At 37.8% G+C, this 72,089-nt stretch overlaps 2 protein-coding genes, 1 long non-coding RNA gene and 1 other non-coding gene across 4 annotated transcripts; 2 read left to right on the top strand and 2 right to left on the bottom strand.

Annotated features, from left to right (window-relative positions):
* The first annotated feature begins 22,976 nt into the window (after positions 1–22,976).
* On the top strand, positions 22,977–23,058 carry Trnal-aag. Its single transcript has one exon. It is a non-coding gene; the product is annotated as a tRNA-Leu (tRNA).
* A 5,943-nt stretch (positions 23,059–29,001) lies between these two features.
* On the bottom strand, positions 29,002–29,541 carry LOC117316226 (ATP-dependent DNA helicase RRM3-like). The gene has a single exon (XM_033870765.1). The coding sequence runs from the start codon at positions 29,539–29,541 to the stop codon at positions 29,002–29,004; it is 540 nt and encodes a 179-aa protein (XP_033726656.1).
* A 10,722-nt stretch (positions 29,542–40,263) lies between these two features.
* LOC117316921 (putative nuclease HARBI1) lies at positions 40,264–43,446 on the top strand. The gene is made up of 2 exons (XM_033871698.1): positions 40,264–40,401; positions 42,312–43,446. The coding sequence occupies exons 1-2, from the start codon at positions 40,292–40,294 to the stop codon at positions 43,351–43,353; spliced, it is 1,152 nt and encodes a 383-aa protein (XP_033727589.1). The 5' UTR covers positions 40,264–40,291; the 3' UTR covers positions 43,354–43,446.
* Positions 40,992–42,056, bottom strand: LOC117316922. The gene is made up of 2 exons (XR_004530068.1): positions 41,717–42,056; positions 40,992–41,561 (listed from the first exon to the last, which is right to left on the bottom strand). It is a non-coding gene; the product is annotated as an uncharacterized LOC117316922 (long non-coding RNA).
* Positions 43,447–72,089: the final 28,643 nt, after the last annotated feature.

Consider the following 72,089-nt stretch of genomic DNA (forward strand, 5'->3'; position numbering starts at 1 on the left):
ATATCTGATATTAAAGTTGCCTTTGTCAATCAAATGTGACCATTGGTAGTATAATATATGGCAGTTCAGTATGATGACACTGTAAAAAATGTCGATCGGTCTCAAAATGGCAACATACCCATTGATCGAAGCATACACAATGGTATAACCTGTTGGTTAGGATTCAGGGAGATATTGAGTGAAAGGTAGACACTGAACTTAAGTAGATACTGGGAGTAAGCTAAGGTCAAAATTGGGAGTCAGCATATTTTACGACATGAGAGAACGAACACTACAACCTATTCAACAAAAAATGTAAACATAATTTGTATGTCTTTTAAAGTAAAAGGCAGTCTTCATGGGCACATAAATGTTCCGGAGTGTTTGTTTGATCACCATCCTGACGCCGAAAAGCAATTAGCATCCCGAAATTTGTCCGAAAGGTCAACAACTTGGCCGATTTTCAAAACTTGTAATGACCTTCAGAAGTTTGAAGAACTGCCACACAAGACTATTCATGATCAAATGATTGTATGCATTGTTTGTTTGATGGGTATACTACCCGTCAACAGCAAGGGTCATTTTATTGAGAAATAGTTTGTAGTTGCTGAAGAGTACATGTACATTGGAAAACATGAGGCAGAAAAAATATAATTATTTTTGGGTTTTGTAAAGTCAATATAGGTCAAGGACACTAACGGGCTCAAAGACACTAACGCGAAATCGCAGGACGCTTTCTTATAAACACTAGCCGTCCAGGGTACTGTAAACTATGAATTTTTATTTATTTTAAAAACGATTGAAATCAAGATATATTATCTTATATTTCCATTTACTCAGTATTGTTAATATATACATGTAACTTCATAAAACAAAAGGGAAAGCTATCAGACCATAGTTATATCATAACTCCCATTGGTGAAGTGATAACAAACAACAATGTTCGTGACGTCGGCATTAAATGGCGTCGTTTTGTCTGACGTCAATATTTGAAGCGTATATGTGACGTAACGAAAATTCGTAAAACGATTGATCGATGTAATTTAGGCCTACGACAATTTATGTAGTTATGTTCAATAAAAAGGTGTATATCCTCACGATGGTATATATTAAATTGATATTACATTGATGAGTTAAAATCTAATATATATGCCGACGAAAACTTGTTTCTTGTCGGAAACGGTAGCCAGTTGTCGTGACGTCACAAGAACAGGTCCCATTGCCAGCGCGAAATTTGGCTTTGATAACACTGTTAAAAGTTTGATATAAGAACCAATTTTAAAACGGAAATATAAGAATTAAAGTGCCTTCTTCGGGAATTATAGTGAAAAAAATACTCACAGGATTGCAGACAAAATAATAATAAGGCGTCAACGCGCGTTATTCAATTTGTCTGCAATCCCGTGAAAAAATAGAATCATTTCACTCCAAATAGACAGTATAATGTTTAATGTTAATCAACCTTGTTGGTCGGGATGGAAGCGCGTGAGAGGTCTTGCTGTGGGAGGAAACCGGAGTACCTGGAGAAAACCCACGTGGTCTGTCAGGTGACCTGATACCTTTTCACCTCAGATCATGGAATGGAAGCCCGTCCGTCCAGGTAAAAGACAAGTGTTTACCAAAGCGACAACCGACCATCCCATCCGGGTACTGATCGTTCATGTACCATCTCGAATATAACCTCCAATCTTACACCGTTGTTCCATCGCCAGACGATCTATATATTTATCTTGTGTGATATTGTGTTACTGTCTGTCGAGAGTAGGTACACAAAACGACATTTTTGAGGTAAATCACAAAAGAAAGGATGTGACAAGGAAACTAGAAACACTACAAAGAATTGATGGCCGGGTATCAATCACTGACATCAGTTACGGGTATTGATTTACTGACATCATTTACGGGTATGATTTACTGACATCAGTTACGGGTATCAATTACTGATATCAGATACGGGTATCAATTACTGATATCAGTTACGGGTATCAATTACTGACATCAGTTACGGGTATCAATTACTGATATCAGTTACGGGTATCAATTATTGATATCAGTTACGGGTATCAATTACTGACATCAGTTACGGGTATCAATTACTGACATCAGTTACGGGTATCAATTACTGATATTAGTTTCGGGTATCAATTACTGACATCAGTTACGGGTATCAATTACTGACATCAGTTACGGGTATCAATTACTGATATCAGTTTCGGGTATCAATTACTGACATCAGTTACGGTATCAATTACTGACATCAGTTACGGGTATCAATTACTGACATCAGTTACGGGTATCAATTACTGACATCAGTTACGGGTATCAATTACTGATATCAGTTTCGGGTATCAATTACCGACATCAGTTACAGGTATCAATTACTGACATCAGTTACGGGTATCAATTACTGACATCAGTTACGGGTATCAATTACTGACATCATTTACGGGTATCAATTACTGACATCATTTACGGGTATCAATTACTGATATCAGTTACGGGTATCAATTACTGATATCAGTTTCGGGTATCAATTACTGATATCAGTTACGGGTATCAATTACCGACATCAGTTTCGGGTATCAATTACTGATATCAGTTACGGGCATCAATTACTGATATCAGTTACGGGCATCAATTACTGACATCAGGTACGGGTATCAATTACTGACATCAGTTACGGGTATCAATTACTGATATCAGTTTCGGGTATCAATTACTGACATCAGTTACGGGTATCAATTACTGATATCAGTTACGGGCATCAATTACCGACATTAGTTACGGGTATCAATTACTGACATCAGTTACGGGTATCAATTACCGATATCAGTTACGGGTATCAATTACCGACATCAGTTACGGGTATCAATTACTGATATCAGTTACGGGTATCAATCACTGACATCAGTTACGGGTATCAATTACCGACATCAGTTACGGGTATCAATTACCGACATCAGTTACGGGTATCAATTACTGACATCAGTTACGGGTATCAATTACTGATATCAGTTACGGGTATCAATTACTGATATCAGTTACGTGTATCAATTACCGACATCAGTTACGGGTATCAATTACTGACATCAGTTACGGGTATCAATTACTGACATCAGTTACGGGTATCAATTACTGATATCAGTTACGGGTATCAATTACCGACATCAGTTACGGGTATCAATTACTGACATCAGTTACGGGTATCAATTACTGACATCAGTTACGGGTATGATTTACTGATATCAGTTACGGGTATCAATTACTGATATCAGTTACGGGTATCAATTACTGATATAAGTTACGGGTATCAATTACTGATATCAGTTACGGGTATCAATTACTGATATCAGTTACGGGTATCAATTACTGATATCAGTTACGGGTATCAATTACTGATATCAGTTACGGAAACAGTTTATTTAAATCAATTACTGGTATCAATTACTGGCAATAAGGAAGTTAATACCTTCACGAACTTAAGGTAAAATATATTTATTGTTAATAGAAGTTTTTAAAAAATATTAAATATTTCAGCAAGGAAACACGTTTTGGTATGAGTCAGTGATCAAATACTAGATATGTAGGACACAATTCTTCCCACGTGGAGGCAATCTACGAGAGTGAAGAAACCTAATGTAAAGTAAGAATTCCAGAGTTTTCAGCACCTGTCATAGAAAAATGACAAAATAATTAAGAATGAAATGTTGCGCTTGTTCTATCATCACTGGCTCTGCCGGACGACTTGGTCCGGCTCCGCTGGGGTGGTTATGTTGTTGTCATAAAACAGGAGAAAAAGTAATTTACGCGTACATCTTTACCTATCTCTATCCGTACCATGGCATGCTCCATTCCGCGCTCCGTTCCGCTTCAGATCCGATGTATCCCGCAGAAAATTGGAACCCGTGCATGCAGTTAAAGATGTTGCTGCTACACGCACGGGAAACGTAAACAGTGAATAGTTTTGAACTTTCTATCCACCCATATTTTTGCAGCAGTATAATTATTTTTCTCTCTCTTATTTTCCTTTGATTATTCGGTTGAAACTTGTTTAGACGAAAACATTCGTGAAACTTTTCTAAGGAATAGCTAAAGTAACGCGTTAATGACACAGTATTGCGATCTTTTATGTTTGGATTTATTTCGTTTTAGAGATATGTACATCCTTTGTATACTGGCCTCCATTTCCTAAATGTTTGTGCATAAAATTGTCCAGCTGCCTCTCTCGTATACTCAAACCCGACCTATTTTTTCAAAGTTTGATGAAAATCGACAATAGTTTTGTTACTAGGGTGTTAAAATTGAAACAATTGATGGTTTTCTATATCAAACAACAGTGATAATGGCTTTGACTTTGGAACCCTGAAACATGACAATGTCAGAAGTTTTCTCAAAGTTTGACAAAAATCTATGGAAGAATGTTGTTACTCGGTGTTAAAACTTTTTGGTTTGTTTTTGTTTTACGTCCTATTAACAGCCAGGGTCATTTAAGGACGTGCCAGGTTTTAAAGGTGGAGGAAAGCCAGAGTACCCGGAGAAAAACCACCGGCTTAAGGTCAGTACCTGGCAACTGCCCCACGTAGGTTTCGAATTCGCAACCCAGAGGTGGAGGGCTAGTGATAAAGTGTGGGTACACCTTAACCACTCGGCCACCGTGGCCCCCAAACTGAAACAGTTGATGACTTTCTATATTAGAAATAGTGACCTTGTACTTGACCTTGGAATCCTGAAACACAAGAATGAGGTACATATCTAAAATAAACCGGGACCGGACGGAATAGGACACGTGACGGGACGGACATGGACAACGCTATAGCCCCCCCCCCCCCCCCCCCCTATTCTATGGGTGCATGATAAATAATAAATCTTTGATTCGGTCTATTCTACCGACCTGTTAGGATCTTAAATAATGTCCTCACACTTTGACCTCGGTCAATATTTGAAGGTGAAGGTGACAGCAGATGATAAGAAACACGTACATTATTTATCTCTAGTCAGAGTTGTCGTTCCTTACACTCACGAAGTGCACCCTCACTTGTAATTAGTGAGTGCAAAGAACGACAACTCTGTGTAGAGATTGGAAGAGTGATATGTTAAGTGAATGTGTACACATACTTTTCGAGATAGCACTATTTTATTTGGTGTATTCATATTGGGTATTGATAAAAAGCATGGCGTTGAGTAAAACATTTCAAATAATCATACACGTAGTTAAGTACAAAGATAAAATTCGGTGATACTGTATTTATGCCCCACACAACCAGATAGAGGTCATACAGTTGTAATTAATGCAATGGAAATAAAGAAACCTTTAAACTTGATATGGTAATCCAATGTAAGTACGGCCCTCACACTCGGACAGAATTCCTTGAATTTATCGTTATTGAATAGACTAGCGTTTTGAAAGACTGTCCTGGGTTTACTGGTTAATCGTGTATTTGCTGACGTCACAACCGCGAGTTTAATTAAACAATCGCGGAATGGTATTTTTAAATTTACATACAAAGTCGGTTTGACATTAATTTTAGACTAGATAAGTTCCCCAGATGTGGAGAATCCGAAGTAAATACAATGTAAACTGTATAGCCCATGAATGTTTAAATACATTATTTAATTATTTGACAATGACGTAGTGTTTACGTAAGTGGCTTGCTTTAGCCGTATGTGCACGCGCTAGCAGATAACGGGGTATTTTGGTCGGATATTATCCGTGTCTGGGAGAAGTTGAAAGCTCCGTATAGCCATGTCTAAGCTAAGACCATACGGACTATGCGACCATTTGACATTTCCGACCGTGTTTAATTTGAAAGAATTATCCGTTACAAAGACAGATGTCTTCCATAAAATACAAATACACGATAACCTTTGTTTCTTTGGAAGCTAGAATTATTGGTCCTGGAGTTAAATGCGCGCCACAATTCACGCGCAAGGCTTCTGTTTAATTGTAACTAACCCTATCAAACGTCGGTATGACTCCTGGCCGGTAAGTCAAGCTGATAGGCAAGCGCCTGTGTGATAACGACCAAGCGTCTGTGAGATAAAGACATCCCTTTCTTTCAGAGCCTTTGTCACGCGTGTTACAGATATTGAACAGATTTTATATAACCTTTTATTAAAATTTTTAATGTTTAAAATTTCAATTAGGAAAACCAGAATGAATAATTGGCAATAAGAGTACAACAAAATGTAGCTATAATTCATTCACCTGTACGAGGAAAAGATGTAAGGACGATAATTGAACAAAACAGATTTGTTGGCTTGTAGATATTTTCACATTTTCTTCACAAATCTTTCTTACTTATAGAAAGAAACATAGGAAATGCCTTACTTTTAATAATTTATAACAAAAAACTAGATAAGTATAAGTATGATTCTTATTTTGCCAGTGCTGTATACAACATAAATGTGCCCAAAGGAACACCTTTCGTTAAATCAAGTCAAGATGTTGATCAGTTGGTTTTCGCTATCTATTTTCGCCATCCTTGTGTCAATGTGAAACGGTAATAAAACTTCTGTTTTGCCTCGTAAACCGAACAACCAGGCCTCCATTAGCTGTCTCCCCCAACGTCTCTATCCAGTCCCGGCATTCCTCGCGCGCGCGCTGGTACTCCAAGAATTTGTGACGCGTCCCATGATGCAATAGAAACCATTTGCATAAAATCTCGTCTGCCCACTTCACGTGCATTTGATACAGAAGGAATGCGTGACATGCGTCTCGTGCCAAAGTCAATTCCAGTTTCTCAACATCCTCCGCGTTTCGTCCCCCCAGTTATATTCCATCCTCCACACCATCGTCTGTGAAGAGTTAATATACCAATATTTCATCGGAACAAAACAACATACTATAACGCGGCCATCTTTACACGCGTACACAGTCAGTAGTAAACTCGCCACTCTTACAAAAGGAAATCAAAGTATCTTAACCATCACCAGGACTGTCAATCTTATCCGGTCATTGGCCGTCTCCATTTTGTTTTTAAATTTTCTACTCGTTTTGATGAGTGTTCACCAGTTAAGCGCAGTAAAATTTCCCACGTGCGCTATTTTGATAAATTGTAAGCTTGATATTGACTTGGAAGGCGATGGAGTTTGAACGAAATTGTGGATAGTTTATTCTTAATTAGTCAGCATATTCTTTATAGTGATATTTAAATGGAACATGGGATAGTGTATATCAATATTAAACAACAAAACAAAAAGAAAACGTGATGTATTGTTTTCGAAAAAAATAGGTTATGGAGTTTTTTATAACTCGTGAAGATAATGATAATATGTATGTAATGAAATTGGTATGAATATGTGTCCATTATTATATACAAATTTACTGTAAACAAAATCTGACATATTAACTCATATTTCATTTCCCACTTCTGCTATCTTTATCATCTCCAATTCTATAGTTTTGTCCCGTTTACAGCCATGTTATTGAAGTAACCGATAGCTACCGCACTGACCATTGGTCATTTCGCGTACAATGGCATTGTTTTACATAACAATCAAAGCTTTTTTTTTATTCGGAAATATAAGGTTTATTCATAATCGAAAAGTGTGATAGCCGTGGAGAGCTCCAGTGGAAAACTTCTTGTCACGCAACCGTATTGTACATTGAATATGACCTTGACCTTAACAAGGTCTGTATTTTTCTCTCCCAAGACTGCATCACGTCTATCAGTGACATTCCAGCTACTTAGTAATTACGTCACAGCACATGTATTTGACGTACGTATACATGTGTGGTAGGACTAGATAACGCACGATATGTATAAAGGTCAACTATGAAAACACATGTATGGCACATGCGCACTGGGGTGTTTCGGAGACATATTTAATACAGCGGGTATATATGTATCATAATTATAGTGATCTGTGTTCAAGACATTTGAAATGTAGAATATATTAATGAAAAATCACAATGTTCACTGTACAATACAACAAAATACAGGGAATCGGTTAGTATAATTTAGAGAAGTTGTGCCTAATTCTCTTATATAAAAAAAAACAACAAAAAAACAAAAAAATTGAAATCAAAACAGAAATTATTATACAGTATACATTTGTATTCCGATAAATGCAATGAACATGATATAGAAAATGACTATATACAATATACTCCGATATATATAATATACAACACAACACAGAAAATTACTATATACAATATACTCCGATATATATAATGTACAACACAACACAGAAAATTACTATATACAACATACTCCAACATATACAATGTTCAACACAGAAAATTACTATATACAATATACTCCAATATATATAATGTACAACACAACACAGAAAATTACTATATACAATCTACTCCGATATATATAATGTTCAACACATAAAATTACTATATACAATATACTCCGATATATATAATGTTCAACACAGAAAATTACTATATACAATATACTCCAATATATAGTGTATACAATCTTCTACACAGAAAATTACTATATACAATATACTCCGATATATATAATGTACAACACAACACATAAAATTACTATATACAATATACTCCGATATATACAATGTTCAACACAGAAAATTACTATATACAGTATACTCCAATATATATAATGTTCAACACATAAAATTACTATATACAATATACTCCAATATATATACAATGTTCAACACAGAAAATTACTATATACAACATACTCCAATATATAGTGTATACAATCTTCAACACAGAAAATTACCATATACAATATACATATGTACTCCGATATATATAATGTACAACACAACTCAGAAAAATACTATATACAATATACTCCGATAAATACAATGTTCAACACAGAAAATTACTATATACAACATACTCCATTATATACAATGTACCACACAAGTAAAAAGCGGTAATAAATGAAACAACATCAATCAAACGGAATATGTAAAAACACGTATTGATGTATTGGTACACGCATGATAATGTGGCTATGGTTATCACCGACAGCTTTTAAAGAATTCAAAATGTTGTATATGTTTCAAAAAGAAGTTAAATCGTAATATACAATTTACTCCGATATACAATGTACAAACACAAAAAAAGGTCACTTTATTTAACAGACCCCGACTCAAACCTGAAAACAAAACCTAGCATGGTATCGCCATTATCGGTGTTGTGGCATGTTACAGTTCATCAACTCACGCAGAACTTCTGTTTCTGTATATATATATATATTTTCCGGAAAAATGGACCGGACATGATACATATCTTACTTAATACCCTATCTGAACTTCTGACTGAACCCAGAGGTCATGTGATGCTAATTGGAAACACAGCGCGAGCTTGCATTTCGCGTTGTGTACAAGATGTGTCAATCGTGGCGGTCTTGTTCTGATGGCTATCTCACGGACTATTGAAAATGTCGTATTAATGAGTAGCGTCAGAGGGATGTATGTCCGGATCGGGTGTCAGCAGGACGGATAAAAACAAAACAGTACAGCATTGGCTGATCAGGATTATTGAAGTGAAATTCAAATGAGTCTAGGGCGATTTTGTAATATTTTTCTTCTAAAATTGAGTATATCATTTTTTCTTCTAAAATTGAGTATATCATTTTTTTCATCTGAAATTGAATATATAATATTTGTATACATTTCTTTCCTAAAATTAAGTTTATAATTTTTGTATATATATATTTTGTTTCTCGATAAATGTAGTATTTAATTTTGAATGCGGTTTTTTTCTTCTTTTTCTAAAATTGAGTATATATTTTCTCTGAAACTGACGCGGTCACCTTGTCTTACCGTCGGCAATATCAATAATGTTAGATATTTAAATACATTGATATTCCCAACGTGCAGTAACAAGATTTAATTTACACATCTACATTAAGAGAAACTTCTGCTTTCTTTATTTTATCTAATTTTCACCTTTTTATAATGTGGGAAATCTCTGCTTCCCTTATTCTATTTAATTTACACATCTGTATGAAGAGCAAATTCTCCTTTACTTATTTCATTTCGAAACGACCCGATCGGTTGGATTGGATTCTTTTGCGGAAGTTGTGAAAACACCGTGCGTCACATCGCGAACTTCGGGTCTCGCACTCAATTCTCGCCTGTAACGAGAATAAATCTATACCATCGATCGTCGTAACGCTGATGGTTCTCCCCCTTTCGTACACATGCTGCACAACAACGAAATATGCATATCCTTGCAAAATACTCAGAGAAACCAAAGAGAAATCATAAACAGTTCGCTGCTTGTTTGCTTAATTCATCCGGGTCTTTTCTCTTTCCTATTCCTTTTTTAGTTAAATCCCTTAGTGATCACTAATCTGCCATAGCGACTGTTGTTTCAGGTTGTTTGTCGATCAGGAACTGTCGAACGGACATCAGTGTGATAAATTAAGTATGGAGCGAAGGGTGTGATAATTCTACAATCTTGTGAAATCTGTCTTCATAAAAATTTAATATTCACACCAACAGAAGGCAATTAAAAGCCAAGATTTACACCACTGGGGCCTCTAGCTCTCTGTTCCCAGACAGATCAATCGATAGCGATGTTGTGTATGTCTTCTGCTCAAACTTCGGACATTTTTGCAAACATCAGTCTCTCGAATTAGGTCACACTTCAAAACATGAGTTGCTGGTGTAATTTTTATACGCCGGTATGAAATGTTAGGATCTTCAAAATTTCTTGCCCTATTTTGACATCTTTCTGTCAAGAGTCAAGAAATTTTATTTAAAAGTCGCATATTATATAACAATTCAACATTAGCACTGTAGTGCTATTCTTGCGACAACATACATGTAGGTAAAATCAACATAATCCAGTACATGCAAAAATTATAACAAATTTAAATTATATTTCTATCACAGTTTCATATTAATACAAAAAATAATTTAATAATGGACTCTTGTAAATCTCACAAGCGTCGCTAAAGAAAAAATTAAAACACTATCAAAGTGTAATGTACATAAATGCTAACATATATATAGCTTACAATAAAAATTGACATAGTATACACTAATATAGTGTGTGTTAAAAGACTAGACATGTCGGTGAGAAAAAATTAAAGCTGAAATTTATAAGTTTATTACATAAAATTAACTTTAAGTATATTATCTTATTGCACTGTGAAAAAATGACTAAGGACTCCAGAGGGGGATCGACTCACACTGCACAATGAGTACAGATGGCATTCAGATTCTACCAATGTGTATAAGTGGCCAGAAAAAAACCATGATGGCGATCAACGCGACAGAGTTGTAGTTGTTTTATCCTATAATACCTAGTTTAACAATTACTTAATTATTCAGAAAACAAACAGATAAAATACAATTGATACGTGTAATAAGGATTCAAAAGCTTCAGTACTACAAGCTTGTAGAATAATAAATATGACAAGTTGTTAGTATCTGAGAATATTTCGAAGAGATTAGCTGTAAATGCTAGTTATTATACCTTTAATGTAAACTTAATTTACCTTACAACAATTGTTATATAAACTTATATTACTCACTCATGTTGGCCCAGATGGGGACGCTCGAGGGGTCTTACTGGGAAGGTTACCCGAGTACCCTGAGAAAACCCACGTGGTCGGGCAGGTGACCACCAATATACTTATTGAAAACCCACGTGGTCCGGCAGTTGAAATGCAAATGTGTTACCACTGAATACCACCCAAATAGTATAAGTTATAACATATGTAACATATAAAGTGTTCCTTTTTGGTTATCCTTTATAAATCAGTAGGACTTTAGAACCTGTTGAATAATGTTTTCTACCCGTTCAGTGGCCCTGCTCAATGACGCATATGGTTTGTTATTAAGATGTATGGCGATTTCAACCCCCCGCCCCCATCCCAAATTCTTTCAATGGCGCCCTTTGTATTCCCATATATATGTCATTTAATTTTTGACATTATCATGACTAATTTCTGTGGTCTTTTCATAAATTATTATATAATGTCTGAGGAATTTAGAATTTAGGTACTGATGTATCAAAGCACAAAGGAAACATATTACAACGATCACGGTTCTCTAAATATATTATAATTGTACATTATTACCCGGTGTTCTAATCACTTGACAAAGTTCGGCCCTTTAGTCCCAGGTAGGCACTTTACGACTGGTTCGCGTGTTGTCAGTATAATGTGATCGGGTGGGGTGTGCTGCTGGGTGTCTTCGGCAGTATGCTTCAGTGAGGTAGCACTATAAATCGGCAAAAGTTCCGGCCTATCACAAGGAGACTTAACACGAACATACCGCAGCCTTCCAAAACACACATACGCACTCCGTCCTCAAATTACCTTAGCTGTTAATAGGACGTTAAACAAAATAAACCAAACCAAACCAATTTTCGGCCATCATTCCTTAGGGTGACATACATTATCACCAAACAATGAAATACCAGACACTTTCTTCATGGAGTTGTTAAATATAAGACAAAATCCATTGTTTGAGAAATCTAGGGCATGTTTAATCAACATAATGGCCGACTATGGCGTTAGAGATATGACTGACAGGCTGCAGATGTTTGTTACTGAAGTACAATTTAGATACTACTTCTGACGCCGGAAATAGGCCCATAAAATAAGATAATATACCAAGGACATGTTTCACTGGAGAATGTATAATTATTCATCTGGATCATTCCTCCTCTTCATTATCAAGTGTTTTACGCCGCTAAATAACGAACCTATATACATAATATTGCGTAATTTTATGAGACAGCGTTCAAAATGTGTTGTTAAATATGTTTTCATCATCAAGTGGACGCAAACCTGTTTCTTGCTGCTTCATGCTAGTTTTAAAATAGGCAGAAAAGGTTGGTAAACCCGTTGTCAGTTTATTGTGAACGGGTGATTTGGCATGCTACCGTGTCCAAGGGAGGTATTTCAGTGTGACTGCACTTTAAAAACTGGTTCCTTCATTTGCGGACTCAGTCCTTTGACGACCCAATCGTTAAAGTTAATTTTGTTGGATTTTGTATTGTTTAACGAAAGTATGCACCTTGCGCTCGTTTTTCTATGTGAGCACATGTGTGCAGTGTAGATGTGTGTTTTGGGAGGTATCCAGCAGGATATCTCACCCGATGACATACTACTAACGGGCAAACCAGCCGTCCTTCTCCAAAAATATTGACCGTTAAGCTGGGGTAGCAACTACTTTTTAAGAGATTCTTTTTTTCCGGTCCAGTGTACAGAACCCAAAGGAAAAAACTCTCACTTAAGGACAATAGTGAGGTTGTGTCGAAGAAGATATTAGTGGGAAAAAAGTCATTCCGAAAGAAAAGAAAAGTTCCAAAATGAAGTTGCCTCTTACGAATCATGCGGTGGGGACAGCAGGTACAGTTCTTGCGCCCTAGGGCAGCTCATTGAGTTAAGACTTTAGTACCAAACAAAATACCACCACCTTAACACTATCTACATCATCACGTGACTATCTACATCGCCAGGTAGCTATATGTACCTGCATCACCATTTCACAATCTTCACCCTGTTTACATCACCAAGCGACTATCAATATACAATATATACGTAATCAATCTTTGGTTTTTCTCAGTCTCTATGACTATAGTGTTGCCATTGACTTCATGGCACTCCATTGTTCTTTGGGGGTACCAAAACCTTTCAACAACCATGCATTTGTCTAGTCAATTGGTGAACGTCTGATTGGTCAAGTAATTAGTTGAGGAATATGCATGAGGGAGGCGCGCGGGACGTCCATCAATGGTCGTGTGTCATGATTGACAGAATGGGCGTGGCGAATTCACTGATAACAGAAAGGAAAGCAACATAATTAATATGGATGAAGTTAAGGCGAAGCAAACATCGTAGCAGGGTTTATGGAACACGCGTCTTTGATTATCTCAATATGCCGCTCATATTACAATTGTTCTCGTCGCCGCTTGGGAATCTATGATCCAATGCCTGACTGTCCGCTCGCAATGTGTATACGTTCTTAATCAAATAAATCTTACATACCCACAGTTTGGGGATGCGAATACCAACTTCACCGAGTTTACAAGTTAGAAAAACGTTATAGGCGATGCGCAGTTTTAAGAAAACATATTTATTTAGCTTAGTATCGTTCATTTTAGTATAGTTTAGTTTAGTTTTGGTTTACATCTGATAAACAGGTAAAATGTTGATTGGATTTGTATCAATCTTATTCAAATCTAGATTGTCATTCTCACTAAGTTACATGGACATCTGACGACATCGCATAAGGGGTCCCGTCAGGATGACATTTGTTATCTCAATATTTTACTTTCAGGTCGAAATTGCATCTGAAGCTAGCCATTTCGGTCAGCATGTATATAGCTATGCTTCGTTGGACGAAATGACTTGAAACAGATTGACAGATTATGCAAGCTATGCACTCTAGTCATGCTTTTCGCACATACGAAATTCACTTCGAAGATTATGTAAGTAGTAATTTGATTGGTTAATCCAAAAGGTCATCCTGACGTGACCCCTTATGCGAAGTCGTTAGATGTTTTGTAACGTAGTGAGAATGACCATCTAGATTTTAATTAGATTGAGATTTGTATAACAAGTTGTCAACAAACAGCCTGGTTGACCTTTTCCAAGACATGGTCAACGCTAAGCCGTCAGTACTTATTAATCAGGCTATCGGAAACTACGTGTTTTATGTATTAGACAAAAACTGAGACATATTATGAAAGGAAACAGTATTTTTTAAATATGAAATTTAATCCAATGCCACGCTTTACATATAAATATGGAGATTCTACTTCATAGACGACCCCGACATTGATATCACATTATGTCATGTTCTTAAAATGAGAACCAGTGCGATACGAATGGATCCACCTGACTATATCATCGAGTATTTTACACGGCCAACTCCATAATTATTATGCTTTGGTTTGTTTGTTTTTGTGTACCGTCCTATTAACAGCCAGGGTCATTTAAGGACGTGCCAGGTTTTGGAGGTGGAGGAATGCGGGAGTACCCAGAGAAAAACAACCGGCCTACAGTCAGTACCTGGCAACTGCCCCACGTAGGTTTCGAATTATTATGCAGGAAAAGAATAGTTTCAAATGATTTCGTCTCGTCCAGCATAAACACATATATTATTACATGTCAGTTTTGTATCAGATGCCGATTGGTCAACATCAGATCACGTGCTATTCCATGCAACATCAAATTACATTCGGTGACAATGATAAAACATCGTATTGCACGCTCGTGCGAGCGTTCTGTGACGTCGCTTTATTTCAGCCAATTAGATTTGTCAAGACACATTCTGTCCAGTTGCGAGAGGGTGCAATATGCTTTAGCAGTTGGATAAGGTGTCCCGACACTTTATCACAAGCCCTCTACCTCTGGGTTCCGAGATCGAAACCTACGTGGGGCAGTTGCCAGGTACTGACCGTAGGCCGGTGGTTTTTCTCCGGGTACTCCGGCTTTCCTCCACCTCCAAATCCTGGTACGTCCTTAAATGACCATGGCTGTTAAAAGGGCGTTAAACAAAAACAAACCCAACCAAAACCAAACTTTAGCAAGGAAACGGTATTCGTGACATTGTGGTGAATATTATGGAATAAGATGCAGTTGATTTCATACCTTTCGTATTCTGTGCTCTAGTTTTGATAGCGAAATATAATAAAACAGTTATGATACTCTGTTTCTATCGATATGAGGATTTATGGAGCTTAGACTAATATCAACCTAGGCCGATTGGTCATCATCATACCGACATAAACAAAGGTGTCATAATTGTATAACATATTTACGAGGGCTGATTGATAAGTTATGAACGTCCTATTGAAGGATTTGAATTTTGCTGGACATATTGTTTTATTTTTCAACGTAATCCCCTTCAGTATCAATACACTTTTTCCATTTGTGTTAAAGGGCCTCAATGCCACTTATATAGAACTCCTGTTCTTGGCTGTTCAGAAAGTCCTCCACTGTTTGCTGGGTTAGGGTTAGGGATAGGGTGCATGGAAACGCTGTTTTCAGTTTAGGAATTAGACGAAAGTCTGATCTGGAGCGAGATCAGGTGAATAAGGCGGATACTGAATCAATTCAAAGCTACAATCGTAAATAGCAGCCATGGCAATGACAGACTCTTTCACACTAACCCTTACCGGTTTTGTCCATTTTGCAAAAGTCGCTTGTCTTATTTTCTCTAGAGTGCTACCTCGTCGATATAAACTAACCAAATGAGGCCAGTCCTCAGGTACACGGCCCAATATAGTCAGAGAAGAGAAGGACTTAAAAAGAACATCCTTGAGTACCTCCTTCAATACGAGGTCCACAACATATCAATCAGCCCCCGTAGGTACGGGTCACAACAACAGACGGATCACTATCGGTCATCTTGATCCTTTGAGTCTGATTATCTAAAATTGTACAGCACTACAATTGTGTAATTGTACACAATCCACATATAGTACCTGATAGAGTTACACATGATGATTTTTTTTCCATAAAACAATACTCATATTTAATCGGCCGTTGTCTTTGTTCCATGTCTTTGTCAAAGTAAAATTGCATAGGCCACATCCATTTCCGGAACTAATTGCCCCCCCCCCCCCCCCCCCCCAAAAATGTCGGCATCATCAAAGAATAAAATCGTTTGATCTTACGCTTTCAACTTCGTCTTGGGAAATTATTTACCAATAACGGTTACAATACAAATAACGGAAATAACAATATGAAAATTAAAATTAAGAAAAGCTTTCAAACGCTTAGGCGATCGCCAATTTTAACTTACGGGATGCAGGGTTTGGTTTAATTTGCAGGGAAATCTTCAATTTTGAAAACATATTTTACCAACTACCTTTGAAACACCTAGTGGGATTTTATTAGCCGTATCTCCTGTTTGGGTCAGGACTGAAATCAAACGAGCCATGCAGCAAAGTACAGTCACAGCAAGATTTAAAACATTCACCGAAAACAACTTCCAACAACGGAAGAAACAACACGAAATGGGGAGCAAAAAATGTTTCAAGGTACATGTAAGTTATTATATTGAAAGGGAAAATCTGCCTTCATGATGAATATTTTATGCCCTAGCCTAGACTCGAACCTTGATCTCTCCATGAAAATAGAAACTTGCTTTTAGGCTACCAAGACGGTGAAGCATTCATATTAAACGCAAAATATTATTTACTTCTGAAATGTCGTTTTATTTGGTGCGTTCATGATCATCAGAATATCAAACCTGCATGACATATGGTCGTTCGAACATTGATAGAGCAAGAGATACTGCTTTAAAACAGATCCAATTATGTATACAATATAATTCAGATGGAAACGAAATTTTTGTAGGGAGATTCATAGTTTGAAAACATTTTTATCATTCCCGGATGCAACTTAAAAATCCTAGCCAAAGCGTTTTACAAGTCATTGTTCATTTCTCATAGTTTATGGGTAAATATGTTATTGTATTCCACGACTTCAAAATATTTTTTAGTATATAAAATTATCATGGCTACCAGGCCAAATTACCTCCTGCTCACTAACAAACGAAAATTTTGAGTCCGTTAAAAAAAATTCATGTATTATTTTCAATGAAATCCGAGTTTAACATTTAATCAGACTGGAACTTCCGGTGGAGGTCAAATATCCAATACGTACTTTATTAATACGGCCACGTGAGTAAACACGTGTTCTAAAGCACGGGAGACCTCGTAAAACAAATTTTCGACGTGATCAAGTGTAAAGTGGAGCCAGACCACCCAGCCTACAGGCGTAGCTACCCTCCCTATCTAACGGTCAATATAGAACTAACTACAACTCCTAATTTTATACAGCAGAAAATTCTTAACTCACTAATGCCAGTTTTATCGTCATAGCCTTGTGCTTAAATGAATTCCATAAGATTTCGCCATCAAGTCTCGATGGTCGTAACCTGTAATAAGCGTTAAACTAATGCGCATGCGCATCAGCTTGAAGAGTCAGCAGGACCCCTAACTGACCAGTGATAGATTCCAAAACAAACCTGCGTAAACGCCTTGACCCTAGTCATGACAGTCAGGTTCAATTAGACGAACTTTGAACATGTAAGGTAGACCTTAAGATCTCAATATTCTGGAAAAGATTTGAAGACCTGTCGACATGATGATAAAATGTTTTGTCTAAATTATTGAAAATTGGATATTTAATTTGTATGTGATTTTTTCATTGCATTTTCGCTGCATTACAGTGTTTTTTGAGTGCCAGATCTACAGAAATGACCACATCATCTGAAACACTGTTTTCATACGACCTCATATTAACACAGGGGCGTGGTTCGCAAGGATCACAGGTCAAGCCCCTGTGATTTATGATATGTTAATTTTAGTCAATATCATGTGATTTCATAATGAAAATTCTAAAACCTCTCGTGAAATCTGTAAACATTCGTGTTAAATTTGTTAAAACTACAGAAATAAACTGAAATTGCTTTTCAGTTACAAGTCATAAACGACCTATCTTTGGGAGATTTGGCATGTTTATCATGCTATAGTTTTGTCAGTGATACCGACATGTCTGCAAATAATTAACGGTCTTTGTTTATCTATGCCATAGTTTGGCTATATACATGTAATGACGTTCAGTGACCGGTACGGTCCGACCCACTCTAACTAACCACACGATTCCCTATGGTCCACTAAGATATTATATGTTATGACCGTCAGTTTATTTCTAGACGAGGGTCATCAATTAGGTACCCCAACACAGCGACACGAAAGGTCTAGAGTATTTAGGGACATAAAGCAATGCTTAGATGATATTTTTACACATGTTCGTGTGGACTAGATGACCCCGGTTTCCCCAGTTTAAGTTAATTTTACGTCAAAATCCTTATATGGTAAATTCATTTTAGATATATCTATTTTGAAGTATGTCTCTATTTTATTGAAAAGTATGTATATCTATATTTAGACTGATATCTTTATCCTGTTGAACTGAATGTTTATCTATATTTAGACAGATATTGCTATACTAAGGACATGTATTGTCCTGTTGCACTGTATGTTGTTTATCCAAAAAAATACTAATTTACATCAATTTTTCTCAAAACTGCAGTCGGATTTTTCCAGACAATCGAATGTCCATATCAAACGGGGAAACACTTTTTACAATAGTCCTTTATGTGATAAAAACATCAAACTGAACTTTCTATAATACCTTACTGTAATAGCAAAATAAATTCTGTTTAATACATTCCATAGCAAAACATACCGAGGCAGCCAATCTCCCAGATTTCATCGAGGTCCCCTGTCAACGGCTCACAAATGTACGACAAATCGTGACGCTATGTCTTCTTTCTTGCATTATAACATCATGTAACATGATGGAGAGTTATATGCAAATCTTAATTTCCCCTATTGTCGTTTGCAAGCCGTGTTCTGATTTGTCAGAATCAGAAAAAGTGATATTTTTCGAATACTATTTTTCGATATTTGAATGGTGAAAATATAAGAAAAATCCTTATCGACAATAATTTTGTGAAGCGATCAGAAGAATATTACAACCCGTATGCGCTTACAACAATAGTAGTTCAGTTAGTATTGTTTAAACGTCCTTTCAACAGCTTAGCTTATCTAAGGATGTCCTCCCTGTAAGCTAGATGTATGAAGTGTGTGTGATTTGGGAGCCAGGAACTGGCCAATGGGCTACTATTTCGCTAATGAAATTCCATTTCATTTGCCCCTCCATTTCATTCTGATGTTGCCAGAAAAGACATGCCTGTCTCGGCGATATTTTACGTGTCGCTTTTTCTGCATCGGACTTTGCTGTACCAGTTTTATTCTGCGACATTTCTTTGCGGGTAACATTTTAGGAATAAGGAGCAGTTGGTTCCACTTGATGGCTGATACTTTTGTCACGGCAGATAAACACAATGAGTTATATAATTTATCTTCTGAACAAACCGACATTGTAGTGTGTAGCACACATGCATATCTATCAAAATTCTTCCGCCAGTTGTCCATCTTCACATTCTGAAAACTACCCCTGGTTTTAATTAGATTTGTTGGTCTTATCAGTATTCGGCACGTCCGGGCGTTATTAGTTTAGCCGTTAAGATATATGCCGTCGCCCGCTCGTCGTTAAACTCGGATCAAGGACGGGATGTAAAGAACATTTACAGATAATGTGGGGCGATTTAATTAAACTGCATGGAATTTATGTAGTTGCTAGCGGATGAAAACAGTAACATAATTAGTGATTGAATGCTATTACATCAACAAAATGAAAAAGAAAAAAAAAAATACGCACTATGTTAAGTTGTATCAGTCGGCAAACCCGCGTATACTTTCCCCCCGTCTTTTCTCTTTATCACCTTCTAACTTTATTCGACCTCCTTTTCTATCTTTTTGCCAATTCTCTCTGTGATTCGATTGTTAATTGTTGGATGTACAATACTGGCAGTTCAAAGTCACTTTGACATCCATGCATTTACACAGTCGCGAGGATGTTCAAATCAAAATTAAAATTGGTATACGTTCCCAAAAAGACATAATTACGTTCTTTGTTTTGTTTTTCTATTGCTTCAGTCCTTAAAATAGCCAAGGCAATTTAAGGACGGCTTTCCCAGTGTTTGAGATGCAGGCGTTTGTTTTGGGTGGCATCTTTCAAACTTTCAAAAACAAATTGCGAAGACGCAGTTTAGCTAAAATGAAGTAAACTGCGAACAAAAAAAAACAAAACAAAAAAAATGGATGTGGTTACCAAAACGCATTAAGTGAACATAATTTGACAACACATGGTTTGAAGACATCCAGGTTTATGACCACGAGAAAGCTTAATGGTGGACATCGCGATCTAATTTGGAAAATGTCTTTTTCCTGATACGATATGAGTCTGACATGTTCGATGATTGTTATGCTTAGTAGTTCTGTTGCCATCATCATAGTACGTATTTTCAGAAATGTGACGCAACTCAGATTTGGCCTAGATCTATGTAGCGGGCGTCGTCGGGGACTTGGTTTTCTCCTTAAACTTTTAACAATTTGGAGTTGGAATTACATGTATTCCATGCAATGTTTTAATTTGGGTAGTTCAATTTTGTTTAATATACAGCTAAGGTCATTCACATGTCAGTACGGCCTAACTGTATGTTCTCCCTGCAGGTAGGGCGTAAGAATTGTACCTGCTGCCATCATTGCATGATCGTAAGAAGCGACTAAATTTGGGATCTCATATTTTCTCTTCTTTCTAAACAACTTTCTTTCCCTAATGTCTCCGTTGACAGTGCCTCACTTTTGGCCTTTAGTTGAGCGTTCGCCCCTGTGAGGAAGGCTTTGGGTCCTCTCACATGGATGAGACATACCAGAGTCTTTTAAAAATGGTAGTTTCTACTTCTGCTTACCGCTCAGCATATTAGGGGATGGACGACTGGTTCGCCCGTTGATAGTAAAATTTAACCGGGTGGGATGGTTTGGTTTGGTTTGGTTTATTTTGTTTAACGTCCTATTAACAGCTAAGGTCATTTAAGGACGCCCCCCGTGCGTGCGACGTGCATGCGTGTGTGTTTTGAGAGGCTGCGGTATGTTTGTGTGAAGTCTCTCCTGTGGTAGGCCGGGACTTTTTACCGATTTATAGTGCTACCTCACTGAAGCATACTGCCGAAGACACCCAGCAGCACACCCCACCCGGTCACATTATACTGACAATGGGTGAACCAGTCGTCCCACTCCTAATATGCTGAGCGATAAGCAGGAGTAGCAACTACCATTTTTAAAGATTCGGGTATGTCTCGGCCAGGGGACAAAACCCAAAGCCTTCCTCACAGGGGCGAACGCTCAACTAGAGGCCAAAAGTTTTCAAGGGAGGCATTAGGAAGAAGAAAGTTGTTCAGAAAGAATGAAAAGATAAGATCCCAAATTTAGTCGCCTCTTACGATCATGCAATGGGGGCAGCAGGTACAATTCTTACGCCCTACCTGCAGGGCAGACTGGGGAAGCCGTCCTTAAATGACTTTGGTTACAGAAGTATAGGTTTGGTTAGTTTTGACGATGGAATGACACCTTTAAAAATGCATGCCATTGAATTACCATTTGTGTGAGGAAATCATGCCGATTTATTTCTTACATATAGTTTCTATAGAAAATACTCTCCCCTGCGTTTATTAGAAGTAGGAATATTTCTATACAAAAGTACAAATTAACTAAAAAAAATTTGTATGCAAGTTCATTCACAAGTTTTGTATTTATATCAATTTTGTATATCTATGTTTGAATAAAATATTCATTTATTTTATTTTTATGTATGTATTCATAAAAATCTGCATATTGATTTTGTGTTTTTACAACTCATTGTGTATATCTTTGATTTGGTTTGGTTTATTTTGTTTAACGTCCTATTAACAGCTAAGGTCATTTAAGGACGGCCTCCCGTGCGTGCGACTACATGTTTGTGGTGAGTGCGTATGTGTGTTTTGGGAGGCTGCGGTATTTTCGTGTTAAGTCTCCTTGTGATAGGCCGGAACTTTTGCCGATTTCTAGTGCTACCTCACTGGAGCATACTGCCGAAGACACCCAACAGCACACCCCACCCGGTCACATTATACTGACAACGCGCGAACCAGTCGTCCCACTCCTTTTATGTGTATATCTATTTCTGAACACATGTGACAGCGTTTCAACTCTCCGACTAAGACAATAAACGTACATTTGCAGTGAGTAGGGATGGTCTATGTTTTGTGTTGAAGCCAAATGCTCGTCATTTCCAATAGTCCGTGCTTTTTACACTCCCACATTGTGATACATGGTATTGGTCATAACTTCCAACTGAACCAATCTATTAACATGTCCAACACAGCTATGTTAATAACGTACGCGTTTTTCATCGCGCTTCTACCGTGTTCTTGACACACGAGTGTCCAGTTTAACTCAGGACACAGAGCGTCTGGTATTTTCAATTAAATTTGATTTTTCGGAATTCGAAACAGCACATATCTTTCATTATATATGTCTCGAGACCACGAAGCGCGTGCATATGTTGGTTGCATGCACGCGCGATAGTTTTCTGTAACGATATATCCTTACTGCTCACTGCTCTTAAGAAGGTAGCGTGGCCGAGCGGTCTAAGGCGCTGGTTTAAGGCACCAGTCTCTTCGGGGGCGTGGGTTCGAATCCCACCGCTGCCAGATCATTTTTATTTGCTTCATGAATCTATTGATTACCATTATGTACTTTTATAACATAATTTGATTTCGTGGGTGTTTTTTTGTTTTTTGTTTTACATTTGTTCATTTCAAAGTACATACCCGAACGTCTCCAATAGAATGTGTATACTACATCTTGCTAATAAATAAAAATACACTCTCGTAGCATTAAAGTATATAGATTTAGTTTGGTGTAGTTCATTTCAGAACGGTCTCTCCTGTTCTCTTCCGTGTTCCGAGATGCGTGCTTGAGGTGAATGCGTGTGTTTTGGCAAGCTGCAGAACGTTTGTGATCGTTTCCTTTTGAAACCGTGGAACAGATGTTGAAAGTAGATCAAGGTCATTTATTTGAACAAACCTGGCAGCCTTTCATCCCAGCATGACACTTTCTCTTGGATATTGAGAAGTTTCTCTAGAAATGTTGATGCCAGGAGGACAGACAGCTTGTAGATGGAAAGGACTGACTGGTGGGTTGCATTTTTTTCTTTTCACGACATGCGAGGTACAACGTGCAGTCTTTATTTTGAAACATATTTCACTTTTATTTCCGTTCATTCCGTCGCTAAAAAGTACATGCACATCAGGATCTAATGATGAATTGTGGGAACAAACACAACTTTACATTACATTTCATCTCCTATAGCTGGCGAAGATATTTTATCGGAAGGAATTGGGAATTCACCCCACAAGTACATCTCCATGAGTACGGACGGACGTCGGATCACGGATAAGCTCATTTGCTCTTCAGACAGGTCAGCTAATATCATCTCTTTATTTTAATTTTTTTGTTTTGGAAAATAACTCACTAGATCAATAGAAGCTTCTGTTATTTAGCTCCGAGACCTCCAACAATGCCAGATATCACCATCCAAGAATTTGTTATTTTCTTTAAAACAAACATTGTACGAATCCACTAAACATAATTATTTGAAGGTTTTGGGTTTTTATAATTCTGGAATAAGGTTTACCGTCCTGAAAATACATGTGTTTACTTCGGACCAAATCCTCCTCGGGTAACTTTCATCTTCAACTAAATCTTGTTCTGATCAACACTTGTCTGGAATCGGCGTTTCTCAAGCGCTTGACATAGTTTTGAGAGTAAATACAAGATTTAAGCGATTTTCAATGTTTACATGGGGATTTCCGATTTTGGATCTGTTTGCTATTAAACGAAATAGTTTATTTTGAAAAAGCTGTTTAAGTATAAACTATGAAGGAGTTATATAGAATACGGGTGATGTCTGTCGATTTTATCGTCCTTGTTAGCTTAAAACATATACATTTGCTTGATCTGCTGGTTTTTTTTTAAATCAATATTATTTTTCTTTCACCTCAATACATATCAAAAACACATCAACCATTAAAAAAAAATGAATTTAAAAAATAAATTATTGTGAGGAATATCATTTTAATTTTCCAACATTAAGCTTGCATTGGCTTATAAGCTAATTCAGTGCTGCATGTGAGACGAAAGGAAATGATTTTAACCCAAGGTCTATGTTCCCAGTACTTGAAGGTGTTTAACATTACATTTATCTAACGATTTCTTCTATCAATGGAAGGTGGTTAAGCAGCCGTCTAGGAACCAGAGTTAACATATGAGAAAATAGAATACGTAAAAATTTCGTTACGTCAACTGTTCTATAAAGCGCAGTCTATGGTTTAGTGTAGGTTTTGTATATTGTTTAATGTTGTATATTTCGTTAGTTATAAGTTCTTAACGGCCCATTAAACTATAAATGGCACGAGGGCCGAAAAAGTGGCGAGTAAAAATTATGAGAAAAGTGGACAAAAGACGAAACGGCATCAAACAAACGAAACATGTAAAAATATAAGTTAATATTGGTACACTCATGATTAGTTTAAAATTAAAAATGTTGCTACGGTTACTTAAATCTTCTGATACAATACAGCTTTCGATAGTTCAAAATTGTGTATATACTAACAGTCACAAAATGAATTTTAAGACTTGTCATGCTGTTGTATTAATACAATCCAATAAAAAGTTTTGACAATTCCGATAATGTTACATCAACCGAACTTTACTTCTGGTAATAGTCAACATTAACCGAACTTTATCCCAGGTAATAACGTTATCTCAGGTAATAGTAAACATCAACCGAACTTTATCCCAGGTAATACATTTAGTAAACAATAACCGAACTTTATCCCAGGTAATAGTAAACATTAACCGAATCAAGGCGTTTGTCAAACCAAACTTCATTTTCAATAACATTAGAACAAAATTATTCATCAGTTTAAAAACAAATGGTATGGTTTTTGGTTGTGTTACGGTCCGTTCAGTTTATCTAGGTGTAACATATCTATGTCTGATGCACATATTCATTCAAGACAGGATATAACAAAAAATCTTTCAAACATTTTATGCGAGAAACGAAGAAACTGAACACTAATATTGGTAATTCTTGATAGTAAAATGCGGATCACAGGCACGACAAAATATTAGTCAAGCAATACACAAGATCTGGTACATATATTATATATATTAGATTATATGATAAAATTATGACAACTCCATCCACACCATGCATTCAAAAGGTCTATACAGTGATGTGTATTTGTGTAAACTTCTGTAAAACTCACGAAAATGGTCAAGCTTAAATGTCTTTCCTTTCTGACGTCTACCCTCTATTGTTTACCTTTCTATAAATTTTATGATCCTGCGAGGACGTTCAGCAATTAAAAAAGCAAGACAGACGGACGACAGTATGATAACAATTAACTCAACGCCGACAACGTACGAAGGGAAACAACTCGGGAATGATCTCCAAACGGACGGCTTGCCTTTAAATAGTAGGGTCTGTTTTAACGGCCCGCTATGCATAATCATTATCATTATCTAACGACTTATCAACACTTAACATGCTCGCCATGTAGAGTTTCCATATATTAGTTTCGAATAGTTTACAATATATCATTTGATGTAAAAACGTGCTATTATTCACTGTCAAATGAGAACTAAACTTTTAGCTGACAATGTACCAGATATATGATTATAGATGCATGATTCTACCCCTCCTCCCCCCTTTTTATGGTTAGAGTTTTCAAAGAAATGGTAACTGTAAGCAACCCCTAACCCTTTATCACGTTGTAATGGTTGGTGTGGTACAGTTTATTTACAGATTAGAGAATATTCCGCGCTAGCATGTCATATTTGTGTGCAATCAACTAGTATCGTTTTTAAAGATTATACATGCAAGTATAAAAGTTCAGCTTAGTCTTAAATCATTCCAGCAGGCAGGGGATAAGATTTGTACCTACAGCTACCATTGCACTATAAATCGGCAAAAGTTCCGGCCTATCACAAGGAGACTTAACACGAACATACCGCAGCCTCCCAAAACATACATACGCACTCACCACACACATACATGTCGCACGCACGGGGGCCGTCCTTAAATGACCTTAGCTGTTAATAGGACGTTAAACAAAATAAACCAAACCAAACCAAACCAAACCATTGCATGATCGTAAGAGGCGACTACATTTTTGATATTATCTTTTCTCTTCATAAACATTGTGTACTATTATGCTCTATGATGCAATCAAGTATTTTGTGTTAAATGTTTTTTTATGGATAATTCTTCAAAACAAAAAATGCAGGTATACAAAATGTTATATAACACTGGATAAAGAGATACCTGAAATAGTTTCCTTGAAAAATACTATGTTTGAACTGTTCAAAAACGAAGATTTTGTTTGAATATCAGAAGATTTAGGCGACAGATTTTTTTGACATAACCACAGGCACATTTCATTACGTACGATGCGAATAAACTTCATGTACTTAGTTTGAATTCCTGCAAAAAAAAAATCCTAACACCAGATAAAATTTTCTTATTTACAAAAAAATAAAATGATAAAATCAGCAAAATAATGACTTTGTAGCAAGTTTGAAAATTTGGTCTCTCTGACGTAACATTCTGTCCGCAGATTACGGTTGGGAAAACACCGCATTTACAATACATTTGAAAATTGCTTACAAAACTAGAAATATGTGAAGTCCCAAGTCTGTTTCTTATACGGATGGTATAATTATTTGCATGCATGCTTCGGGCGTCTTGTAATACATTGAAAGTTCACGCCGTGAGGTTTTCTGTCCGCACTCACATGTTACGTGCGTTCTATTTTGGGCACAAACTAAAGCACATTACGACGACCCGGATTTCCAATCTTAATATAGCGACTTGGAAATCACCTAGATAACTCATTCGGTGCGGACTGTCCTATATTACGTTGCATGTTACGTAATGTCTGATGTTACGCGTGATTCACATTAGAAGGTAAGATTTAATTATTTAATTATTATTAAGTTAAATTAAGATATGTATACGAAGTTTGTGTCATAAAACGATCTCAAAAATTGGACATTATTTTATTTATATGAAATTAATATTTTATCATATTATATGTTATTTGTATTTAATTTTATGATCTCCGCGGACAGCAAAGATCAAAAACCATTTTTCCCCCGTCTGTGTTACATGATAAACTAGAACTGTCGCCAGGATGACCGACTAATACCCCCGCAATCTGGACAAGTCAATGATGAATTGGAAGTATTAATTAGAGGCTCACTAAGATAACCTGTGCATGCCGATATTTCTGAAATTCAGAATGTCTGAAATATGTGTTGTTCACAATAAAGAGAATTCAGTCATACTCACATCTTTATTTAAGTTCATAATAAAGAGAATTAAGTTATACCCACAACTTTATTCAACTAATACTTTCCACGGAAGGAAGAGAGGTAGAAAGGAAAAAAATGGTCACTGTAATAAGTAGGCACTACATCAATGTCAAATCCATCTGGCAAGCGGTTGATATAGATATGGTCCAGAAGACCACTTTTTCTATGTGTGGGTGAATCACATAGCTGAACATAACCACAGTATCGGAACAATCTTAAAAGTTTGTCTTTTGATGGCCCTTTACATCATATGTCTATATTGAAATCACCCAAAGCAGTCCTTGTGGTACATTTTGGAGAAGGGTCTCTAGCTCAGGGAGAAAATCTTTAGGTGTGTGGCTTGGATTATGGTAGAGCAGAAGAATACAAATTTTCACATTTTCCTGCAGTTTTGGAGAGATGACAATTACCAAATGGTCTGTGTTTATTTCGGGCACAACATACTGTTTGACAAAATAAAGATCATGACTGATGTACATGCCAAGTCCTCCTCCTCTCCCTGATGTTGTAGTCGAAAGTTCTGAATGACTGGCTACAACAGGCATGGAACGCAATCGTAACCATGTCTCTGTGAAGCAAGCAACATGTGCATGAAAAATGAGACCATTTTCAAGAGACGTCCATTGAGGAGACAGAGAAAACATTAAAACACTGAATGATGAAGTAATCATCTTTGGTCTTCAGCAAGCTTTTCAGTTGAGATTGTACAAATTTAAAGCAAGACTTCATTCTCTTTATTTCTTCAATGGCTTGTGAGTTTACTTTGATTTTAGTTGGAGAAACTTTTTCTAGAAAAAATAGTCCTTCAATGGTTTTGGTTCTGCTGACTGCTGTGTAGAATTGTCCTTTGTGAAATGATCCCTGACATGAAACTACTAACTGATCTTCTGTTTTCCCCCGTTCTTTGTGTATTGTAACACCCCAAGCCAATGTGAGCGGAAACTGTATCCTTTTTGCTGTAATTTTTGAGTATTTTCCCAGGCAAATTTGGGATTCTGTTGTAGGTATAGGTGTTGAATTTTGCTGCTGATCTGGAAGAATGCCTCTTGATTGAAGTCTACTTCTTTTGCCAACCCTTGCATCACAAAATTTAACAAGTACATATTTAGGCTTGAAATTGTTTTCCGTTACCTCTGGTGGTGGAAGTGGAATAAAGCCCATTACGACACCTGCTGCTGAATTGACCAAACCACCTTGTACGTCTATGTTTTTTATCAACATGACACTTGCACCAGGGAGACTTTGGTAGGTAATCCTCCTGCCATATCTTTTAATGTACTGGTGTCAATGCTGGCAGTTTGATCATCCTTTTTGGAATCTTCTGCTTTGAAGATGTACACTGGCTTATCCATAGTTTCCAACTTGGCAGCATTATGTTCATCAACATGTCTGTTGTATGCAAAGATATGTGTTGCGTCTGTTGGATATAATGGGGAAGTTTTGTCAATTTCTCTGGATGACAAAGTAGCAAGGTCGTCTGATGTCTGTGATCCAGTTCTAACTCTATTCAGTATGTTGGCAAACTGAGTGTCATCTTTTTGTCTCTGACTTTCTGTGAGTTCAATGATTTTGAAATGATTACACCAAAGAGATCCATATATTGCAGCAAGCTGATCTGATGGTGGTGAAAACACTGGTTTTTGTGCTACATGAGGTAGCTGTAGAAGATCCCCAACAGCAAGGACGGATACTCCCCCAAAAGGCTCATCACTTCCCATCAAATCACACAATCGGCGATGCACTGTCAACAACATGTCAGCTCCTACCATAGATATTTCATCTATAATGATAAGTTTGATATTTCCAAGAGATTCCTTTAAGGAAGCTAACTTTTCTCCTGTCAGAGGATTTGGTTTGGTTTGGTTTATTTTGTTTAACGTCCTATTAACAGCTAAGGTCATTTAAGGACGGCCTCCCGTGTAAAGTCTCCTTGTGATAGGCCGGAACTTTTGCCGATTTAAAGTGCTACCTCACTGAAGCATACTGCCGAAGACACCCAGCAGCACATCCCACCCGGTCACATTATACTGACAACGGGCGAACCAGTCGTCCCACTCCAAATATGCTGAGCGCTAAGCAGGAGTAGCAACTACCATTTTTAAAGACTCTGGTATGTCTCGGCTAGGGGACAGAACCCAACGCCTTCCTCACAGCTCAACTAAAGGCCAAATGTGAGGCATTGTCAAGGGAGACATTAGGAAGAAGAAAGTTGTTAAGAAAGAAGAGAAAAGATAAGATCCCAAATTTAGTCGCCTCTTACGATCATGCAATGGGGGCAGCAGGTACAAGATATGTTATAGGCAGCAGCTCCTGTGGGGGCAGACTAATATATGTGTTTCTTGTTCTTGATTATTCCGTGCTAGAATGCGCGTAGCTGTCTGTACAATGGTCCTGACAAGATGACTTTTACCAACACCGGCACCTCCTGTTAGGAACAGATGAAAAGGTGGAGGTGGTGGTTGGCGATGAGCAAGTAGCATGTGTGAACACCAAGTAACAATAAACTGATGAAGCTCTTTCTGAGTACTATTCAATGAGTGTCTTAGGTCATACCATTGTGTCGTTGTCATCTGCTCAGTATATAACTCCACTTCATGCCTTGTGATTCCTATATATATGTTGACAGTTCTGGTTTGGGGTAGTTGAAATGCATCCATTATACCTGCTTATGGCTGTGCTCCTTCTTGCTTATCTTCAGCACTAGACTTTTGAACTTGTGGTGCAAGATTATCCCAGATTTCATCAGGATTTTCAATCTGCTCTAAACACTCAACTGCTGATGTCACTTCATCAGTATGTTTCTCATACAATTTCCTGTTTTCAGCAACAGTTTCTATATTCTCATTGTAACTTCATAGCTTTCCCACTTTGTCATTAAATTTTCTTCTTTTCTCCATGGGCAATAAAGGATGAGCTGTGCATGAAAATACTCCTCAGGGGTTTTCTTCAATGACCACTGATGTGACCTGATTATTGCTGGTTTGCTACGCAGAGTCATACTTCCTAAGTTGTTTTGCAGATATATTTCTTTGGGGAGAAGTTCACAATCTGATTGTTTATCTTTGAGGTCAGATGATGAAGATTTCTGAGAGTACCTGTAGTTGGATGCAAATGTTGCCAGACACAGTGATTCCTAGTCAAGAGGCCTACAGGATATCTATCCAGTAGCCCAGTCTGGAATAACTTAAGATTATTGTATAAAAATTGTTGTTTTATTTATATTTTGGATAAAAGATTTAACTATATTAGAAAATGGTTGTTAAAAGAAAAAATTAGAATGATAAATGAATATAATTAACTTAAAACATTTAAAATCAGTGCTTTGCAAAATGAACTTATACCAGCTTTTTCCAAAATTTATTTAGCAGTGTAAGTAGAGTAATTGAACTTACAACAAACACATCTGTATCATCATCTTCAAGGTTCTCAATAACCTTCAATGGTTTAAAGAGGCGTGTTCTTTGTTTGGTAAGTCAGTGGGGATAAAGACTACTTGACGTGATCCTTGCACAAGTGGTAGAGAAATTAATCTGTAGACTGCTTCCTGGGCACTGATTTCCCGGTGACTAAGGAATTTCTTCGCGACACTTTTCATTGCAGTCTTGGGTCCTAAATGTATAGCAGCTTGGCTGACACCCTTGAGAACATCTCCAAGTGTTTTTTTCAGGTTTTGAAACGTATGATGCCACATACATAACACATGCGAATGTGTTGGTAACATATTGTATATCCAAATTAGCCTCCCAAGCTTTCATAAGAATGGGGTTGTAATTGTTGATATTAATTTCTGATGGATTTCTCTTCAGTAGTACTGCTGGCATTCCCCGTCTTGTCTCTCTCCATTCTAGAGCATCCATATTGTGACCGGGTGGGGTGTGCTGCTGGGTGTCTTCGGCAGTATGCTTCAGTGAGGTAGCACTCTAAATCGGCAAAAGATCCGGCCTATCACAAGGAGACTTAACACGAACATACCACAGCCTCCCAAAACACACATACGCACTCATCACACGCATACATTTCGCACGCACGGGAGGCCGTCCTTAAATGACCTTAGCTGTTAATAGGACGTTAAACAAAATAAACCAAACCAAACTTTTCTGACACACGAGCTTCTGACAATACATCCTGTAATGATGGCTTACTGCTCTGATCAGTTTCTTTCGGGATTTTCTCTACGTCATTCAAAAGTTTCAAGTAAAGCTCCTTGACTGATGAATCAGTAATAACTTGCTCAGGTGATGTTACAACCACAGTCTTCTGAAGCGGCATTTTAGGAAACTTAAATCGACAGAGTTTCCCATGTTTACGGCATGCTGTGGAATGAGTGTGTTTTTGAACAGTCAGTAGCATATTTCTCAAATCTTCATCCTCATCAGGAAGCTGACATGTCACATAGTAATCTATAAAAGTGGACACGTCTTGTACTGTGTTATTCTCCAAGTTGGGAGAATCTTTAACCCATGCCAACATGTGGACATGAGGAGATCCTCTGTGTTGGAACTCAATTCTGTATTTAAAATCTGAGATTTCTTCGACTGGGTTTAGATTTTTGTTCAAGAGTATGTCTTTCAAGAATAACTGAACACTGTTGTCAAAGTGCCTTGCCGCAGTTATAGGGTTAGACCGAAGAAATTGAGAGCGCTCTTCAAATGTTAAATTGTCAATCTCTTCATCTGTGAGCAATTTCCCTTGCTGTTTTGCAATGACTGATATAGTATCGTGCCACTTGAGGTCAGCAGCAGACAGTGTTATAAACCAAGTGCATGGTCCTAGTTGCCTGATCATACCAAGTAAGTCGTAGAGCATCTTGTTAAAGTAGGCTGGAGATCCACGTACCTTTTGTAAAAAGTGCACACCTGAATCACTTTGTACAAGATTGTTAACTTTTTGCTTGATATCTCTCACCGTAATATTGTCATCTTGACCCTTTCTAAAAGCTATAGACAGACAGACTTGAATTTCCTTTGCCTCACACCTATACTGTGCATAAAACAGGTACTCAATGCTTTTTGCAAATCTATTATCACAATGTAACATTCTGGCTTGAAAGTATTTTTTTGAAGTACGTTTATGTGGACGGCTCATTGAGAAACCAAATTTGCCAGATGGAAATAATTGTGGAATACTCATTTCTTCACTGTGCTTGTCTTTTTCAATGGCAATAGGTCTTTTACCTTCACCTGGAGCAATACTGACTATGACATCTGCATCAGAACTAAGATCTTTTGGTTGAAGGCAAGAATTACACGGAAGCCCACTTAGATGATTTCTTTCATCGTCATCGTCATCCTTATCTTCATACTGATCATTGTTGTCCAAGTGTTCTTTCTGTTTTGTATTCTGTCCATTTGGTGTTACCACTAAAACACCACTTTATCTTCATGTGTTTCCTGTGGTTGAATACTGATAACTTTCTGAACTGAATCTCTTTGCTGACCTTCTGTATCTGCAGAACCATCAGTGATATTTGCCGTCAAGGAATTCCAAAGTTCTCGGTTTGCTGAACATTGTTCTTCCCAGTTGTCTTCTATCACAACATCAGAGTACAAAGGATTTTTTAAGCTATCCTTTAGCACCGAAAGAGGTTCCTTAATCTTGTGTGGTCTGATGTTTTGTCTGAAAACATGCCCTCTGTATTGTATTTTTCTTTTGAGTTTTACAAGGACCATGGACTGAGCTGTCTGTACACGAGGTACTACTGACAGTTTGCTCTGGTTCTATAGGAATATTCACAACACAGCCATGAATTGCTTTTTGTTTTCCACGAGGAAGAGCAAGAATTTTCATGAAAGGAATTCTTCTTGATATAAATGTAGCTTCTAAGGTTGATAAATCTTTCAACTGTTGAGGTTGCTCGTCAATGTTCATGTTTTTTGCAGGAGAAAGTAATGGGATTTGAGTTTTCTTCAATGAGTTTTTACATTGATTGCATATGAAATCTTCACAAAGGGAATTTCCTTGAATACAGGAATGAAGTAACTCATCAGAACAATCAGAATAATCTTCTTTTTTGAATAAGGTGACACTGTTTCTATAAAGCAATCTTTGACAACATGTACATACGAAAGTAGGACCATTCATGATCTGATCTTTAAAGTGCTTAATTGCAGCTAAGGCTTCAGATTGTACTGCACGTTTTTTTAGCTGTTTTGTCAGAACTTTTCTCTTTCTCTTTTACTTCAGAATCTGTTCGTTTCGCCCTTCTAGCTGGCGTTTCTCTTGCTGCCTCTTTGTTCCTAATATCAGGATTTGTGCGTTTCGCCTTTCTAGCTGGTGTTTCTCTAGCTGCCTCTTTTTCCCTAATATCAAGATCTGTTCGTTTCGCCTTTCTAGTTGACGTTTCTCTAGCCGACTCTTTAAGCCTAACATCAGGATCTGTTCGTTTCGCCTTTCTACCTGGCGTTTCTCTAGCTGCCTCTTTGTCCCTTATGTCAGTATCTGTGCGTTTTGCCTTTCTAGCTGGCGTTTCTCTAGCTGACTCTTTATGCTTAATATCAGGATTTGTGCGTTTTGCCTTTTTAGCTGGCGTTTCTCTAGCTGACTCTTTGTTCCTAATATCAGGATTTGTGCGTTTCGCCTTTCTAGTTGACGTTTCTCTAGCTGACTCTTTAAGCCTAACATCAGGATTTGTGCGCTTCGCCTTTCTAGCTGGTGTTTCTCTTGCTGCCTCTTTGTCTCTAACATCAGGATCTGTTCGTTTCTTTTTTCGTGTCCTTCTCTGCCCATTTCTGTCTGATCTCAGGATTAGTTCTGATGTACCTATACAATGTATTTGTCTTTTCCCCTTTCTTTCAGACGATATTCTGTCAATCTTTTTTTCTGAATATACTTCCTTTTCTGCTCCAGACGTTGCTGAAATCTGTTAACCTGATCTGTAAACTATCTACAAAGTTTTGGACTGTATGTGGCCTGAAAAAGAGTAACATAATGGTTAGAATATTTATTGACATTAGCATAAAAACATGCTGAATATTATATCACAATTGATTTTCATCGCATTGGAAAATTATGAACAGATTATGGACCAAAATGTTATGATGGAAAACAAAATGACCATGACAAAGAAATGAAACTTCTCTTTTTGTCGTGAAATAAGGTAATATGGTGGGAAACTTGAACTTACTAATGATTCAGTAGTAGCAGAACAAGTATTTTTAGTTGATTTGGAGAGGGCACTGATGGCGGAACTTGTGAGGGCACTACTGGCGGAACTTGTGAGGGCACTTCTGGCGGAACTTGTGAGGGCATTACTGGCGGAACTTGTGAGGTCACTACTGGCGGAACTTGTGAGGGCACTACTGGCGGAACTTGTGCGGACACTACTGGCGGAACTTGTGAGGTCACTACTGGCGGAACTTGTGAGGTCACTACTGGCGGAACTTGTGAGGGCACTACTGGCGGAACTTGTGCGGACACTACTGGTGGAACTTGTGAGGACGTCATTGCTGGCAGAACGTGTGGGGGCAGTTCTGTTGGAACTTGTGAGGGCGTCAATACTGGCGGTATGTGTGAGGGCCCTCTTTGGGGAACTTGTGAGGGTAGTGCTTGCGGTTTGGTTTGGTTTGGTTTATTTTGTTTAACGTCCTATTAACAGCTAATGTCATTTAAGGACGGCCTCCCGTGCGTGCTACATGCATGTGTGTGGTGGGTGTGTATGTGTGTTTTGGGAGGCTGTGGTATGTTCGTGTTAAGTTTCCTTGTGATAGGCCGGAACTTCTGCCGATTTAAAGTGCTATATCACTGAAGCATACTGCCGAAGACACCCAGCAGCACACCCCACCCGGTCACATTATACTGACAACGGGCCAACCAGTCGTCCTACTCCAAATATACTGAGCGCTAAGCAGGAGTAGCAACTACCATTTTTAAAGACTCTGGTATGTCCTGGCTAGGGGACAGAACCCAAAACCTTCATCACAGCGGGGAACGCTCAACTAAAGGCCAAAAGTGAGGCATTGTCAAGAGAGACATTAGGAAGAAGAAAGTTATCAAGAAAGAAGAGAAAAGATAAGATCCCAAGTTAAGTCGCCTCTTACGATCATGCAATGGGGGCAGCAGGTACAATTCTTACGCCCTACCTGCAGGGCAGTTATAGTGACCAGTTGCCATAGCAACCATAATTTTGAGAAAAATAAAGTCGCATGCACATCTACACATGAGCATTAATATTTGTGTGAAGTTTCATCAGAATTGGCCCATCGGTTTAGGAGGAGTTGTCCGGACAAAATGCGTCTACAGACAGACGACGGACGGACAGACAACCTGATTCCAGTATACTTCGTTGCGGGGGTATAAAAATATTATTTTTATGGAATTCTATCAAAATGGCACAGATGTATATATTTTTAACTTGACATTTCTAGGATGAAATTCGCATTATTTCTAATGCCTACAAAATTCTAAAGCAGTAGTAACTTGCATGAAAACAATGATTCATAAAAAATTAATGTAAAAAAGACAGAATTACCTTTATCTGTCTTTGTTACATAATTCTATAATATCTGTAAAAACTTATTATTTAAAGCTGTTTTTATTTTAATATTTACATTCGCTTTGCATTGTCACTATATAACAATACCAATGCCAGTTCCGTGTTATGAGGCCATAACACGGGCGTAGTGATATGCAAAATACATGTTGGTGATTAGCCTAGCTTTCTGACGTCTTTTTTTCTCAACGTCAACACATCTGAAAACGACGTCACAAAAACGTCACCGAGAAAGAACGCCGTCTGCTTATTGACACAGGGCCTTGACACACAATTCTAATGGCCAACTTCCAAATAGAATTACCTGCAGATCTTGCAGACATAATGGATATGAATGCAAACAAAGCGTTAGATGATGATGAAGAATTCTTAATGGCAACACTTGAATTGCTAGAAGGGAATGGTGTTAGTTCTTTGCCCCCAAAGCAAGACTCGCTCTTTGAGGTAAAATCTGCCATCGAAGATTTAGCCCGGCCAAAGACACCGTGTCAGCCGAAACGGTTTACAGACACAAACAAGGAGGACCTGGACAAACTGTTTTCTGCTTGGTTTGGTTTGGTGTATTTTGTTTAACGTCCTATTAACAGCTAAGGTCATTTAAGGACGGCCTCCCGTGCGTGGAAAAAAGAAAATAGCACCATCACTCTCAACTTACAGCACAGAAGAAAAGGAGACTTAGGGAGAAAGATAGAGACAGAAAAAGGGAACAAGACAAAAAACACAAAATGAGAAGGAACAGCGAAAGACACCATTACAACAAGGAGGAAATGACGCAAATGTATTCGATTCCGCTTTACGGAAACTGTTAGTCATTTGAAAAGTAGGCTTCCGAAGAGCCCAAAAAATATGCTGCAGTTGTTAAACAATTGGTGAATAGATCTCCCAGAAAAGCTCATGAGCTAAATAAGACCGGTGTTATTACCACAGGTTTCTCCAAGGTAAAAATGACGACCATTTCGGATACAGTAAGGAAAACATACAAATCAATGGAAGGTAGATCGAAAGAAAACATCTAAATAAGAAGGAATATTGTCTTTCATTTAGCCAGGAACATTAAGAAGAGATGTGTAAGTTCCACATGCAGACAGCTTGGTATCAATAGAAATTTCTTCAAACGAAATCGCCATCCATAGAAGAAGAAGAAGAAGAAGAAAGGATGCCCTTAATGAGAAAACAGAAAAACTGATAGAAGAATTTTATCTTAGAGAAAATCAACAACCGTTCCCAATAAAAAAAGCATTCGACAAGAATATGGAATTCAAACAAAGGAAACGCAACCTACTTAATTGTTTGTGTGAGTATTGTGAAAATGTCCGGTTAAAATTGAAACGGTGAACAAATATGCAAAGACATTACTCAAAGATGAAATGAAAATTTCAGACAAGTATTCAAGTGTTGACCTGATGATTTGTCCGAAACCACAGTTTGGTTTGGTTTATTTTGTTTAACGTCCTATTAACAGCTAAGGTCATTTAAGGACGGCCTCCCGTGCGTGCGATATGCATGTTTGTGGTGAGTGCGTATGTGTGTTTTGGGAGGCTGCGGTATGTTCGTGTTAAGTCTCCTTGTGATAGGCCGGAACTTTTGCCGATTTATAGTGCTACCTCACTGAAGCATACTGCCGAAGACATCCAGTCCGAAACCACAGGGTTATGATTTTCACAGTAAGAAGTGTGTGGACAAAACATGTGGGGAATGCTCAACAAAAGGGCTTCAGGACAATACTCCTGCTTAGCGCTCAGTATTGTTGGAGTGGGACGACTGGTTTGCCCGTTGTCAGTATAATGTGACCGGGTGGGCTTTGCTGCTGGGTGTCTTCGGCAGTATGCTTCAGTGAGGTAGCACTATAAATCGTACATGTACTGTTGTTTTTTTCCCAAAATTGTGGCAATCTTGGAGCCTTATTATTTAGTATTTCAGATTTAGTGGCAAGTGGCCAACTGCAAACTGAACTTCTTTCGTGTACTGATACATTATGTAAATGGACTGACCCCAAGGGTGCATATGCCAATCCAAAAGTTATCGACGAGCTTGATATTCACAAAAAAAAAAAAATCAAAAAAAAAAAAAAAAATCAAAAAGATTTGGGAACAAAAATTGCAATTCCTGAATTGCCTGAATATGAAGATATACTTGAATTAAGAGCCAACTTGTTTTCAGCAACTCACCATCTTGGTCAGTATTGTCCTGCAGTGCATATTCTGAATTGCAACAGGTTCAAACTTGTTGATGATCCTGTTACAGTTGGTCCAGATTCATTACCAGACATTACAGGAGAATACTGTCCTTATATTGCATTCAACAAAGAGGTGACTGTTGAATCAAGACATCTACCTATACATGTTTGTAGACATTTATCAGTGAATAATCATTCAAACACAGACAGTATAATTTCCCAAATAACTTTATCTAAACCTGATCGGGAAAAGGTTGAAAAACTGACAAGAGGACAAAGTTCCAATATTGAGTGGTTTTACCAAAGAAAATGTTCAATTACTGAAAGTAATTTTGGGAGAGTGTTACGGGCTACTGAAAAAGTAACCCAGCCTGTAATTCTTTCATTATTGACTGTGGGGTATCGTTTCCCAAAGGTGATAAAGACACCAACGGTAAGTTCTTTATAATGGGGAACCACCAAGGTTTGGTTTGGTTTGGTTCATTTAGTTTAACGTTCTATTAACAGCTAGCAGCACACCCCACCCGGTCACATTATACTGACAACGGGCGAACCAGTCGTCCTACTCCAAATATGCCGAGCACTGAGCAGGAGTAGCAACTACCATTTTTGTCTCGGCTAGGGGACAGAACTTAAAACCTTCCTCACAGGGGCGAACGGTCAATTACAAGCCAAAATGAGGCATTGTCAAGGGAGACATTAGGAAGAAGAAAGTTGTTCAGAAAGAAGAGAAAAGATAAGATCCCAAATTTAGTCGCCTCTTACGATCATGCAATGGGGGCAGCAGGTACAATTCTTACGCCCTACCTGCAGGGCCCCCACACCAGGAAGAAAACTGGACATGTATTCAAATATCAAGGCAAATGTGTATTCACATTTTGAACCAATGAGACACATTTTCACCGTTGAAGTGAATGATACTATTCAGCGGTTGCAAAGGAACTTATATCCATATGATGATCAGGAGGGTCAATACTCTGACAATGAAACAGAGATGTAGAGAAAAAAAGACAGTGTAGCATCCTGCAGAGAAATAGTCTTAACACCTGCATTTGTTTGTCTGTTTGGTTTGGTTTATTTTGTTTAACGTCCTATTAACAGCTAAGGTCATTTAAGGACGGCCTCCCGTGCGTGCGACATGCATGCGTGTGGTGAGTGCGTATGTGTGTTTTGGGAGGCTGCGGTATGTTCGTGTTAAGTCTGTAACAATTACACATGTTCTGAATTGCAGAACAATGACTGGAGATAAACAAGTTTAGAGTTTAATATACATATATACTGTATGATACATTATGTCTGACAGATTATCAATAAGCTTTTCATAATATTTCTTATCGATTTATCATATTACAACCATTGAGGGTGATACAAACTGGAATCCCTTTTCAAATATACCCCAAAAACATGATTTGGATTGATATGACACTGTCCATGTATTTTCTTTAATAGAATGTATTTCAGACATTTAAGGAAGGAGATTTGTTCTTGTTCAGTAATAGATTTACCATCTCTTCAGATACAAGATGAATACTTAATATTGGTTTACAAATAGGAAAATTATGAAAACAATGCTTTCATCTTTATTTGTTCCGTGACCGTAGGGTTTTCTTTTTGAAGTTCTTCATTCTTAAGAATTGTACCTGCTGCCCCCATTGCATGATCGTAAGAGGCGACTAAATTTGGGATCTTATCTTTTCTCTTCTTTCTTAACAACTTTCTTCTCCCTAATGTCTCCCTTGACACTGGTGCTGCTCGTTTCGACACATGCCGACTCAACTTCGGGAGAGCCGGTCATGTGACCGGTGCATTTTCCAATCGAGTGTACCGGCTGTATTGCAAGATGGCGGCCGATGCAATAGCGTTGGCAATGTTGGATATGTTTATGGAAAGTGATAGTGAAGGGGAAGAAATGGAATGCTTGATGGAGGCGACTCAACACCTCACAACGCAGTAAGTACAAATTTTGTATGAAAAATAAAATAATTGTACATGGGGGGGGGGGGGGGGGGGGGGGGGGACGTTGTAAGTGTATTTTCAAGACCATCTGGTTGTTATCACTGTAATCACTGTTAGACATCGAACTAAGCCTTTTGGCTTTTTTGATGTATTATTGTAATAACTAGTGTTGGGAAATCGGTTGAAAATAATAATCGATCATCGGTTGGAATCGGATACCCTATTCGATCCGATAATCGGTGAAATAATCGGTTTACTTTTCCAATGCATTTATAACTTTAATATCTTTAAAATTCCATTGAATATTAGTAACTTAGCATGGAAATAAACTGTTTTCAGTTATCTGCCTTTGTTTACTTTATTTTGTGTTGTATGTGTACTGTATGCTTCACCCCCCTCTGTAGTATGTGAAACATAATAAAGTCTCTAATATGTTAATGCCACTTTATGAATCACTTAACCAGTTCCTTTAAGCACTATAGAAAAGGGGTGTTCCAACTTGATATGTTTTTGGGATTTGAGGATTTCTCAAAATAATTTTAATTACTAGATCATGAGGACACATCAATCACAAAAAGCTACAATCAAGAAAAACAATATTTTTATTAACAATGAAAACAGCTTAATTGAGCTATTAAACTGATAAACAATAACAATTTAGTATTTATAACAGAGCAATAACTAAACATTCTTGACTAGACAATTGACAGTTTTTGACATTTTTGACACACCATTTTTTTGACTAGAAAATAATAGTAAACAATAACTAAACATTCTTGACTAGACAATTGACAGTTTTTGACATTTTTGACACACCATTTTTTTGACTAGAAAATAATAGTAAACATTTATTGAACATGTATACGAACAAGGGTGAAAAACTCACAAATGCAAATACAATACATGCACTCAGATCTCCCTGGAAATTATTGTTTTTAATGTCTGTTGATATATTGCATCATCGACCCGTCCTCTCCGTTCTTGACTCAATACAGTATTTGATCCTGATACAACATCACATCTTTTGACAAATGCAGCCGATATTGTTGGTTGAACTAATTTTGTTTCAACTTTGTCTGATCGCGATTGTGTGGAATTTCCCGACGGTAATTTGTGTTCCCCGTCAATATGGGCTCTGAAATTCGTAGTATTTCCTGAAAACGACGGAAGAAAACATTAAGTTGATACTTGTTCAAAGATAATAAATATACAACTGACAAGCGTTCTAAACGGCTGATACAATTTTGAGTTTACAAATGAAACACATGTTACGTCTGCCGTACGAGTTTGTTAGCTTGGTAGAACTTACCTGTATTTCTGTAAATCTTGCGGCATAGACGGCAAACAGCTTGCGTTGTATCCAAATTCTTTTTTGATGGTGGTTCATTATCATTAATTTTATAAAATCCGAAGAATTTCCAAACATCTGATTTCGTTATGGAGCCTGGGTTTGGGTATATTTCCCTTAGATTTTCTTCAGCGGCCGCGATCTTTGTACATTGTTTGACGGGCGCGTTCGATTACATATACTGAGGTTCGTTCGTTTCGGTACCTTTTTATATTTGCCGATGATCGATTGTTGATGTTTGCCATCGATCATCGGCATCGAGATGCTATAAACGATCGCTAATCGATCTTTACCGATCATCGTCCCAACACTAGTAATAACTACATGTATACTTAAAAAACGCGACTTCCTTCAGGTTGCGCACATTGGATACACTATTGTCCTTTCCCATACAGTATTTACAGGATCCTAGGCAATATTTAACACTACCTAGGGTCCAAATAGGGGTTTCAGATTTCAGATAACAGAAGCGATGAAATAATCTTGTTAGGTTTATTCTTTTGACGGTTATGTAGGCTGTAGCTTTTCATTTGATAATTTATTGTTTGACTTGCAGTTTACGAGAAGATCGAACAAAAACAGAAGGGTATTTTGAAGAAACAATCCCGAACTACTTACCAGATGACTTCACAAGGTTTTTTAAAATGAATCGTGAAACATTTGATGTCCTTTGTCAACACCTTAGTGAATGTGAACAGTTAAAACAACGTGTATGTGCAGGAGGTAGAGAACCGATTCCGATGGAGAAGAAGGTACTGATGACCATTCGTTATTTGTCGTCAATGGATACAATACGTAGTTTAAGTGACAGATTTGGTGTAACCGATTCTTCGTTTTTGAAGTGTAGGGAACAAGTAATTAATGCAATTAACTCTTCATTGAAGAAATTCATCAAATGGCCAACGACTGGTGATTATTTGTCAATATCAGAACGCTTCAATGATACAGGTTCATATGAATTCCCAAATATCATTGGAGCAATAGATGGGTCACACATCCCAATCGAAGCTCCAGCAGAGGATGCTAATGCATATTACAACAGGAAAGGATTCCACTCCATTCTTTTGCAGGGCATCTGCACACATGACTTGTATTTTATAAGTATAAATGTCGGTTGGCCAGGTCGTGTTCATGATGCAAAGGTTTTCAACAATTCCAGCATTTGTGAAAACGGATTCAGACTTTGCAATAATGGAGAATACCATATTTTGGGGAATGGTGCATATCCATTAAAAGAATGGCTTCTTACCCCATATAAAGATAATGGTCACCTTACAAGACAACAAACACTGTTCAACAAAGCTTTATCATCAAAGAGGCAGGTGATTGAACGTGCCTTTGCATTGCTCAAAGGACGTTTTCGTAAACTGAGGTATTTGAACTGTAAATCCATCAGAACAACTTGTGATATTGTTACTGCTGCTTGTGTGATACACAACATTTGTATCATACAAAATGATTTGGATGGTATAGAGGAACTAATGGCAGTGGATGAACTTCAAACAGATGATGATAATGTTATCAACGAGAGGGAAAATTCCCATTTAGGGATAACGAAGAGGTTACAAATAACTAACAGCCTTGCAGTAAATCATTGATCGTCAGTTCATGAACATTTACCTCCTAGATAAGCTTGTCTCCACACCTTATATGTACATGTAAAGGCAATTATCATGAAACTGTCATTTCCATTTTTGATTTGTTGTCAGCTTCTTTCGAACTGATATGAGGTAATTGCTGAAGTGCACATTGACATATATATATCATCTTAAATCCATGGTTGAAGCGATTGTTAGTGGCAAGATAAACTTAGTAAATATTAAACATGTACGACTACTGTTCTTTTTTCTGTTGATTAATTTGACCAGTTGTCAATTTACCAAACAAAACTGAATTCCATATTGTACAAATATGCGGCCCAATATGTGCTTCAAAACAGGTACATGTACATAACACATATCCTTAACTTTGTTCATAGCGAGTGGAAATACAAGATTAAGATACATGTAAATTGAAAACATTTATTTAAAAAAAGAAAATAGTAATAACAGTAACAACATGTATTCTTCCTTAATAAATACAGCTAACAAAAGCAGCAAACTGAAAAACTGATCAGCTCATGATATTCAGTTTTTTTTAACAATTTTTAAGTAAAATGAGTATGTAACTATATAATTATTCTTGATCACTAGCACAAAGTTAGCAAATTAAAAAACGTAATGATAATCATATTTAACAACAAACATTTGTCGGTAATTATTGTATGCAATAATGAAGTGGTCATATTGCCATTAGTACATTTATGGAGCACCAAATAAGTGTTTTCTATCATAAAATAATTCATGTAATTAAAACTATATTTGTTTTGGAGATGGATTTACTTGAAAAAAACAACATGTTTGCTTCTTTTTCACACCAGGTATTATTAATATATCTGTAAAGTTGGGTTACTAGATTTAAAGAGAAGTTCAACCACACATACTATGTATAAATTAAATCTACAAATTAAATGAATTCAATTTAAATCTAATTGATTATGTGTACACATTTTTATCATGTTAAAATGTATTCAGGATTATCGCAATGTATTAATTTGGTGCTCCATATATGCAGTTACAAGCATAGATATTTTGTAAGTAGAAATAATTGCATGAAAATTACCTTAACTACATAAACAACATTTCATTTAACTTTTACAAAAAGAAATTGCACTTTCCTCTTTCAATACATATATTGAAACAAACAGAATACAGAGCAAATACGCTGTCGTTCACTTTTCATTGATCATAAAAAACAATTTCGGGCAAACAACTAATTGTCAGTAATTTTATATATAGTTACAATTACATCTTGCACCTAGCCGAAATATTTGAAGTTACATTTATTTAATATAAGTGAAAAAGTAATAAGATTGAAACAAGCAAAAAAACCAACATTTTTAAGAAAAATTTGATTTGAGACGCACTGGGTTGTGAACCTCACTGTCTTCTCTAAATACATGTAAACACATTTAACAGTATAATATGATCATAAAACAAGAATTAACACAATTTCAAGACATTTAAGAAATAAACTTGGCACCTGGCACAGATAATAGACTATAAAAAAGAATCTTCAGGCAGAACAGGGATAAGATAATAAAATATATATCGTCATTTAATCATCAGAAGACGCACTTGGGGAATTGGAATGAGCTGCAGAGGAATCTTGTTTTCCTCTTAAAACATCAATGAAGGATTTCATTATGTTCATTTTTTCCTTGTGCCGCTTTGCAGTTTGCATTTCTCGTTTTTCAAAGAGACCGGTTAAGGTTTCTGTAACTGTGTCAACTGTCCTTTTCCTTTTTTTCATTTTCCCCTTGCCTTTCCAGCCTCTGTCTTTATCGAGTGAATTTCCAGCCAAAGTACCACCACTCATGCTCTTTTCTGCTTCATTCTCATTCTTTTCTCTTCCATTTTTTGTTTCAACTACATGTTCTAAATTTCCAGAATCAACCAAATATTATGGATTGTTGTCAACTCTGGAGTCCATCATGTCATAGAGTTCATCCTCTGAAGCAGGAGACTCACCTGAAGTATTATTCTTCTTTTTTTCCCTTGCATACCTCTCTCTTAAGTGTCTGTACTTTAATCGGCATTGTTAATTCTCCTCTATTTCACGGCCTTGTGTCAAATGTTTAACATAACTCACAAGATTTTCTTTGTAATTATACTCACTTGTAATCACCATCTATATATATCTCTGTGTTTCCAGATTTTTCCTGCGCTTCTAGTGAAGCAAGAGAGTGGAATGGAGCTGGCTGGGCACACAAAAAGCAGGTCCACTTTGGTGTTAGTCCATCTATGAATTACAACAAATTCACTTGTAGGCCTATCATAGGGGTTCGTTACAAATGTCTAATACACACATGCTATACTGATATGGGTCTTGAACAGCACACCTGTGTATGGTTAGGTACCGGATACCTATATGGGTCGCAACACACATTTAGCTGCCATAATTTCAAAGTTTTGAAAGTACACTTTATCTTCTGATATTCTTTTAAGAAATCAGCAATATCAAATATATCTCCTACATTGTCCGTATGCACAGATAAACCAAAAGTAAACCTATGTAGTAGCGCTAATAAATTGTACCACATGAGATTGACAATAATATAATGTTATAAGCTTGGCCTAATAACCTGTATTTTTAGCCCACCATCATCAGATGGTGGGCTATTCAAATCGCCCTGCGTCCGTGGTCCGTCGTCCGTCAGTCCGTCCGTCCCTCCGTCCGTCCGTCCGTAAACAATTCTTGTTATCGCTATTTCTCAGAAAGGACTGAAGGGATCTTGCTCAAATTCCATATGTAAGTTCCCCTTGGTGCCTAGTTATGCATATCACATTTTGAGACCTATCAGAAAACAACATGGCCGACAGGCAGCCATCTTGGATTTTGACAATTGAAGTTTGTTATCGCTATTTCTCAGAAAGTACTGAAGGGATCTTTCTCAAATTCCATATGTAAGTTCCCCTTGGTGCCTAGTTATGCATATCGCATTTTGAGACCTATCAGAAAACAACATGGCCGACAGGCAGCCATCTTGGATTTTGACAATTGAAGTTTGTTATCGCTATTTCTCAGAAAGTGCTGAAGGGATCTTTCTCAAATTTCATATGTAGGTTCCCCTTGGTGCCTAGTTATGCATATCGCATTTTGAGACCTATCGGAAAACAACATGGCCGACAGGCAGCCATCTTGGATTTTGACAATTGAAGTTTGTTATCGCTATTTCTCATAAAGTACTGAAGGGATCTTTCTCAAATTTCATATGTAGGTTCCCCTTGGTGCCTAGTTATGCATATCGCATTTTGAGACCTATCGGAAAACAACATGGCCGACAGGCAGCCATCTTGGATTTTGACAATTGAAGTTTGTTATCGCTATTTCTCAAAGTACTGAAGGGATCTTTCTCAAATTTCATATGTAGGTTCCCCTTGGTGGCTAGTTATGCATATCGCATTTTGAGACCTATCGGAAAACAACATGGCCGACAGGCAGCCATCTTGGATTTTGACAATTGAAGTTTGTTATCGCTATTTCTCAGGAAGTACTGAAAGATTTCTTTCTCAAATTTCATATGTAGGTTCCCCATGGTGCCTTGTTATGCATATCGCATTTTGAGACCTATCGGAAAACAACATGGCCGACAGGCAGCCATCTTGGATTTTGACAATTGAAGTTTGTTATCGCTATTTCTCAGAAAGTACTGAAGGGATCTTTCTCAAATTTCATATGTAGGTTCCCCTTGGTGCCTAGTTATGCATATCGCATTTTGAGACCTATTGGAAAACAATATGGCCGACAGGCAGCCATCTTGGATTTTGACAATTGAAGTTTGTTATCGCTATTTCTCAGGAAGTACTGAAGGGATCTTTCTCAAATTTCATATGTAGGTTCCCCTTGGTGCCTAGTTATGCATATCGCATTTTGAGACCTATCGGAAAACAACATGGCCGACAGGCAGCCATCTTGGATTTTGACAAGTGAAGTTTGTTATCTCTATTTCTCAGAAAGGACTGAAGGGATCTTTCTCAAATTTCATATATAGGTTCCCCTTGGTGCCTTGTTATGCATATTGCATATTGAGGCCAATCGGTAAACAACATGGCCGACAGGCAGCCATCTTGGATTTTGACAATTGAAGTTTGCTATCGCTATTTCTGAGAAAGCACTGAAGGGATCTTTCTTAAATTTCATATGTAGGTTCCTCTTGGTGCCTAGTCATGCATATCGCATTTTGAGACCTATCGGAAAAGAACATGGCCGACAGGCAGCCATCTTGGATTTTGACAATTGAAGTTTGTTATCTCTATTTCTCAGAAAGGACTGAAGGGATCTTTCTCAAATTTCATATATAGGTTCCCCTTGGTGCCTAGTTATGCATATTGCATATTGAGACCAATCGGTAAACAACATGGCCGACAGGCAGCCATCTTGGATTTTGACAATTGAAGTTTGTTATCGCTATTTCTGAGAAAGCAATGAAGGGATCTTTCTCAAATTTCATATGTAGGTTCCCCTCGATGCCTAGTTATGCATATTGCATTTTGAGACCAATCGGAAAACAACATGGCCGACAGGCAGCCATCTTGGATTTTGACAATTGAAGTTTGTTATCTCTATTTCTCAGAAAGGTCTGAAGGGATCTTTCTCAAATTTCATATATATGTTCCCCTTGGTGCCTAGTTATGCATATTGCATATTGAGACCAATCCTTAAACAACATGGCCGACAGGCAGCCATCTTGGATTTTGACAATTGAAGTTTGTTATCGCTATTTCTGAGAAAGCAATGAAGGGATCTTTCTCAAATTTCATATGTAGGTTCCCCTCGATGCCTAGTTATGCATATTGCATTTTGAGACCAATCGGAAAACAACATGGCGACAGGCAGCCATCTTGGATTTTGACAATTGAAGTTTGTTATCGCTATTTCTCAGAAAGTACTGAAGGGATCTTGTTCAAACTTTTTTGTAAGTTCCCCTTGGTCTGTTGTTCTGCATATTGCATCATGGGACTTATAGGAAAACAACATGGCTGACAGGCAGCCACCTTGGATTTTGACAATGGAAGTTTGTTATAGCTATTTATCAGAAATTGCTGAAGGGATCTTTCTGAAATTTCATTTGTAGGTTGCCCTCTGTGCCTAGTTATGCATATTGGATTTTGAGACCAGTCAGAAAACAACCTGGCTGACAGGCAGCCATCTTGGATTTTGACAATTGAAGTTTGTTATCGCTATTTTACAGAAGGTACTGAAGGGATCTTTCTCAAATTTCATATGTAGGTTCCCCTTGGTGCCTAGTTATGCATATCGCATTTTGAGACCTATTGGAAAACAATATGGCCGACAGGCAGCCATCTTGGATTTTGACAATTGAAGTTTGTTATCGCTATTTCTCAGGAAGTACTGAAGGGATCTTTCTCAAATTTCATATGTAGGTTCCCCTTGGTGCCTAGTTATGCATATCGCATTTTGAGACCTATCGGAAAACAACATGGCCGACAGGCAGCCATCTTGGATTTTGACAAGTGAAGTTTGTTATCTCTATTTCTCAGAAAGGACTGAAGGGATCTTTCTCAAATTTCATATATAGGTTCCCCTTGGTGCCTAGTTATGCATATTGCATATTGAGGCCAATCGGTAAACAACATGGCCGACAGGCAGCCATCTTGGATTTTGACAATTGAAGTTTGCTATCGCTATTTCTGAGAAAGCACTGAAGGGATCTTTCTCAAATTTCATATGTAGGTTCCCCTCGATGCCTAGTTATGCATATTGCATTTTGAAACCAATCGGAAAACAACATGGCCGACAGGCAGCCATCTTGGATTTTGACAATTGAAGTTTGTTATCTCTATTTCTCAGAAAGGTCTGAAGGGATCTTTCTCAAATTTCATATATATGTTCCCCTTGGTGCCTAGTTATGCATATTGCATATTGAGACCAATCCTTAAACAACATGGCCGACAGGCAGCCATCTTGGATTTTGACAATTGAAGTTTGTTATCGCTATTTCTGAGAAAGCAATGAAGGGATCTTTCTCAAATTTCATATGTAGGTTCCCCTCGATGCCTAGTTATGCATATTGCATTTTGAGACCAATCGGAAAACAACATGGCGACAGGCAGCCATCTTGGATTTTGACAATTGAAGTTTGTTATCGCTATTTCTCAGAAAGTACTGAAGGGATCTTGTTCAAACTTTTTTGTAAGTTCCCCTTGGTCTGTTGTTCTGCATATTGCATCTTGGGACTTATAGGAAAACAACATGGCTGACAGGCAGCCACCTTGGATTTTGACAATGGAAGTTTGTTATAGCTATTTATCAGAAATTGCTGAAGGGATCTTTCTGAAATTTCATTTGTAGGTTGCCCTCTGTGTCTAGTTATGCATATTGGATTTTGAGACCAGTCAGAAAACAACCTGGCTGACAGGCAGCCATCTTGGATTTTGACAATTGAAGTTTGTTATCGCTATTTTACAGAAGGTACTGAAGGGATCTTTCTCAAATTTCATATATAGGTTCCCCTTGGTCCCTGGTGTTGCATTTTGGGACCAATCCGAAAACAACATGGCCGACAGACAGCCATTATCGCTTAATCTAAAAATTTTTGAAAAGTACTAGAGGGCTGTTTCTGAATTTACACAGATTAGTAAGACTTAGAGGAAGGGAAAAGTAGGGAAAAGATCAATCTGACATGGAACCTATCAAGATCATTCAATGGTGGGCGCCAAGATCCCTCTGGGATCTCTTGTTATGGGTTATTATATATATATATATATATATATTAGGAGCAATAAGAATATTTAATAACCTATATGTTAAAAAAATACCCTGTATACTACAGTATACATGGTATTTTATATGAGTTATATACCTACTGTATTCTTATTGACAGAACGTCAAGTTCCTGTTGTTATACTAATAATAAACACGTGTTGTACATGGGATGATTGCAACAACGTTTATATACAGTATCATACTTGCTATATATGACAAAATCTCCTTAATTGCTTCAACTTCACTTCATATCGCTTATCGACGCAATAATTTGCTTCGACTTCACACCTAATATTGCTCAATTGATGAAATTCACAAATACGAAACCTCTCCTCACCTTTCAAGCCGCCATCTTGTCCCGATTGTCCCGCTGAAATTTTTTCGGGGCGATCGGCAGGTCCCGGTTAAGCCGACGGGACGGCGGGATGGCCAATCGAGCGAGTTGCCGATTAGAAACGGCTAAATCGGCTAGACCGGGAAAGCAAAACGAGCAGCACCACTGCCTCACTTTTGGCCTTTAGTTGAGCGTTCGCCGCTGTGAGGAAGGTTTTGGGTTCTGTCCCCTAGCCGAGACATACCAGAGTCTTTAAAAATGGTAGTTGCTGCTCCTGCTTAGCGCTCAGCATATTTGGAGTGGGACGACTGGTTCACCCGTTGTCAGTATAATGTGACCGGGTGGGGTGTGCTGCTGGGTGTCTTCGGCAGTATGCTTTAGTGAGGTAGCACTATAAATCGGCAAAAGTTCCGGCCTATCACAATGAGACATAACACGAACATACAGCAGCCTCCCAAAACACACATACGCACTCACCACACGCATGCATGTCGCACACACGGGAGGGCGTCCTTAAATGATCTTAGATGTTAATAGGACGTTAAACAAAATAAACCAAACCAATCCGTGGCCGTAGGGTTTTCTTTGTGAAGTTCGAAAATAATCAGATTCTTCATTCTGTCAGTGTAGCCTTTGTGGTACTGGGCAAAAATCCGCTTTCTGGGATCTGGTCCTCCATTGGTACGTACTGTTGTGCTTGTAGCTGAGCATCGACATATTGATAGCTGTAACCAACAGCCTCTAAACTGTCACAGTAAACTATTGTGAATGGGGAATCCAACATCTTGAAGTTCTTCACATAAAGGCTGTAGTATTTCATTGTATTTCTCATACTTTTTAAGATTTGGAAGCCGCTCTTTTATCTCTAAGTAAATATTAGGTCTGTCAGAGTTCTCTGTCACTGTAGTTACTTTCTGAAATTGTAATATTTTTGACAATGTCTGTATAGCCAGAGGAGTTGCTGTTGCTTTGAGTGTCAAGTGGGGGATCTCTGGGTACACACATGTAAGTTCACCAAGTTTGCTAAATGCTTTTCGAAAGTCCTCTCCCCTGCAAATTAAGCAAATGACTAAATATTGGATGAACATACTAGAATATTATAGTAAATGTTATGAAATCTATCAGTAAATGTTATTATTATGCAAGAAATTATCCACTTGTCTCATTGACCAGTAAACAGCTCTGGTCTGGGATGGTTGCCTGGGTGTTTATAATTATTCTGAAATGTCTTTCAGTATAATAGAATTTTTATCGAAAATTGTTATCTTCGAGACACTTATTTTCTGAATGAACACATTCAATGCTTGAGGGCAACTGTTTATATTTTGACATATGCATACAATTTTGTTAATTGTGCATATTTTTTTTTAATGATTTATAAAAGCCTACAATAATTATATATTTGTATGTGTGTTGATAGTCCTTCTTTGAAATTGACAAAAAAACTTGAAGATTGGCACAAAAATGTAGGGTCAGTTCAGTTAGGGGAAACATGGTTGTTTTTGTCAAGCAGAAGCACAGAAGCATTATTCAAATAATAATACTTAAAAATATATACTTTTCAACTCGGTCACATACCTTGAGAACATACCTCTAAAACTACTTGATAAATATCAGGGCCACAGACAAGTATGTTTTCAGAATGATAGAGAAGCAGGTATAAGACAAGGGAGATTAAATGACAGAATACCATTCTGAAATCATGTGGACTTCATCAACCACAGTGCAACACACACATCTCCTGAACTCTGGACTTTGAAGAAGTTTCCCAACTTGTTTGTTATCGACAAGAGCTTCTTGGTGGGCGTAAATCATACAAAATTTCCCTTCACGGATATCATCAAGCTTAACCGATGTAGCTACGGCAACCTCGTCATCTTCAAAATCGCTGCAAACAAGACTATTGTGGTCTTTCTTCAACTATTAAGGCAATGTTAATGTATCTTAAGTTATTGGTAGGTTCAAATAGCAAGATTTGATTTAGAATTGCAGTTATATTGATGTGAAAATGCGTAATACATTTCAATAATAACACAAAATATCATAGCTGTTCCAATACAAAATACATTGGACGACATAGGGGGATGGATTTCTAAAGAAAAGAAACTTAGAAGAGGTTATCTTATAAATTGCAGTATAGGATTTATTTTGCAAGTAAAATGCAACTTCTTTGTACTTTGTTTTGCCAATTTGGAATGATTTTAACATATACACTGTATGTAACAGCCCAACACAATTTTCATATTGACATTCAAGCATATGTAATTTTTCTCTCAAAAGAATAATTATAAAGAAAACTAAATTAAAAAAAAAACCAAAAAAAAACCATATATTCATATAAAAGTATAAGTTCAGAAACAATTGTTAGTAAAGCGTAGGCGAACCAGAAAATCTATATACAAATAGCAATTGTTTCATCCACTGTAACTCACTTGACTCCTACATACAATGTCTATTTTTATGGAGTAAGTAACACATTACTCAGCAAGAATATTATATCTCCAGAAAATACCATTTTGAATATACCAGTAATCAATTAAAATCAATTAAGTGTAACAGACTGTTTATATACAGTTGTACATTAAGAAAGTAAAACTTTATGTTTAATATAATTTTAACCTGCGTCATCAGACATGTCAGTGCGTTTTGTTATGTTAGACAATATTACTCTTTCAAGAGGCCATTTAGTTATAACGAAATCATTTCTGTCAATAGAATATTTTTTCTTAAAAAAATAATTTCATGATTCCAGTTGCAGGACATTATATGTACCGATATGCATGTGCACAGCAAACTTATTTTGGTTATGAACATAAATCAAAATTAAAGTGACAATTAAGTTGTCATGAACATTTATATCATGACAATGCTTACTCATCACTATATGTACCACCATGGCTGGTCACATCAGTATAGCATACTGGTATACCTCTCTTACACATAGACTGCACCTATAAAGGTACATGATATATGAAAAAGGATTTAATTGTGATGGACAAAACTGATGAAGAACAATGTTGTATCAGATAACATTATACATCCATACATAGTATTAACCAACTTCGTTAACCTCAACGAAATATGCTAGCATCATTGAAGTTACTCCGGAACTTCCTGACCAATCTACATTTATAATGTTAAATTGCTTCATTTCTGCCTATAGTAAAAAAAGAAAGTTTATTTATTGTTTTCTTATTTTCTTTGGTGTTGTGCTACTTTGACCTTTACAGGGTTGGTCTCTATAATATTGAATGATACATACCGAGTCTGCACCGAAAGGTAAGGCAGTATTACTCACAACTATGCAACAGTGCACTATTGCACAGGGGGCTTAGTTTTAGGATTTTTAAAAACATATCACAAAACAATGAAACTGTTTATAAATAAGTATTCATATCTGATCTAAAATGTTACAAAAACGGGTGTTTATACATATATAAAAAAAACATTGATAACCACTATTTTTTATTAGGTTTCAGAATGAATAATAAATGGTTGTGGTTAACTGCAGTCTTATAATATAAGATGTCGAAGGTTCATATCGTGATTTTGTTTACGTTAATTATCGGATATTTACATTTTTGTTCGATAATAAACGTAAAGAACTCACGATATGAATCTTCAAATTCTCATATTATAGGACTATGCTTAACTGTTACTCAAAATCTCGAAAGTTAGTCTACACTCAACTTGAGAATTGCTTCCAACTGCGTAACTCGGCACACTTCAGTGCTCCAAAAGTACCTCTGTCCTATGATCGCTCTCCCCCCCCCCCCCCCCCCCCAAAAAAAGAAACGGAGTATAAATAACATCCAAAGTGAAGAAACCCCTCGTCATAGTAACAAAAATCCCAGAATTGTATACATTGTATAATGTCCTAACATGTACCTGGTCCGGTATAATCGAATTCAGAGGCGATGCCACAATAACGATCATTGGCAGATTTCCTGCCATTTTTTTTTTTTTTTGCAAAAGCCACGGCAGCAGCTGAAATATGATACTTTTCCCATATCCCGTTGGCAAAATAGCGATAGTATCGTTTCCATTATATAATGCTTTGAGCGCTTCTATTTATTTTTCTTTTAAACAAAAATTAATTCTCAAAAAATTGCTGGGCGCTGCCATATTGTTTATCCTTCCGACTGGTATAGTCCACTGTAATTTGGTCATCGTCCGGCGAATCACCTGGGCCCATCATTTTCATGTGTTTTCATACACTTACACTTGTACCTCCGAGCTTACGTTCGCAGACGGGAGGCGAGGTGTTCCGATTGCTCACATTCCCTCCTTTCACTCTTTTTTAAGATAATTTGATAAAGACATAAAATCACTATAATTAGGCAAATTTGTCCAAAATTGGAAATTGTTGTCATCATTTTTCACATTTTCTAATCGTAAAAAATTGTCCCTTCAGTGTCTGGTTCTCCTCCAATAAGTTCTGCATAGTAACACTTTCTGTAGCACATGAAATATTTTTAACGACATAATTATGGTCCATGTGTGGTATTACAGCTGGCTCCTCCAAATGTTTGGGACGTCCTGTCACAGATACTACAGGCTGGCTGCTGTCTAGGCGACGCTTTTTCTTGGGACACATTGATGTTAAAGACGTACCTATAAGAAAATCACGAATTTCAAATAGTTATTTGTATATATATGTATAAATGATATTAAACCAAATTTGTTTACATCCCTATCTTTTTTCAATGTGCCAATCAAATGCGGCAGTAATTGAAGGGTTAATTACCTTTTCACATGAGGCTGTACATGTTTTGCCTATAATTAGTTACTTATGTTTAAAATTGTCTTGTTTTGAATCTCTATTGTTTTCTTTATTATAAACAAAAATATACCTGGTCAAAGTATACAGATATGTTTGTTTTTTAAATTTCTCCATTACATTTGTGATTTACTTATTATCATATGAAATCACTGCATTGCAGTCACAGAACCTTTATTACCATAGTTTACTGAGTTACTCTCATACCTTTCATATAGATAATATCAAGACAATGAAATATATCCCTTTAGCAGTGTACTTGACGATGGAGAAGTTTTGCAAATTTTAATATCTATATAAAATACTGTCCTTTAGGTAAATACTCTCAACATTTGGTAGGTTACTGTCATTTGAACCACACAGCATTATTCAGCTAGGAAAATTGAAATAAATTGTTTTTTTCTACAAATTTCATTAATTTTCTTTAATTTCCACATAAATTGTCTTTAAAAAATCATATCATTAATTGATAAAACTATCATACTGGCCAAGTCACAAAAGCATGTACCTTAATCAGAAATAGGAGCAAAGCGTTTCTTCGTTAATGGAGCTGTACCTGCTTCTCCGTAGTTGTGCATATTTTATTTTGGATAACAACATGGCCAACAGACAGTCATCTTGGATTTTGACAACAAAAGTTTGTTATTGCTATTTTACTGAAGGTACTGAAGGGATCTTTCTCAAATTTCATATGTAGGTTCCCCTTGGTCCGTCGTGATGCATTTTTGGACCAATCTGAAACATTGTCGACAGACAGCCATTATCGCTAAATCTCAAATTTCATATATAAGTTTCCCTTGTTTAAAAAGCACTGGAGGGATGTTTCTCAATTTACACAGATTAGTAAGAGGAAGGGTAAAAAAAAAAAAAGAATAGATCAATCTGACATGGAACCTATAAAGATCATTTAATGGTGGGCGCCAAGATCCCTCTGGGATATGTTGTTTTATGACGTCATCAACATTTGGTGGTTAAGTTTCATACATAATTTTTCGTTCAACTCGTATAAATCGATCGATTCAGAAGATTTCTTTTATAATTTTATCTTTTATTATACAATAAATGCTATAGGGAAACATGATATTAACTTTGGTGGTGCTTAAAGAGAATAAACATGATGAAATCACTTAAAAAACGGAAAATGTCATATTTTTTTGCTAAAAATTGGTTTCGTTTATGTGAGAAAAAAAACTTAAAAACAACAAAATATATACATTTCTTGCCTGTATTTTGTTATTTTCATATACAGCAATTATAAAGAAGGACATTTAATACATAAATGGCGAGGAAATATAATCTTAACTTTAAAATATTGAAAACGATTTGCCCTACCCCCAAAATAACCCAATTTTGAATATTTAACAAAAATACATATTTTTCGTCCATCAGCAGGAATGTTAACATTTTATCCTATATGATCTAAGAGGTGTCCTGTGGGTAAACTAGCGGTTTGGTTTGGTTTATTTTTTTTAACGGCCTATTAACAGCTAAGTTCATTTAAGGGCAGCCTCCTGTGCGTGCGGTCACATACTGACAACGGGCGAACCAGTCGTCCCACTTCCAATATGCTGAGCGCTAAGCAGGAGTAGCAACTACCACTTTTAAAGTCTCTTGTATGTCTCGGCTAGGGAACAGAACCCAAAGCCTTCCTCACATCGGCGAACGCTCAACTAAAGCCCAAAAGTGGGGCATGTCGCACGCACGGAAGGCCGTCCTTAAATGACCTTAGCTGTTAATAGGACGTTAAAAAAAGCATTGTCAAGGGAGACATTAGGAAGAAGAAAGTTGTTCAGAAAGAAGAGAAAAAATAAGATCCCAAGTTTAGTCGCCTAAACGATCATGCAATTGGGGCAGAAGGTACAATTCTTACGCCCTACCTGCAGGGCAAGTTTGTTTTAGAAATTCAACTTCTGCTGTCGCACTACTGCTTACTTCTTCGTTTTCTAGAAGTTCTCTTCCTTTCTGCTTAAGTTTGTTACATGTTTACACCAACATTTTTGATGATATACAACGTTTATTGATAGCGCGTCGGAAGGGTCAACACAGTCTTACTTTCAGTTCATCATTTTTCCTATTTTCAATAGCATGTCTTAGATTCCGCCCAGCATTTTCAGTTGATACACTGTAATGGATACTCTCTGGAGGATGGTTTACAGCAGAAAAAAATACGTGCTTTTAGTGTACGGTGTTTTCAATGATCGCGTGAAATAGTGCTACCTCACTGAAGCATACTGCCGAAGATACCCAGCAGGACACACCACCCGGTCACATTATACTGACAACGGGCGAACCAGTCGTCCCACTCCAAATATGCTGAGCGCTAAGCAGGAGTAGCAACTACCATTTTTAAAGACTCTGGTATGTCTCGGCTAGGGGACAGAACCCAAAGCCTTCCTCACAGCGGCGAACGCTCAACTAAAGGCCAAAAGTGAGGCATTGTCAAGGGATACATTAGGGACCAAGGGCAACCTACAGATGAAATTTGAGAACGATCCCTTCAGTACTTTCTCAGAAATAGCGATAACAAGAATTGTTTACGGACGGAGGGACGGACGGACCACGGACGCAGGGCGATTTGAATAGCCCACCATCTGATGATGGTGGGCTTAAAACCAGTCGCGGGTTTAGGAGGCAAGGCATACTTTTCCTTCAATACCATCACATATATATTAGATTGCACAAAGTTTTCTTTTTTTCTTCAAAAAATGCACACGGATGTCACAAAGGCTCCGGACTACTTATATCAACAAGGTGTAACACTTGAAGATCTACGCTGCATCGACTGTGGAACGGAAGAAGACTTGATTTGTCGACAAGTATAGTTAGTATTGTTTATAGAGTTGTCGACCAATCAGATTTCCCCCTTTCCTACCACTCTAAAATATAGACTACTTCCGTCCACAGTCGATGCATCGTCGAATATCACGACCGCTTTTGATCCATTTTCTCATCTTTAAATTATTGTCATAGCTTTAGCCTTATTAGGACAAGGTACGTTACTGATACTGAGTTTACGTGCATTTGATATTTCAAATGCATTGAATCGAAGGTCATCACCCATTTCCCGTTTTTCGAGTGTTACACCTTGTTGATTTAGATGGAGGGGGGCTAATATTTTTTCTATTTATAAATACCAGCAGCAGACGCCTGTAGTTCCATTTCAGACTGATCTTCTCCCTATTTTACCTCCTACTAATCTGATAACTCGAAGACATGGAACATACATGTCAGTGACGTAATTTATGTAGTACAAAATAAGTTATTTACGCAAATCAGGATATAGTATTTCTAGTAAAACATTAATCTAACGAAAAGACAAAACCAATGCAAAACTGATTTGCCTAGCGTTTCTCTCCACAAACATTTTCGCTATCCCAATCAAGATTTGTTATACAACGTTTTTGTGCACATAGCACAGCATACAATTGTTCAGTCGTTTCTGAGTCATGGCCCTAAGCAGACAAGTCTTTATCCGTCGGAGTGAAGAAAACGACCTTTCTGGAGTTGCTGTTGGGACCGGTATGGTCATATATATTCTCAGTAGGATGTCAATTTCCTCGTTGTGCGCGAGATCTAAGTTCATTACTTGTTCGACCCATGTAAAGGTCACCACAATGAGAACAAATTATGGCATATATCACACTTTCTGATTAACAATTCATATTGGCTTTTACAGTAAAATGTAAGCCATTTTAAAGGTATATGTACGACATTAATTAATCATTGGGCATATACCGCACCTAGGTGTCTTATAATTGGACACTGGGGTTAACATTTGAACTGTCAAATTTAGAACATGTCAAAATTTGTTTTCAATTTTTAGGTTGACGTCTACTATGTAAAATATGTTATATGGAGGACCAGCTAATGAAAATATTAAAACCTAGTCTCAATAGACCAAAGTAAAAAAAGGCGCAACTACATAAACTTGTTTTTTGAACCAATGTACATTGTGACGTAATCAAGTTGTCATTTCAAAAATAAACTTTCCTGAAGAGCAGCAAGAGCTGTGAAAGCGCCAGAAAGGTTGTCGTTAAGTTTTGTTTGTTTATATATATCTATATTTAATTTACCTAGAATAGATATTCAGTTTAAAACTTATGATTTGTTCCTTAATAATTTATAGGTTTTTAATTTTTCAAATCAGGTAGAATGTGCATTTAAAGCGAACCTTATTATGCTGCTAGTTTGTTGACAACAGATACCAAGGGCCGTTTCATGTTGTCCTGCTGGGTGTCTACGGAAGTACGCTTCAGTGAGGTATAAATCGGCAAAAGTTCCGGCCTATCACAAGGAGACACAATACAAACATACCTCAGCCTCCCAAAACATACGCACTCACCACACGCATGCATTTTGTTTAACGTCCTATTAACAGCTAAGGTCATTTAACCCTTAGAGTGCCAAGATTTTGAATTTGCCAATCACGCCAGAAACTTGCAGCGAACATATTATGACGCTTTCCCAATTGTGACGTCATCAAACAAACAGCATGAAGAAATGTCTTAGATGTATTTGATAACTATAATTTTGACGTCATAAGCCGATTTGATATGCATTGTTTACCGTTGGTGATCCCATTCCGAGTTGAAAATAGCATTGCACAGTGTATGTTTATTTATGTACAATTTCCAGGGATATGCATTTGCGTATACCATTAAAAATATCAATGTAAATCAACACACTATACAATGGTGTAGGTCAGTTTGTCGAGCACATGCTCCGTTTGTTAGTCATACTCGGCATTTGTAAATGATAATAACAGTGCATGTACATGTTCTCTGTTGGTTTATTTAATCCAAGTTAATCTAATATTTCACCGACATCATCTGAATAAGGTGTCAGTTAAATTATATTTAAATGGCATTTAAATCTAGTCATAATTCATAACTTTGAAACACGTTTTCTACATAATACAGCACAGTTCTCTCACGATTTCACCGATTGTCAAAATTTACCCAAAATGTTACATCTCTATACATGCGTTGTGCCTTTCCTGACATTGTCTATGAAGTCCTCTTTTGCACAGGGAGCAAACAGTTCTACTCCTTCGGCGGCGTATTCCCCTTCCGTGCCGCACATGGGAAGAGCACACACAGCAATCCCGTTCCTTTCCTGGAGGTAGTAGGACCAGGATCTGGCGTTGCCGACGTGCGCGCCTGGGCAAGACAGTCGGCTCGCGACCAGACAGGGACTCGACAACTTGCAATATGAACTGTAGTCGACTCAGCACGGGTCGATCTGTAGTGTTCTCCCTGTAAAGTATATAAGCATTTAGCATAATTCTATGCAGTATGTGTAGAAACACCTTTTCCCATACTTTCTTGGTTTTCCGCTGTTTTCCATAGGCACTTAATAGCCCATCATCCATATCAACCGCACCCATGTTACGGTTATACGCCATAACCATTTTGGCCGCCCGTTTGGAAGGTCTTGGGCAGGAAGAATTGTTGACAGCAGCCGCACTGGATTTTTGTGGTCGGCATCGCGAGAAGCTACGCATTGGAAGTTGCCCCGCCTCATGTACACAGCAGTCCCTGGCCGGGGGTCAGCATTCCGTATAGTCAAGGGCATCGGTCTTGTTTTCCGAAGTGTACCTTTCATTGAATGAAAATATATATTCATAAAGAAACCCGTATAAGATTGAAATCACATGCAAATATATGATTCTACAAGTTATTTGAATTCTATCTAGTTAGAAATAGTATAGTATATATCAAATTACTACATACTACATAGCAGAATGGTGTTGAATTGACCCGTACCCGTCACATATGTGTGATGTTGCAGTAACACATGGCCAATATGCATGGATGTGAAAAAAACTATCACAGAACACATGGTAACCACGGCCAAGTAGGGATGCTTCTTGCAGTAGGTTGTGCACTACGTTGGTGCCCTGTAGTTGACCAGGAGGAGTAGGGTCAAACTGTATGCCCCTATATACGGACATCTGGAGTACGTACCCTGAAGCCGATTCACACAGTAACCAGAATTTCACACCGTATTTTGCCGCCTTTGAGGGAATGTATTGCCTCATTACAATGACCTTTGGTGCTAACCAATGACTATCAACGCAAGGCTCCCTCCGTTGAACTATAAATCGCAAGAACTGTCTGTTGGCAAAGTTGAGAAGAGGCCGGAATCTTGCGGCCGGGTCATATGATGGATGCTGAATAAAAACTAAAAATAACTTGTGAATCATTCTGGTGAATCTTTATTCTTATAATCATATGTCAAGATAAGATAGTCATAGCTTAATATGGTGTTCCGTTAGGGCCAAATTTCCAATATCGTTCCTTCGACCTAAACGCGAAGAAGCGAAAACACGATGACGAAGGAGCGATGGAACTTCACTCCTACAACATAGTGTTTTCGCTACTTCGTTCCTTCGCAAACAGAACACCATAGCTTCACGTACAGCCTCACTTTTAACTCCACTCCAATATGTATACCAGAACGTACACTTTGATTGGGAAAGGAATTGATATAAGCTTTAAGCTTGTTTTCTGATCCCAGATTATACAAATGTATGTATACTTGAATGAATATTTAATAAAATATTAAACTAAATCACTTATATTTCGTTTCGTGAGGTGGTTATCTTCGCGTTTAATCGTTTGGTTTATTTAGTTTAACGTCCTATTAACATCTAAGGTCATTTAAGGACGGTCTCCCGTGCGTGCGACATGCATGTGTGTGGTGAGTGCGTATGTGTGTTTTGGGAGGCTGCGGTATGTTCGTGTAAAGTCTCCTTGTGATAGGCCGGAACTTTTGCCGATTGAAAGTGCTACCTCACTGAAGCATACTGCCGAAGACACCAGCAGCACACCCCACCCGGTCACATTATACTGACAACGGGCAAACCAGTCGTCCCACTCCAAATATGCTGAGCGCTAAGCAGGAGTAGCAACTACCATTTTTAAAGACTCTGGTATGTCTCGGCTAGGGGACAGAACCCAAAGCCTTCCTCACAGGGGCGAACGCTCAACTAAAGGCCAAAAGTTAGGCAGTGTCAAGGAGACGTTAGGAAGAAGAAAGTTGTTAAGAAAGAAGAGAAACGATAAGATCCCAAATTTAGTCGCCTCTTACGATCATGCAATGGGGGCAGCAGGTACAATTCTTACGCCCTACCTGCAAGGCAGTCTTTACTTGAACAAATATGTAGACGACATCAATGTTGGCCTAATAATTACTGCAGCTGGCTGTTATACACACAGGGACCTGTGAATGGCAGATGTAGTTACAGTCGACATATAGTTTCACGTTTGGAAATGTACAGAATAAAATTTGGCAAAATGTATACTTCTACAGTACATTTGATACAACTCGTTCTATTATGGTAGTCTAGCTTGTACTCGATTACAATTACGACAATATGCACACATATAGCCCCACATGTATATGATCCTGACTTATTAGAGTCTTCTAGACACTTATAATATATGTATATTTTGGTGACCATCATTCGGATTTCAAATTCCTTTGTAGATGTTCGTGACATTATGTATTTTGCAAAGATATCTTTGGTTTGGTTTGGTTTATGTTGTTTAACGTCCTTTTAACAGCTAAGGTCATTTAAGGACGGTCTCCCGTGCGTGCGACATGCATGCGTGTGTTGAGTGCGTATGTGTGTTTTGGGAGGCTGCGGTATGTTCGTGTTAAGTCTCCTTGTGATAGGCCGGAACTTTTGCCGATTGAAAGTGCTACCTCACTGAAGCATACCTCACCCGGTCACATTATACTGACAACGGGCGAACCAGTCGTCCCACTCCTAATATGCTGAGCGCTAAGCAGGAGTAGCAACTACCATTATTAAAGACTCTGGTATGTCTCGGCTAGGGGACAGAACCCAAAGCCTTCCTCACAGGGGCGAACACTCAACTAAAGGCCAAAAGTGAGGCATTGTCAAGGGAGACATTAGGAAGAAGATGCAAAGATATCTGATGAGTTGAGCTCGCGAATTAAAAGATTCGCGAATATATTTTATTTACAGTAAATTGTTTGGGAATGAGCTGAAATTGTGCAAGTGGAGATCCGATTTTTCTTTTAGCCTGCTGGTAGAATACTTGCCAAAGTCGCTAGTTTGAGCCCCGTCAAGGACAAGGCATTTTTCATTACTCCTACGATATTACAAAGTAAATTAGTTTTCCTTTATAAATAATGAAAAACGTCTTTATAGAAATTGTGATACTGTTCTTCAGTACAGTCGGAATAGAGGTTGGTGTATAATCATTTATTTATACATGTATATAACACGGTACATGTATTTACCTCTCTTCCAACCATTCGCTGATTTCAATACGTTTGGAAATCTGTTCCTCGACATCGTCTGATGGAACCAATCAGAACGTTGACTTGGAAGTGTTGAATTCCAGTAGTGCGGAATCGACGGTTTTCTAATAATGCTCATATTAAAAAATATGGACAGAAAGGCTTTCAGCTCTAACAAATTGATCTTCTTCCATGACCGGGCCCTTGCATGACGCCTGATGAGGTTCTGGTTTCCCCGGACATGGTTCTGTTCATTTGAAAATGTTAAAATGCTCTTCATTGTCTTACATGTAACTTGTATGGACAAAAGCTGTAATTCAAAAAATACAACATCATGCAAAAATGTATTGCAATGTTCAATGATGAGGTAAATATCAAGATTTGGCAAAACATCTTACATAATTTCACAGTAGGCCTACAGTGCCAAAGAAATACAGAACGCCATGGATCTCAGGAAAAAGAAGCATGAAGTAGGTAAAAGGCCGAGAATCTCCGATGGCATATGTAATAAGCGCGGAATATCGTGAAATACAAAGCCTCTGTTAGGTTCTGATGGAAACACCCTTATCCATGGAACAACCATTGCTTTAGAGCAATAATTAATGACGTCACGGTTTTTTTTTTTTTTTTTTTTTTACAAATTTCGTCATAAATACGTACATTTACGTCATCAGTTTAAGAGAGAAAGACGTCAAAATTACCAGCGTCAATAAATCAAACAGTTTTATCACAAACACTCAACACGTTGTGACAAACCAATTACATAAAGAATCTGCCCCATCGGCCCCCTGGTACTCTAAGACACAAATAATCGGCCCCCTGGCATTCTGAGACACATATGATCGGCCCCCTGGCACTCAAAAGGTTAAGGACGGTCTCCCGTGTGTGCGACATGCATGAAAAGAGAGTCCGAGTCTATTTGAAAGAATTGACATGTTGTTGCATTATCTTCCATGGATGCCCTGCAGGTAGGGCGTAAGAATTGTACCTGCTGCCCCCATTGCATGATCGTAAGAGGCGACTAAATTTGGGATCTTATCCTTTCTCTTCTTTAACTTTCTTCTTCCTAATGTCGCCCTTGGCAATGCCGCACTTTTGGCCTTTAGTTGAGCGTTCGCCCCTGTGAGGAAGACTTTGGGTTCTTCCCCCTAGCCGAGACATACCAGAGTCTTTAAAAATGGTAGTTGCTGCTCCTGCTTAGCACTCGGCATATTAGGAGTGGGACGACTGGTTCGCCCGTTGTCAGTATGATGTGACCGGGTGGGGTGTGCTGCTGGGTGTCTTTGGCAGTATGCTTCAGTGAGCACTATAAATCGGCAAACGTTCCGATCTATTACAAGGAGACTTAACACGAACATACCGCAGCCTTCCAAAACACACATACGCACTCGCCACACGCACGGGAGGCCGTCCTTAAATGAACTTAGCTGTTAATAGGACGTTAAACAAAATAAACAAAACCAAATTTATTTCCATATAGTAAGACACAAGGTTGAAATCGTTTTTTTTTCCGGGAATATTTCTGGTAAGTTCGGGCTGAAACCCACTGGTGGAATTTGAGAACAAGTCTGAAATGTGAAAAATTTAAGAACAGCGGAGGGCGCATTACAACGGATGAAGCATGATGACTATAGGTCAAGCTGACCCTTCCGGTCAGATGACCTAAAAACTGTAGTAACTCTAGCAAAACCAGGTTTACCAATGTGACGGTTAATTTTTTATTTTACTATTTCTTGTGATAAAAACATTTGATGTGGGTCTTCATTTATCTTAACTTACCTTCAACACAGAATCTGTGTAGTTTTGACACAATGCCAGTGTTATCCTGGAAAAATTGTTCCGATTGCCCACTACCAATGAAGATAGAGGATTGGTCACTACAGTCCACTCCGAGGCATGCCATGGTCACACCAAGTCTAGCCGACTGCAGCATCTAAGTAAAGAGAAATAAAGTTTCTTCTGGTACAGAAAAAGATTATTAAAACATTGGGTTTTTACAGACCAGTTGCATTGGTGAAATCATCTGGTCAGTTCCACTTCTTATGTCTAGAGGTTGAGAAAAAGTCCTGTTGTCTGATCAGGTAGCCACACGACACTTTGTACATGTATATCTGATAATACAGATGAAGGATGGATAAGTACATTACATACATAATTCTATATATATTGTTTTAAGTCCTAAAGTGAAAAAAAAACTGTAAATAAAGGGCAGACACCAGCACATTACAAATAACACTTGGACACTGTATACAGGTATGTTTAATACTACATGTACTATTATAGTTCAGTTCTTTCTCTGTCTATAGCATATCAAAGAAGGACTGATGTTCTTGATCTTGCTGACAACTTGCCCATTCAATAAAGTCTGCAATATCTTCATTGGATGCAACATGCATTTTTTTGTTTTATCGTATTCCATCTTTCTACAAGAGGCCCATGGGCCTTAACGGTCATCTGAAAAACACAGCAGGGACACACCACTCAATCAAGCATCATTACCATAAATTGTCTATACGCAGGCAGTTATGTTTCAGATCAATCTGGTTTTGATCAATGTTGGATAAAGGAGGAGCAGCATCTCAAAAGCAAAATTTCAGCCATGTTTCCATTTTTGGGCCATGTCCCTCTGTCCCCATGGGTCGGACTAAGCCTGATTTATATTGATTAGGATTGCCCTTCCCCGATTATGTTTCAAACCAAATTTGCTTGTAATCCATTCAGGAGTAGCGTTTTAAAGCAAACTTTTGGCTAAGTTTCCCTTTTGGGGCCTCGGTCCTGTGTCCCCAGGGGTCACACTATAGGCTCATTCATATGAAATAAGATTGTTTTCCCCTTATGATGGTTCAAACCAAATTCGGATGTAATCCACCCAAGGGTTAAAAATGGGTAAGATTTGAAAATGGGTAAGATTTTAAAGCAATAATTCAACAAATTTCTTTTTTTGGGGCCCCGCCCCTCTGGCCCCAGGGCTCACACCAGCCTTATTTATATACAAAAGATCCCAGAGGGATCTTGGCGCCCACCATTGAATGATCTGCATAGGTTCCATGTCAGATTGATCTTTTCTCTACTTTTCCCTTCATTTTACTAATCTGTGCAAATTGAGACATCCCTCCAGTACTTTTCAAACAAGGGAATCCTAGCTATATAAGAAATTTGAGATTTAACGATAATGGCTGTAGATTTAACGATAATGGCTGTTTGTTTGCCAGGTTAATTTCAGGACAGACTGGTCCAAAAATGCAATACAAGGGACCAAGGGGAACCTACTTATGAAATTTGAGAAAGATCCATTCAGTACTTTGAGAAATAGAGATAACAAACTTCAATTGTCAAAATCCAAGATGGCTGCCTGTCGGCCATATTGTTTTCCAATTGATCTCAAAATGCAATAAGCATAACGAGGCACCAAGGGGAACCACCATATGAAATTTAAGAAAGATCCCTTCAGTACTTTCTCAGAAATAGCGATAACAAACTTCAATTGTCAAAATCCAAGATGGCTGCCTGTCGGCCATGTTGTTTTCAGATTGGTCTCAAAACGCAATATGCATAACTAGGCACCAAGGGAAACTTACATATGAAATTTCAGAAAGATCCATTCAGTTTTTTCTCAGAAATACTGATAACAAACTTCAAATTGTCAAAATCCAAGATGGCTGGCTCTCGGCCATGTTGTTTTCTGATTGTTCCAAAAACGCAATATGCATAACTAGGCACCAAGGGAAACCTACATATGAAATTTCAGAAAGATCCATTCAGTACTTTCTCAGAAATAGTGATAACAAACTTAAATTGCCAAAATCCAAGATGGCTGCCTGTCGGCCATGTTGTTTTCCGATTGGTCTCAAAACACAATATGCATAACTAGGCACCAAGGGAAACCTACATATGAAATTTCAGAAAGATCCATTCAGTACTTTCTCAGAAATAGCGATAACAAACTTCAATTGTCAAAATACAAGATGGCTGCCTGTCGGCCATGTTGTTATCCGATTGGTCTCAAAACGCAATATGCATAACTAGGCATTAAGGGGAACCTACATATGAAATTTCAGAAAGATCCCTTCAGTACTTTCTCAGAAATAGCGATAACAAACTTCAATTGTCAAAATCCAAGATGGCTGCCTGTCGGCCATGTTGTTTTCCGATTGGTCTCAAAACGCAATATGCATAACTAGGCACCAAGGGAAACCTACATATGAAGTATGAGAAATATCCCTTCAGTACTTTCTGAGAAATAGCGATAACAAGAATTGTTTACGGACGGACGGACGGACGGACCACGGACGCAGGGCGATTCGAATAGCCCACCATCTGATGACGGTGGGCTAAAAATATGACCGCCCTCCCCCAATGATTTTTCACACCTAATTTGGATGAAATCCACCAAAAGGTTAAGGAGGAGTAGGATTTTATAGCGAAAATTCACCAAAGTTCCACTTTTTGGGCTACGCTCCTCTAGCCCCAGGGGTCACGCCAGCATCATTTATATAAATTATAATTGCCATGCCCCAATGATGTTTCACACCAAATTTGGATGAAATCCACCAAAAGGTTAAGGAGGAGTAGGATTTTTAAGCAAATATTCACAGAAGTTCCCCTTTTTGGGCTCCGCCCCTCGGGCCCTAGGGGTCAGACCAGTCTCATTTATATAAAACATGACCGCCCTTCCCCAATGATGTTTCACACCAAATTTAGTTGTAATCCACCCAAGGGTAAAGGAGGAGTAGGATTTTATAGCAAATTTTCACCAAAGTTCCCCTTTTGGGGTCCCAGGGGTCAGACCAGCCTCATTTATATAAAATATGATTGCCTTCCTCCAATGATACTTCAAACCAAATTTGGAAGTAATCCACCCAAGGATTAAGGAGGAGAAGCATTTTGAAAGAAAAAGTCTTACGACGACGGACGGAACACGATGGCTATAGGTCATTCTGACCCTTTGGGCCAGATGACCTAAAAACCAATGACTTTCAGATAGTTCAAAATGTTGTATATACTAACATACTCGAATAGAAAAACTCTCTTGCAAGTTGTAGATCAATGCAATCAACCCTAGTATGTATAGCAAAATATACTTTCGGTAAACATGACACCCCTGGTCTACATTATAAGGAGTTCCTTACCTTATAATGGGGTGTCATTTTAAAAACACGCACACACACACACATACCAACAAAAACGTCTGAAAATGTGCTATATACACTAGGGAAGGTCCAATTACCTGTACAATGAAACAAATTATCAAGTCCCTGTGTTTGAATCGACAGTATGTACATGTACCACGGTATGACAAGCTGTTAATGTATGCCACAGGCGCTTGCATAGAAAATGTGAATTTTATTTTTATGATATGGCAGTGTATGTCAAGTGTTATGGTACAGCTGTCAAACATTATGGTAAGATGCTTAATTTCGGATCATATCTTTTCTTTCTATCAACTATCCTCTTTATAATATCTCTTGACAATGACTCACTTATGGCTTTTCTCTGGTAGGACAAACCAGAGTCTGTAGTGATGGTACATGTACATTTTTGGAGTCGGATTACTGGTATACCCCGTCAGTATAATGTGATCGGATCTGCTGTCTTGCCGAATGTCTTTGGCAGAATGTTTCAATGAGGTAGTTTTGTCAAGAGCGGGTCTCTACAAATGTTCTTGCGCAGTGTCCTCCTTGGAACTTTGATTTAGTTTAGTTTATTTTCCAAAAGAGGATCTAAATTTATATGTATCGGGTATAACATTACATAAATATGTGTAATTAAATGCGACATCATATTTTATTATACCTCAGACTTGTATCACAGCTTCTGATTAGTGAAAACCATGTCACGTGATTAAAAACATTCGTTATGTCAACCACAAATTTCCAAATAATTCATTATTTACTTGCTGTCGCTTTCGAAACATCATGTCACCCTCTGAATATCATAATGTCACCCTCTCGTGAGCCCTCCAAAATCGTTATGTCACCCTCTCGTGAGCCCCAACTCGGAACTCTCTTCCGTTACGTCTTCAAAAGTAGTCGAATCAGAGGAGTTCCGAGTATTCTGCTCGATAACAACAATGGCTGCCGGCGGACGCTATCGTCTGCCAACAGTGGAGGAAATGGCGAAATTATTGCAAGAAAAGGATTCTAAAAACACCAAAAGGGTCATCAATGGGGCCGTGGATTCCTTTATACATTTCCTATCTGCAACAGGTAGACCAAAGGATTTTGAAAACTTCGACGTCCATACATTGAACGTTCGACTGGGAGAATTTTATGCCGGGGCCCAGAAAGACGATGGGGTACCTCTTAAACGATCTTCGTTGAACAGTCTAAAATATGGTTTGAAGAAATACACATTGAACAAAATGAGTATAGACATCAGTGGTCAGGTTAGAATCCTATGGCTATAGGTTGATTACAATTGAGCATTTGTTGAATAGTTGATGAATTAATGAAATAAATTTTCTTAAAAACTGTTGATAGTCTAGTAATAAATAAACTTATTGATACCAAAATTGATTCACTTATGTTTTTTTCGGTATAATAAAACAATTACTGCCCTCGTTCCGGGTTGACATGAATATTTGACCACCCGAGAGGTGTCATGTCACCCGAGGGTGAAAATAACTCAAATATTGCCAAAAATGAAAATATTGAACCTATGATGGAAGTAAAACCTGTTGCCGGTGCCAGCCGATTTAAGACTGTTAGTGAACAAGAAATGAAGACGTATGAAGAAAACAATCAAAGCAAATCCACAAAAAAGAACACAGTCTGGGGAATTAAGCTCTTCCAAGGTAATTATTGTTTGAAATAGTTCATCAAGTTTATGAGTATTGTGTTCCCTAACGGTTACGTTCTAGACACTGTCGGCCCATTTCTTGGTAGTGATAATGAGGCCAAAATCACTGACAAGATACTTACCTCATTACAAAGTCTGTCAGGTATCCAATAGGAAGATGATCAGGTAATTGTAGACAGGGGTTTCCGAGACATTTTGAGGAAACTATCAGACGAGAGATACGAGACTCACATGCCGACATTTCTCAAACCTGGACAGAGTCAACATGATGGTATAGAGGCAAACACAGACAGGTGTATCACTAAAACAAGATGGGTGGTCGAAAGTTATCATTCTCGTTTCAAGCAGTTCAGATTTTTTTAAACTGAACTCACATCAAACTACTTCATCAAAAATCTCGAAAGTCTGATGAAAAGTGTCACGGCATGTCTGAATTGGCTACGTGGACCCATATATCAACCTTCATCAACAAAAGCAGCCGAATATGAATAATTTGCTCTGGAGATGAAGTCACTTTTAAACAAGTCCAACATCCTAGCAGGGCGTGTTGAGAAAAGCATTTAAAGAAACGTTTTCTTGTTGATAAACATTTATTTCACTATCTTTTAATCTAACCCTGATGGGTTGCAATTATGTAACGAATTCAATTCGTTACATAATTGCACATGGTTAGGGTTAGATTTTCGAACATTAATAACTGTATTTGTGAATGAAAACATTAAAAATAAGTTTTATTAAATGTTTTATGCTGTTGTCTTTGCAATATTTATCTCATTTCCCTCTAACCGCCGTGCCATGCAATTATGTAACGAATTCGAATTCGTTACATACTTGCAAATCATCAGGGTTAGAGTAAACAAGAGGCCCAGGGGCCTTAACGGTCATCTGACTCTAAATTAAAACCCTTATATTATTGTAGTATGCATTCTCTGTAGCAAGTATATAGTGGCACTGTTGGCCATGGTGGCCATCTTGGATTTCTGACCGGCCCAATAAATAATAACACTTGGTCTGGACCATCTAAGGATAATTTCTGGTAAGTTACAGCTGAATCCCACCGGTGGAATTTGAGAAGAAGTTTGAAATAGGTGTTGTTCAGGAAAACCATGATTGCGCAATCATGTTACAAAATGGCCGCCATTGCTGCCATGTCAAAGTTTTTACGAGGCCGAAAAATTAACAACACTTTGTTGGCCCTCCTTCCTTAACTTCCTCACCAATTTCCAGCTCAATGGCACCAGTGGAACTGGAGAAGAAGTTTAAAATGTGTTTTTTAAGATGGCGGATATGGCGGCCATCTTGGATTTCGGACCGACCCTAAAAATAACAACACTTGGTCGGGATCATATCAGAATCATTACAGGCAAGTTTCAGCTCAACAGCATTGGTGGAACTTGAGAAGAAGTTTAAAATGTGCTTTTCAAGATGGCGGCTATGGCGGCCATCTTGGATTTCGGACCGACCCGAAAAATAACAACACTTGGTCGGGATCATATCAGAATCATTACAGGCAAGTTTCAGCTCAATAGCATTGGTGAAACTTGAGAAGAAGTTTAAAATGTGTTTTTCAAGATGGCGGCTATGGCGGCCATCTTTGATTTCGGACCGACTCGGAAAATAACAACACTTGGTCGGGATCATATCAGAATCATTACAGGCAAGTTTCAGCTCAATAGCATTGGTGGAACTTGAGAAGAAGTTTAAAATGTGTTTTTCAAGATGGCGGCTATGGCGGCCATCTTGGATTTCAGACCAATCTAAAAGAAACAGCACTTGGTCGGGATCATCTCCATTTCAGGCAAGTTTCACCCCAACAGCAC

Source organism: Pecten maximus, chromosome 18 (assembly GCF_902652985.1).
Source record: "Pecten maximus chromosome 18, xPecMax1.1, whole genome shotgun sequence".
In the NCBI taxonomy this organism is placed as follows: domain Eukaryota; kingdom Metazoa; phylum Mollusca; class Bivalvia; order Pectinida; family Pectinidae; genus Pecten; species Pecten maximus.

What these genes read in the sequence shown, in the direction of transcription:
- LOC117316921 (XM_033871698.1), top strand. Translation starts at nt 40,292, where the DNA reads ATGGCGGCCGATGCAATAGCGTTGGCAATGTTGGATATGTTTATGGAA. An exon ending in ACTCAACACCTCACAACGCA is followed by an intron (nt 40,402 to 42,311) that starts GTAAGTACAAAT and finishes TTTGACTTGCAG; the next exon opens with TTTACGAGAAGATCGAACAA.
- LOC117316226 (XM_033870765.1), bottom strand. Translation starts at nt 29,541, where the DNA reads ATGTTGTTGACAGTGCATCGCCGATTGTGTGATTTGATGGGAAGTGAT.